The sequence below is a fragment of the Aethalodelphis obliquidens genome, unplaced genomic scaffold (genome assembly GCF_003676395.1).
Source record: "Aethalodelphis obliquidens isolate GAN/ISIS:26980383/991018 unplaced genomic scaffold, ASM367639v1 scaffold24, whole genome shotgun sequence".
Classification (NCBI taxonomy): Eukaryota; Metazoa; Chordata; class Mammalia; order Artiodactyla; family Delphinidae; genus Aethalodelphis; species Aethalodelphis obliquidens.
The window spans coordinates 12,745,077-12,817,165 of NW_020837968.1; the positions used below are offsets into that span (position 1 = coordinate 12,745,077).

At 37.4% G+C, this 72,089-nt stretch overlaps 1 long non-coding RNA gene across 1 annotated transcript; it reads right to left on the reverse strand.

Annotated features, from left to right (window-relative positions):
* Positions 1-31,529: 31,529 nt before the first annotated feature.
* Positions 31,530-55,167, reverse strand: LOC113628670 (uncharacterized). The gene is made up of 3 exons (XR_003436175.1): positions 55,101-55,167; positions 33,977-34,017; positions 31,530-31,655 (listed from the first exon to the last, which is right to left on the reverse strand). It is a non-coding gene; the product is annotated as an uncharacterized LOC113628670 (long non-coding RNA).
* Between the last annotated feature and the right edge of the window lie 16,922 nt (positions 55,168-72,089).

The following is a 72,089-nucleotide window of genomic DNA, read 5'->3' on the forward strand; positions in this document are numbered from 1 at the left end:
GGATCCTTCATTTGATATTTCTCTGACAAAAATTTAATAAAAGTCAAGTCCTTTTAAATAGATAGTCTTATGTAAATAAGGAGTTCACTATTAAAGGAGAGGGACCAGTTGTCATTATCTTTGTTATACTTTGCTCAAAAGAATAGCTTGTTCTCTTACCTCCTTGTTGCCTCTAAAAATGCTAGTGTGTGTGTGTGTGTGTGTGTGTGTGTGTGTGTGTGTGTGTGTGTGTGTGTGTCAGCCCTGGGGGTCAGAGTTGAAAGTTCCAAGCTTCTAATCATGGCTTGGTCTTTCTGGTGACCAACCCCCATCCAGGAGCCTACCAAGGATCACCTTATTAGAACAAAAAACACTCCCATCACCCAGAAAATTCCAAAGGATTTAGGAACTCTTTGTCAGACACCAGGGTCAAAGACCAAATATGTGAACAAAATGTTCTCCTAGTGTTCTTATCACTTAAGAAATTACAAGGGTTTTAGGAGCTCTGTGCAAGGGACCAGGGGTAGAGACCAATATATATATTTCCTATTATTTCACAGGATCCTCTATATTCAGTTACTGTGCGTTTTCTCTAATAATCCTCTGCATATTTTAAAATAAGTTTTTTATTTTAGAACAGTTTTAGATTTATAGAAAAATTATGAAAGTACCAAGAGTTCTCATGTAGCCCATACACCCAGTTTCAACTATGATTAGCATCTAACATTGGTATGGTACATTTGTCACAACTAATGAATAAACAGTGATCCATTATTATTAACCAAAGTCCATACTTGATTCGGATTTCCTTATTTGTTACCTAAAGTCCTCTTTCTGTTTTGGGATCCCATCCTGGACACCACATTACCTGTAGTTGTCCTGTCTCCTTAGGCTCCTCTTGGCTATGACAGTTTCTTACTTTTTTTTTTTTTTTTTTTTTGCGGTGCGTGAGCCTCTCACTGTTGTGGCCTCTCCCGTTGTGGAGCACAGGCTCCGGACGCGCAGCCTCAGCGGCCATGGCTCACGGGCCCAGCCGCTCCGCGGCATGCAGGATCTTCCTGGACCGGGGCACGAACCTGTGTCCCCTGCAGTGGCAGGAGGACTCTCAACCACTGCGCCACCAGGGAAACCCTCTTACTTGTTTTTGATGAACTTGACAGTTTTGAAGAGCACTGGTCAGGTATTTTGCAGAATGTTCCCAGTTGAGATTTGTCTGATATTTTTCTCATGATTAGATTGGAGTTAAGACTGGAGAGGAAAAGTTCCATTTTCATCACACTACATCAGGAACATATACTATCAACATGACTTATCACTGTTGATATCACTTGATCACCTGGCTGAGGTAGTGTTTGTCAGATTTCTCCAAGTAAAGTTATTTTTCCCTTCCTCTCATACTGTCTTCTCTGGGAGGAAATCATTATGTACAGGCCACAATTAAGGAGTAAGGACTTATTCCCCACCTCCCTGAGGGCCAAGTACCTACATAAATTATTTGGAATTCTTCTGCATAGGAGATATTTCTATGTTCCCTATTTATTTTTTCAAGCATTTATTTATATCAGTATGGACTCATGGACATTTATACTTTTGGTTATGACTATACATTTTGTTTTTCTTAGTTAATTTTTTATTGGAATATAGTTGCTTTACAATGTTGTGTTAATTTCTGCTGTATACCAAAGTGAATCAGTTATACATATGCATATATCCACCCTTTTTTAGATGATTTTCCCATATAGGTCATGACAGAGTATTGAGTAGAATTCCCTGTGTGATTCAGTAGGTTCTTATTAATTATCTATTTATATATAGTAGTGTGTATATGTCAATCCCAATCTCCCAATTTATCCCTCCCCCCTTTCCTCACTGGTAACCATAAGATTGTTTTCTACATCTGTGACTCTACTTCTGTTTTGTAAATAAGTTCATTGGTGCCATTTTTTTTAGATTCCACATATGAGCGATATCATATGATACTTGTCTTTGTCTGACTTACTTCACTCAGTATGACAATCTCTAGGTCCATCCATGTTGCTGCAAATGGCATTATTTCATTCATTTTTAATGGCTGAGTAGTATTCCATTGTATGTTTGTACCACATCTTTATCCATTCATCTGTCAATGGACATTTAGGTTGCTATGCATTTTGAATCAAGCCAGCTGTTTTGCCCATGAGTCCTACATCATTCAGATTGAAGACCCTTGTCCCTTCTAGAAAATCTCAACTTACATATGACTCTAGGAGAAAAACTTGAACAACTCAGAAAGCAGCATATTACCCTAAAGGAAAACCCAGTCAGGGAGGGCAGATGAAGCTGAAGGACTTGTTATTTATGTGGGTGCTTGGCATCAAATTATTATTTGCCCCCATGGACTTTGTTGCTTCAGCTATAAAAACAATTGCTTTGTATTCTAATACAAAGTATTAGAATTTGCTATTTGGTATTTCTTTTGAGTAAGTGATTCCATTTTTAGAAAGTTCACCGTATTCTGTAATGATTTTTGTGCTTATATTTTCCCAAGAACACATTTGCCCCAGCTCTATAAAGAAAATGTTCAGTTCTTAGGAGAGTGAGACATAACAGCATTCAAAAGTACATCCATAGATACGCTAGTAGTAATGTTCACATTTATGCACCCACAATTATTTTGAATTTTTGTGCACGTATAAGAAATATGCTAGGCAAGGGCTTCTTTAGGCTTCCAATGGCATATGTTTAGAGTCCTGTTACCCTTAAAATAAAAGATACTCTTGGTATTTATTCTTAAGTATACCACATTGTGTTGATGTGTATGGCTATCTGCCAGGCTACTAGAAAAAAAAAGTGCCAAGAGTTAAATTAATAGCTTTGTCATTGTTGAATTTATAACAACAAATTTATTTGCTTAATGCTTGTAGAGTACCTGGGTTAATTAGGGCCTAGTAACCTTAATTCTGGTAGAAGAGGCAGCTAAGGCTATACCAGGGAAGTGGGCACAGCATCGGAAGGCAGTAGCACACCCAGGGCAGCCATGCCTGCTGCCCTTGCCTTTCATTCTTGACCTTCTGGATGCTCAAGTATACCATCCTGCCTTTCCTCTCCATCCAGTACATGTCCTCATCTCTGACATTAAGCTCTTGGCTACTATCTTGGCTACTACTCCACTTCTTTACGAAGGTAGCATCTTTAGGGACTACAGTGAGAATATCAAGATCGGCCAGGGAGCATCTTCCTTCATGCCTCCCACATCCCAACCTGTCTAAGCTGTGTGGGTGTAATCCACACAGGGCCCTCTTAATCTGATCTAGTATTACTGCTCATACTAATGAACCAAAGGTTGCCCCATCGTATCTTTTGTTCATCATTATGGTACCTGCAAAAAACGGATTTCTGGGAACAGCTCACGCCACAAGCTTTATTAGGTGATCCGATTCAGACTTTTCTCTCTTTTGTTTACTGTCATTCTGTGGACTTGCCTCTGATCTCTCTCTCTCCCTCTCTCTCTCTCTCTCTCTCTCTCTCTCTCTCTCTCACACACACACACACACACACACACACACACACATTCTTCCTTGGTTCACTAGGATGTGATCTTCAATAACAATGCTGATGGAAGTGGAAAAAAAAAATGGAAAGCAATGGAGTGAACTGGCACATGTGCTCATTCTTCTCATCCCTCAGCCTGGGAACTGGTTTCTCAGGTAACCTCTCTGGTCTTGGGCCCATTTCTTCCAACTCAAGTATTTTGGAAATTAAACTCAATCTTCCTTTATTCTTCATTCACTAAAAGACTACCCTAAAACAAATATAGACCTTTATCTTTCCCTACCAGATTTCAAAAAGTGAAAGTAGAGAGGTGAGAGGAACAGAGGAGAAAGTCTATCAAGTCTAAAAAACTTTATCAAGAAAACAACAAAAACCTTCTAAAAGTTAAGTACAAGAAACCTTTATAAAACACCTGTATGTGACTGTCAATGTTTGCCATGGAGTTTGTGAAGATGAACAAAACATAGAATTTACTTTCAAGGTGCTCCTGGTCTATTGGGAGAGATGGTCCCATAAAACTAAAACACAAGTACTCATATTAAGGGGTGTAGCTTTGAGAACATATGTGATTCTGTAGAAATTCATGGGTCTGAAGCAAAAATTCTTTGTCCAACTGCCAGGGCTGTGTGTATATTTGTGTGTTTTCAGGAAAAAGAGACCACAAAGTATCATGGAAAAAAAATTGGGGTTTTGGTTTGAATCTTAGCTTTGCTATAATCTGTAACTGTGGGAAAGTTACTTAAATTTTCTTAACTTCCATTTTCTTATATGTGAAATTAGGATAATAATACCCCATTTACATCTTACATAGTTATTACAAAAATATAAACAAATCATCTGAAACCATTTCTGAGACAAAGTTGGAGCTTCACACATATTTGTTCAATTTAAAGGGATCATTTAAGTTAATGCTCAAGATGAATTTTCTCATAGAAACATTGATATATTTTGTGGTTGGTTAAAAAGGACAATTACTATGGCATATGTATGCCCATTAACTATGTCCTACATAGGCTTATAGAATGGATTAAGTACAATTAAAACTATTTTAACATTTTGGAAGGTTACTGTGTGTCCAATTTCTAAACACACAACTTAGAAATAAGTTTTTGAAAAATAAAATATCTCTGACTTGCATATATTTAAAGATTGCCTTGAAGTGTGATGTCTTCCTTTTTGGCAATATCTCTTTCAAAAGAAATTGGTTCTACATTTTTTTAAAAGACATATAGTCCGTAGAAAAATAGGAAAAAAAAGTCTGTTGAAAGTTTCAGAAGATTAAATTAATTCTTACTATAGGATATAACTAAGCCTTCAAACTAGAAGCATATATTTTTAAATTTTTATAATTAATTATTCCTTCTATAATCCTAGTGCCAGACACCAATTCTCAATTTAAATGTGAAATTGGTGTTGTTATCATTCCTATTTTACAGATGAGAAAACTGAGACCCATAGAGATAACTTGCCCTAAGAATCAATGCTATTTAGGAAAAGATTTGAGATGCTAAACTCAAGTATGTTATCAGAGTTTATGTTGTTCATCACTATCGTGAATAGCCCAGAAGATGGAAAGTTTGAATTACAGTTGCTGCTCTCTCATTATTTTCTAGAACCTTATACATACAACCAAAGAAGAAAGTGGGATAAAATGTATTGTTTCTTCAAGTTTATAATTTTGTTAGCTTTATAAAACAAATGATAGGATAGATGCTTTCCACCAAGAATTGTGTTTAGAAAATTATCTATAATATGAGCAAAATATGTAGATTATATTTAGTTTTTCAGCCTGCACCTCAGGTTCCTTGTTGGTATTCTGTACCCAATGATTAGACTGGTTGACCAGTTTGTTACTTAAGATCTGGCACCAGGACTTACTTCTTTTTGCTTCCCACACCTAGCACAATTCTTGAGCTATTATAGACATTTATTCTATAACACATTTAATGTGCCTTATAAATAGAAGATGGACAATAAGTATAGGCTTAAGTTAAAAAACCTGGCAAAGGGCAAAGCATCCTATAAGCTGTATCACTTTCTGCCAGAACCTGGCCCTTCCACCTTACCTTGTGCCATCTGCTGGCACTGTTCCCTTCACAAACCACCATCCTGCCTTTGCTCTTCTCAGACAGCCTGTGTATTAGTTTCTTTCTGATGTCATAACAAATTACCACCAACTTCGTGGCTTGAAACAACAAAACTTTATTACCTTACAGTTCCCTGGTTGGGAAGTCTGAAATGGGTCTCACTGGGCTAAAGTCAAGATGTTGGCAGAACTCTGTTCCTCTTGGAGACTGTGGCAGAGAATCCAACTCTTTGCCTTTTGCAGCTTCTAAAGGTGGCTCACATACCTTGGTGCTTGGCCCCTTTCCTCCATCTTCGAAGCCAACAACCACATCACTCTGACTTTGCTTCTGTTATCGCATCTCCTCTGATTCTGACTCTGCCTGTCTCTTCCCCTTTGAGTGACTCTTGTAATGAGGATGTGTGAGGACCACTGCCTCAGAGATAGAAGGTAACTTCTTTTATATCTAGGTGGAGTTTTCAGTAGTCCAGGGGAAAATTGATGACTAAAGAGACACATCTGGGGAGTCATCAGCAAGCAAATGACAACTGAAGCCATGACAAAGATATTACTTAAACCCAGGAATTTATACACTAACATTGAGTATGCCCACATACTCTAGAACTGATACTTTTTGTACACTATAGTACTTCTTGAAAAAGGCTGACTACAGCCTGAAATGATGGTCCTGTCTATTATTCATCTATGCTGATTTTTCTTTTCTCCAGGAATAATTTAGTGTGGAGAAAAGAAACACTGGGCAGAAAGAAGTGAAGGACGAGGCATAAGAAGGAAAACTTAGATTATTCTGTGTACATTTCTAATCTTTGATGATGCCTGTGTAGAGAGAAACTTTTACTTTGTCCACTAAATCATTTCCAGCATTAAAATAAATACCCGGCAGGTAGTGGCCTGTTTATGCAGTATTCCCAAATCCTTGTGATCCTATGCTCCAGTATCCCAAAAAGAAAATAAATTAACTGCCTCCTAAATGCAAAGAGGGAGAATTTAACACTTTGCTTTATCCCTCTTTCAGGCTATAAGTATATTTTAAGCTTGTGAGCATCTAAAGGTCAGAGATGGCCTTTCATTCTTATCCGTATTTTACAGTCACCCTAGCCTTCCACTTTGCACACAGCGATGGTATCGTATGCCTGAATGAATGAATTGATAGTTTTTATCTGGATGCTGTGTTACCACTAGTTTGTTACCTTGGTAGATAAATAATTCCCTTTTTGTGGATTTTTAACTTTTCTGTTTTTTTTTTCACAAACAATGTAATATAATCTTCCATATCATTAAAACAATTCCTTTTTAATCTTTTATTCTGCCATTTAGATAGTCTCTCCTCCCATGTGTCTTACTTTCTTATAAAGATAAATAGTAACTAAATACCTATGTGCCTGGGTCTTCATTCCCAAACATTAGCATCTCCTATTCACTTCTCAGTCTCTTATGTTCCACCATTCCTTGGTCCAAGTCTCAATTATTTTTTTTAAAGAATTTCTTCTGGCCTTCCCTGGTGGCGCAGTGGTTGGGAGTCCGCCTGCCAATGCAGGGGACACGGGTTCGTGCCCTGGTCCGGGAAGATCCCACATGCCGCGGAGCGGCTGGGCCCGTGAGCCATGGCCGCTGAGCCTGCGCATCCGGAGCCTGTGCTCTGCAACGGGAGAGGCCACAACAGTGAGAGGCCTGCGTACCGCAAAAAAAAAAAAAAAAGAATTTCTTCCTCCTCTTTCATATTGATTATATTCTTTCTTCAATTCTTTCTTTTTCAGTTTTTTGTTATTTATGAAATGCAAATTTATGGCATTAACTCAAAAAATCAAAAGTTTATTTTATCAAAGTTATATTTATATATAGGTTAAGAAAAGAAAAATAGTTTTAAAGGTCTTATAATGTAAAACAGTGTTTTTCTATGTCCCTCCAGATCCTGGATATTTACTGCTCGTCAGAGGCAACCACTGTTGACTATTTTAGATGTTTCCTTTGATACTTTTCTTTATATTTCTAAACGATATGCATATTTGTTTATATGGCCATTTAATTTTTTAAAGTTTTTGATATCATCTTTTGGATCTCCAACTCTGAAAAAGGAGGGATTAACTCTCTTATCCCATTTACACTCATATTTTCTCACCTATCATCTTCCCAAAAGTTACATGACAAATTTTATTATATGAATATTTGTGTTTACATTGAGTACCTAAATATTATTTACAGCTGATACGAGAGGTGTATTCTGATTGTATACCCTTAGCAATGTATCTTATTTTTTCTTGGAGTTAATAATTGCCTCTCGTTTTGGCTCGCTTACTGTTTTGTGTTCTACTCACTAATTTAATACCACACTTCCTGCCAGAAATTTAAATCTTCTTTCAAGATCTTCAAACAACTCAAGAAATCTTTCAGTTGCATTATTTTTCTTAAAAGACATACATCTCAGAGCCCTCAGTCCTTCTGTTCTAATTTGTACTGGTTATTCTCTAGGCTGCCTGGGAAGGAAAGTGTTAACAGCCAGTTTATAACTTTCATTTCCCTCCTAGAGACACCTAAGGCAAGCCTGACCTTTGTCAGGTCGGAAAGACCTTGAAATAATGCCTGAAATATAAATGTAGCTGAAAGATATATGAGTGTTCTTCAAGAACCACCATATATATTGATTATCAATCTAGGAATGCTTTCAACAGGATATACCTAGAATTTTTATTGTAAATAAACCTGCAATTTATAAATTAATGGGCTACAGCTGCATTGAGGAATGGAAATTAATGTAATCATGTAATCAAAGTACAACTTTGTGATAAACAAGGTTTATAAACAGAGAAGACCCTGAAACCTGGCAGCTTGCCTGTGCTTAGAAGTTCCTTGTTACTATAAAACCAAAATGGAAAAGGAGCACAGGAATTTGTGTCTCAAAGATTTAGGGAGTCCCAGATAAGGATACGATAAACCCCGTGAGTCCCTTTTTGGTGTTCCTTGCCAATCATTACTAATACTTGTTGCTGGGTAGCGCTCATGTTTCCTCTGAGTCTCATTAGCAATTCAGTTCTTTTTGATCACATACTGTTACACAGCCACTATCCTGTTCATTCTGTCAATAGGAATTCTCCTCATCTTTCTGTTGTGCTGAATTCCAGTTTCCTGATTCTTGTGTCTTTCTCTTGCTGATTACTCCCTCATTCTGGAAATAGATTTCCTGGGCTTGAGTCTTGCTATGTTCACTTAATAGGTGTTTGATCTTGGGCATGCTTCTTAATTTCTCTAGTCTCAAATTCCCTCATGTGTAAAATGGGGATAGTCATATTTTCTATCATAACAGACAGGTTGTGATAAATAAATGAAATATGTAAAGCACTGAGAAAAGTGCATGGAAAAATCGACCTGTATAAGTGGTGGCTATTATTATTATTGATGGCACATATCCTGGAAAAAGGCATGTGGGAGGGCCATTTTTTAAACCATCATACTGAAAACTTTATTCTTCCTACTTGACATGGTGATTTAGTGGAGTAGGGAACTTCCAGTTGGAAAATATTTTCCCTCAGGTTTTTGAAGGTGTTTCTCCATTATTTCTAATTTCTGTTGATGCTTTTGAGAAGACTGAACCCATTTTGAACCTAAAAACCTAAAAAGATGAAAACTTTTAAAAAAAAATTTTAAAAAAATTTCTCTAGATACAGTAAAAAGTCTCTTTGTGTGCAGTGTTAGTGAATTTTGCAATGGTGTACCTTACTATGAATTTTTCTCTTTCATCTTTTGAGCATTTGGACAGAATTTTTTAATCTAGAACTTCATATTCTTCAATTTTAGAAAAATTTTTTGAATTATTCTTGAATTATTCCTGCTTCTCTTTTTGAATATTTCTTAAATTTCAATTAGTCGTATATTGGCTTCCTAAACTGATCTCATTTTCTTCTCTGCCTTTTGTATTTTTCATCTGTTGTTTTCCTTTCTTACAGTTCTACTTTAATTTCTTCGTCTTTTTTTACAATTTTTATTTCTCCTAATATATTTTTAATTTCCAAGGGCTCCTTTTTAATTCTCTGAACGTTTTCTTAATTGCATCCTGTTCTTGCTTCATAGTTGCATAAAAAGTATGTGCTTGTATATATGTATATTTGTGTGTATATAATAAAATCCTCCGTATAAATACCTACACAAACATAGATTTTCAGGTTAAATGTTCTCCTCAAATATCTAATAATCTTTGGCCATCCATTTATATTTAAGAGGTAGGTGCTAAAAAACCAATTGGAACCTATGGCAATCAACCAATTGTGAGGATGGTAGCACCTCTGGGTTGGAAGTGGTTGGAAGAGGGCCTGCAGGAGCTTCTGAGATGCTGTTAATGCTTTATTATTTTTTGACCTGAGTGATAGTTGTATTAGTTTTTCCTTTGTTATAACTGCAAACTCATTTTGTGAGGTTTTTTTTTCTGTATTATATTTCAATATTAAAAAACAAACAAACAAACAAACAAAAAACTTCTACCTGTTCTGGGTTTTGACCTCCCACTTTTCCCAGACTTCCATGACTCCATTCACAGTGCTGACTCCAGATTCCAGTCCTTTAGCTTGATCTCTCCAGAATCTCTGATTTGATGCTTCAACTTCCTTAGGCAGGGCTCTACATAAGTGAACCATGGTGCCATAAGTTCATCTTGACCAAAATAGAACCTATTATTTTACTTTTCCACTGCAAATGATTAACAGATATTTCACTTTTTCAACTCCCACATTTCTTCCCATTTTAATCCATTACCAAACCCTATTAACTTGGCCATCATGATTTCTGGAAATTTTGACTTCTTTCTTGCTACTTCTATTGTTGTGCCTTAGATCTGGGCAATCAAAATGGCCTCCTAACCTTCCAGACTATTCTAAATATATCTATCATGTTTTGATTACTTTATCATTATGGGTAGAATCAAATCCAAACATCCTGATAAACTGAGATCCTTTAGGATTTCACCCTAGTACACTTTTCTGATCTTATATTTTATGATACCTCTCTTAACTGACCCACAAGCTAGCTCTCACCATAGAACTTCTGTATCCACTGTAGTGGATGTAACACTTACCCTGTTTTCTTAGTTGACTTCTGTTTTTCCTTCAGAGTGTACCTCAGTTGTCTAGGTCAGTTTGTTTTTTTTTTCAGTTTGTTTGTGTATTTTTGTTTTGTTTAGTTTTATGTTGATACAGGTTCTCCTAGAGATGGTTATTTCCTTTCCTTGAGAATACCTGTCTCCATTTGCCTTTTGAATACTCTAATTGTTGATACTCTGTTGGGGGTGAGGATTGAAGAGACAGTGATTACTGTTAAGTTATGATAACATTCCTCTAGCAGTAAATTTTTCTTCAGAGAAACAAGGTTTGTTGAACAATAAGGAGATACCTTACATTTAAACTTCAGATTTATGGGAGGGGGAAGGGTAAGCTGGGACGAAGTGAGAGAGTGGCATTGACATATATACACTACCAAATGTAAAATAGAGAGCTAGTGGGAAGCAGCCACATAGCACAGGGAGATCAGCTCTGTGCTTTGTGACCACATAGAGGGGGTGGGATAGGGAAGGTGGGAGGGAGACGCAAGAAGGAGGAGATATGGGAATATATGTATATGTATAGCTGATTCACTGTGTTATATAGCAGAAACTAACACACCATTGTAAAGCAATTATACTCCAATAAAGATGTTAAAAAAAAAACCCAAAAAACTTCAGATTTATAAGTATCAGTGGCTAAAGAAGAGCGGTTGAAGAGAATGGCAAGTAACTAGTAAATGCTGTGATTAGAAATCCCCAGCAGGTTGTAGCCTTTTAAAGTGATGTAAAAACTCAGCATCTAAATCGTATGACTAAGAAATTACCATGAAAAAAATCTTCTGATGTCAAATCAAAAATACTCATACCTGAGTGGGATGAAAGTTTCTGAGAGAATAATCAAAACACGACTGGAAAATACCATACCACAAACTTGGTGTCATGATGCCTTTACAATTCTTTATAACTATAAACCATTTAACGTTGTCCAATAAAAGCTCAGAAAAGGCTGAATAACATGCAATTTTCTTTGGCAAAAATAAAAGCCTGGTTTAAACACAGTGAAAAGGTTTGTATGGGTTCAAAAGGGGTGACAAAGACACTGTTTTTTGCTATCATTGGCCTGCTATCAACTTTTGTGTCCAAAACAAATGAATCTGTATGGAAGTAGTTAAAAGACTGAAGTGAACTAGTCCAATTCCTTTTAAGATATTATTGCTACACTATCCTCCCCCATTTGAAATCTGTGTTGGGAGATAGAGACCACTTCAACTCAATGAGTCATTTCTACTTCCTAGCCAGAACAATTAAACTTCTTGTATAAAACATGACCTGAAGCCTGCCCTTCACCACATCATCCCACCTCAGAAATCCCAGGGGTCATCTCTGACATTTAACAGCTCGCAAATTCAATTTCTTAGCTGATGAGGCCAACTTCATGCTTTTACGAATGAATATTAGGTTATTGCAAATTTTCTTCTTCAACATTTTAGGTAATATATAAAATGTGTTGTCAGTTCGACTGCCAGCCTGAATAACATTACACACGCCTCTTTATCATGATGGAGATAGTATTTGTAAGTCAGCTGCATGGAGAATAAGAAAAATCTTCCATCCTCCACTCCCCCTTCTACATCCATCGACTCCCAAGGAAAGAAAGAAAGAAAGGAAAAAAGGAAGAAAAACATAACCCAGTAAGTACAGCTGTATGGTCAATCTAGCCAGGATTCCTGCACTATCTTACCAGTTACTGAAACAGTTAATACATTTTGCAAATTTGTTGCTTCTTTATTGTTAGCAGCTGAGCAGCTTTTTCCCTCCTTCTCGCAATTGTTATTGATCTTGTGCCATAGTTTGCCTACAGTCCCCTAACAGCATTAGCTCATTTTTACTCCAGTTTTGCAGATTAGCTCATCTGGGTTATGTTCTTTGGTATGTTGGTGTTGAGTGTTGAATACATCTTAATTTTTCATTTGTAAAGGCATTCTCAAGCATAACAGGTATTTAGTGAGTTTGATCTTCTTGTACATCATGTGTTTGACCTTCATACCAGAAGGGACTCCCAGATTTTCATTTATTCATTTTTTGATATCTAGAGCAGATGGATTTATATGGAAAGGGAGAGGGGGTTGTATATTACTTTCCTTTATTTCTCAATTGCTTCTGAAGGCCATTCTCTCCTGGAATGTATAGTTGACATTATTGTAATGAAGGTTCTATTTCCATCCAGTTTCCATGGAAACAATGCAGCTTCCTACCCGCAACCCATACCAATGTACATTGTGTTTATGTAGTCTAATTGCAATTTTAGTTGCCACTCCTTTTTCCCACTTATCTCAGTTTTAGATCTCAGAGTAAATAAGAAGTCTAGTGCCATCCTGTTTTTGAGCTTTTTCTTTTAGGTACTTGAAGCATCATCTCTAGATTTCTATCACTATTTCTATTTGTATCTTTGTCTTTATGTCTTTATCTCCATCTGCAACTACATCTACATTACTATTTTTTATCTATCTACCTGCAGTATGGGCGTACAAGTTTACTAGCTACCTGTAAGGGACTGGGCAAAAAAACTGGAGCAGGACTCAGATCCTTTCCCTCAAGAAAAGCCGAGAGTAAGAGGCAGAGTTGTTAAAAAAAAAGACACATTTCAATCAAATGGAGTAAGAGTGGGAATAAACAAAGTGGTATGAGAGCCCATAGGAAAGACTGATTAGCTCTGCTTACGAATTGGGGAAGGTTTCAGAGTGGGTGAAACTTCCTGACAGATGAGTAGGAGTTTGCAAAACAAAAATAGGGGTGGTGGTATTAGAGGTAGAACAGTATGTGCAAAGGCGCACTTAGTTAAATGTTTGGTGTGTTTGGGGAACAGCAAGAGAGCTGGGGGGGCTGGAATTTGGGTTGTGTGGGATGTAATGGCACCAGCCCAGGCTACAGGGATGGAAAAGACCTATGAGCTCATAGGCCCTTTTCTCCATCTCTTCCTTCTCTATCTCAAAGCCAAAGTGTCTATGGTGTTCTCATCCATGGCTGGCCCAGGAAAATGGATTTAATCTCTTTGAACTAAAAGAAAGGAGGTCAAGAATGGAGACAGGCTAGAAGCCAGGTCACAACCTTTCTTCTCAATAGCCAAAAACACTGGTTTTACATGTGAAGGCCTGTGTGCTTTTTAAATTTGAGTTACTCAACGTTTAGGTAATGTGCTATTTTTAATCTGTTTCTTAAAGTCAGCCATTCCTCGTCCTTAAATCCATTTCTCTAGATCTAGAAAAGGATAAAATGTCATTTGATGCACCTTCATGAAATTGCACTTGACTTATTTGAGATTCAGTTCTAGCATTAAGATGAGTGATGAAAAACAAATTATTTATTGAGTCTTTCCTCTTTCCCCATGCACACAGTCAAAACATTTTTCCCTCCCCCAGAGCAACTAAACAAGCTCTATTATACCTCCACTAGGGGACAATTTAATTTCTTATTCCATTTTGCCCAAGCATGACTGCATGCCTTTTAATTATAAAAGGTATTCCATTGCAGTGATGGCAGTGGAAATTACATAATTGGAATTCCAGATAATATTCACTAGATTTCTTGTTTACAAAAATATTAAAATTGTGCTTCAAGAGATAGCAAGAGATTAGTTCATGAGATTCTTTTACCAAGAGTCCTAGAAACTTTCAAGAGCCAAATACATTTTTTCTCTATTTGTAAATACTAAGTTAATTACTAAGTAGGTATTATACTTTGTGAGATATCAAAAAATGAAAGCCAAGTTACCCTTAAGAATTAAGAGCCACAGTTAGATTTCAAAGGTATGACAAAGAGTGTCACAGGAATAATCTAGTAATATGTAATGAAATAAGAAATCCAAAAGGAAAACTGGATTTTCGTTTCATTTTCTAATGAAAGCAAAATTAAAGATAACTTTTGGATTTCCAATTTCCTAGAAAGAGCATTTAAAATTATATAGTCTTTTCTCTTTTTCTAAGGAGATAAGAATAGAAAATTACTATACTCTTAGGCCATCAATTTGATTTTTTCTGTTTCTTACTACCCTGGCTTCTACTGCTGATAACCCACTTAATATTGCCTATTTTTATTTTAAAATAAAAAACAAATTAAGACTACTGTGTGTATCAGCTAAGGATTAAACTCCCGTCCCCTCAATGGCAGAGAGGTAATACACAGCAGTGATTAAGAGTTACAAACATTAACAGATATGTTCAGATTCAAACTTTGCTGCTTTGAACTTCAGCCGATTACTTAAAACTTTCTCTGGCTCAATTTCTCTTCTCTCTTATAAAATAGGATTAATGTTGCCTATCTCCTGGAGCTGTTTTAAAGCTTATATTGAATGTATGCAATTGACAAAGTGCCTGGCACAAAGTAGTAACTCAGTAAATGATTGTAACATAAGTTATTACACACACACAAATATGTATATGTGTATTAAATCTCATACTATGAGGGACTAACAATGAATGAATCTATGTTTATTATGTTTTGTTTTTTCTTCTTTTTCTTCGTTATATAATTATATAAAATCTCTAAGGGAAAATGAACACAGGATAAGTAAAACATAATCCTTTAATAGAGTGTTATGAGCACTAATAATGATGAATTGCACTGTGTGTTACAATAATTTTGAATAGACAATTATATATCATGAAAAATACTTTTAAGATTTATATCTTCATCTTGATGTGAAAAATAAATTTTTATTTAAAAATAAATTTTATATTAAAATAAATATCAAGTCATAGAAGATTGTGAGAACACTTTAAAAGTTATATTTAAAAAAACTATATTCTGTTTCATATTTCTAGTTTTCTGCACTATATTATCTTATTTGGCTAGATATGCTTTATAAGAAGAATTTTGCTTCATGCCATGTGCATGAAACTCATTAGTGTTTCAGCTGATTAGCCATCTATTTCATACATAAAAGCCGAAAAATCGTCAATATTTTGTTGAAAACTTCAAGTGGATTACATATTTCCCCATCTTCAGAAAGATAATATTTTGAACTTCATTGAATTCTTTTGTGATTCAGAGCCATTGCAATAATATGCGATGATGACATCAGAAACGGACTATTTCGCATGCTCTGATAGTCCTAGATTTTTATACTTTTAAAATTTTAGTGTCTCCCTTTCACCATGTTTCTCTGTTCCTATCACTCCGTAGCCATGAACATTCTGTCTTTCTGTCATTGAGTATAAGAGATGAATTGCCCCACTTCTACTTCCAAAAGTTCTATTACCTATTTTATCTACTTATGCATCAACAGATTATTAGAAAAGAAAGGAATTAACCCTCAATAAATACCCCACATGTGTTATTCCATAGAATCCTAATTACCTACCTATGAAGTAGGGGTAATTAGCACTAATTTTCAGATGAGCAGAGACTGAAGTGGCTCAATCATCTGCATATGCGCATTTATGACCCTGTGAGAATGGTGTCTAAAGCCAATGTGTATGTGGTTCTCCTCTGTGTCAAGTATATGAGTACCACTAATTTCCTCAAGACCATTATTTTGCATTCTTCATGCTTCTGCTATGACCGAGATTGTTGATGTTGCTAGATGTGTAAATATTTCTCCCATAATGTGGTATATACAGTTCAGAACTCACCCTCATGTTTTATGAAACTGCTCCCTTTTTGAGAAAATAGGGATGGGCAGTGAAAACCTGTGTACTTTTTTAATAGATTACTAACAAAAATAATAATGATACTAATAAAAATATAAGCACAGTATAAAAATAAATTTATATTAAATAAATGTCAGGGAAAATATTGAACTTTAGAAATAAGATAAGAGGGAGCTTGATGGAGGGAATACTAAGGAAAAGATTGTAAAGAAGAAGCTGCTGGGTTATAGAGACAAGGCTAAAAGGCATAAAAATCAGGGAGAACCACGCAATAAGCACTTCTTAGAGCATAGCCAAACTGAGCCAGGAGAAAATAAATGGGGGTGACTGGGCTTTGGGGATCATGCTCTATTCCTTCATGCATTCAGCTGGGTTGGTGTGCTTTGCATTCTGTTGCTGTAACTATATGGCATGAAATATTAACACATTGGGGACAAATTGTACATGGACAGCAAAATTTCCACAGTATCCTGATATCATTCCCTTACTTCCTAATACTCTATCACTAAGTTATGTATCAGAAACATTTATTGTACTAGAGTTGCCTGTAATGCTTTCATAAGTGAATGACATGGTATTGTCTTTTTTATATCAAATATCTGGTAGTATGACTGTGTGACCACCAAAAATATAAAAAGGCAATGCATTGGGAGAGTAAATTGGAAAGTCCTATGATTTGACAAAATACATACATCTTTCAAACAATCGTATTGATAGTGTTTTGCCCCAAATGGTTAGATTTATAAAAGTATTCCTGGGATGCTAAAAACAAAAATCCTGTGTGCACCACATGCCGATTCCTTGGGCTTTCAGGAGTGTGAAGGGATCAGTGCATGGCATAGTCTCTCAGGAGGGGATTTCATTCAACACCTGCCATTAGAAAAGAAACTCCAAGCTGTGCTCCAGCATTTACTAAGCCTTCACTGAACATTCATTGCATTGAAGGCCCTTCTTGCTGCTGCCCCATGCTCTAATCATGTTGGCGCCATGTTTTAGTGGAGATCAGGTGTGCTGAATAGAGTAGAACACATTTCTGTCCTCCAATGGGGATGGTAAGAGCATGGCTAGTTTTTTAAGACTGTGTGATTTTAAGCAAGTTATTTTATATCTCCAAGCCTTACTTTCCTCAACTGCAATATGGGGACTAATAATTCCCTGTAATCCCTCATAGTTATTTCAAAGTTAATTTGTAAAAATGAATATGAAGTGCTTAGTGGAAAAATTCAAAACCACAACTTAATGAAAGGTGATGGTGGTGATTACTATTACTACCGTTAGAGTAACTGATTATTACTTGGATTTTGATATGCCAGCTGTCAAATGATGTGCCCTGTATCAGAACTAATCCTCCCAAACCCTATGGCATCCTGTTTAGCTAAAGCAGACTTGTTCAACTAGTTTACAACTCCAAGGTCATAAACTTATCTCAACAAATTTATCGAATATTTACTAGGTGTGAGCCATTTTTGCTAATGCTGCATAGAGAATAATAAAACTTGTTTTTTACTCTGAATGAGCTGACTAATGAGTGGAGAATACTAAGTAGAAATTCATGCTAGAGAGCTACAAAAGTGAACATGGTAGAGAGAGCATGGATTGTAGAAGTTGGTATATCTAGACTCAAAAATCTGCTCCATCGTTGACCCCTGAGAAAGTTGACTAAACTCTAGGCCTCAGTTTCTCTCACCTCAGGTAACATGGACCTACCTTTGGAGAATTAAAAGTAAAGTGTGTAAGGGGTAGGCACTTTTGCCACATCTGACATGTAGTGTCACTCAACGAATGTAACAATTCCATAAAGAAGAAGCAGATAACTTTGATGGGAACAGATTAAGGAAGGATTTTTATGCAGAAGATGGGATTTGAAATTGGTCTTTAGCTGAAAGATCATTCTAGTGTCATCTATATGTTAATGTTTCATTTTTTTTTCTTATTTCAGTGATTAGTTTTAAATAATTCAAGATTATTTAAGAGGTCAAAAGTAAGTCCATTCAAATTCAAAAAGTTCAGATCAAAAATTTAAGGTTGACTTCAAAAAAGAATCAAATAAATCTGAGATGTATACAGTCAGTGTAGATCCCTGTAGCCCTAACGTGCATTTAGGAGGCCTTAGCTCCTACATGCGGGAGCTCCGTGCTCAGCTCACTGGGAACCACATGTTTGCCCAGCTCCCTCTGGCTGTGTTAAGAGCATTTGGCCCTAGTCAGAGAACAGCTCTGCACTCCACGGAAAACAGACTGCAGGACAGGAGTTACAGGAGTACTGTGATTGATTTCTCCATTTTCTTTGTTTCTTTTTTTCTTAAAGGGAGAAAAAAAAAGTGTTCTAAGAGAGACACAAGGCTCAACAAGTTGCGTCTGGGATTTATTCCCGGTATTACTTGGATTTTCAAGAATTTTTGGAAATCTTGCCTTTCAGCCACAGCACTCCTCAGCAGTATGGATTATTTGCCAAATTCATTTCAAGCTCTTGAATTTACAGTTAAAAGAGAAATAAAAAAGTCTTTCATTTGTTCCTAAGCTGTTTATTTTGCTTGTAAAACCAATCATAATGTCTACCCAATAAAAAGAGAAATGCATGAAAGTTATAACTCCAGAAAAGTTAATGTTGAAGCCTGAAATTCCCCCAGGCAAAGCCAGAAGTCATTTTACTGAGACAGAGTTTTCTCTTTGAAATTGGGAGGGCACAAGCAACACGCTCGCTGAGAAAATTCTCCCTTTATCCTTCTTTAGAATTCTCCTCTTTAAGAAAGAGTGCGGTTAACCTCGGGATTGGAGTGGCTGGGCTTTTAGGGCTTGAGCCGTAGAAAACTGTTAGCAACTTTCTGTTACTTCCTAGCACCAGGAAACAACTTAGAGCCTAGCTTGGTGTGATGCTCTGTGGTGTGTCCCGGCCAGCGTGGTGGCTGGGTATCCACTGTGACTATGGCTGTGCTCTGGGCCCTTCCCCCTCTACCCCTCTGTCCCTGCCCTGTCCCACGATCACCCATCACCACCTTTCGGCGTGGCTCATACACACACCGCTACATGGCAGGCTGGCCAGCTGTGAGTTTGGAACCAGAGATACTAAAAATGTTATAAAATGGACTTTTTCCCCTACGAAACACCCAGAGCAAGGCTGATATACACTCTGAGAAGCAAAATCCTAAAGGAAATGAGGCAAAACACAAAAGCCAAACCTAAAAACTACACCATCCAATTTGTTTCAGACCTACTAAGACCAGCACTGGCCATTTGGGATCCTGTTTTGCAGAAAATCTGGACACAAATCAGGGTTTTTGTTTCTTGGGTTTAAAAACTTTTCATCACTTTTTCCTTCTAGCATTGAAAATACAACACTAACTACTTTACCAGGAGAAGCAAAAGTGTTGGAAAAATAATTTCGCCCCTGCCAGCGCCTGCTATTGAGATCAGTGCCCGTTCCAATTTGTTCCTGACTCTCCGAATATATATTGTTTTCTCATTGGGAATTTTCTCCTTATGTGAAGATGAAGACAGAGCATCTGTGACAAAAACAAATCGGTAAATAAATTAACTTTACACGTGGAAGCTCTGCTCTTGAGGACTGCTTTCCCTCCTGACTTTCTAGTATCCTCTGTGGTTCCGGCGACCATTTCCCTGGTGGGAGAGCCCCTGGGGAAGGGGCTGGAGACTCCACGCCATCCCCTCCCTCAGAGGGGGCCGAGCCCATACTTCTGACTTTATCATGAAATAAAACACATTAAGTACATTCTTTTCATCTTCAAAACACATCTTTAAGTCTTCATCCCTTAATTCTTCTTGTGGGGTGGGTCACTGTTTTTACAGCTCCAACCCCCCTCTCTGTAACTCTTTTTACTACCTACCCTTCACTTGTCTCACCTCCCCTTTTACTGAAGCTGAGGCATCAACTTGCAAAAAACAGAACACAACAAAAACTAAAAGACAGTCAAAAGGAAAATGCTCTCAATGCTGTCAGACACGTTCCTCTCGGCCCTTCTGTGTTGTGGAGACGTCTGGACCCCTCAACTTCTCTCTCACTGGTGGAAAGTGTGATCCTCACAGCACAGCAGAGGCATCAGAATGGAAATATGCTCTTGGAATGAGGAGGATGAATTTCTTCAGATAAGAATTTGGGGAAATATTTCAGGGCAGGACTGTGACCCCAGAAGGACCAATGTCCTATAATAGCAGAGGGCATCCAAGTCCAGACCTTGGTGCTTTTCACACCTGACTCAACCACTTGTTCAAGTGTGTCCTTGAGAAAGTTACTTAACTGCTCTAAGTCATAGTTTCCTCACGTGCAAAGTGAGCATAATAACACCCCCCTTACCTCATGGGTTTGTTGAAAAGATTTAGCGAGATCAAGGATGTAGAATGCTTGGCACCATGCCTGGCAGAGAGAAAGAGTCCAATAGATGTGAGCTGAGGTTGGACTATGGTGCTGAATTCATATGCTGGTTGGTGCCTTTTTGCAAGATAACCCTGGAATTCCTGAAGATTTATTTGCACTTTAACACAAGGCGGTGGGACAGAGTGCACTTAGCTTACGTTTCACAGAAATCGATTTAATATCATTCCTTCATACATAGCAGGTCTACCGCCATGAACCAATATGGTTTTTGAGCTCTATCCCTCTCAGGGTTATTTGGGGAATGAATGAGATAACATAATCAAATTGTTCAGCTGATAGTAGGCTCTCAGGAAATGTGACTTTCTACCCTACAGTTTTTGTCCCTATAAGCAGGGATAACTTAGAAAATCCCATCATTGAGAAAGTTCTTTTCTGTATTTGCTTCATGTCCTCTTTTTAAGAAACCTTTTTGATAAACCAGAGTATCAATGACAGAAATCAATCACTTGGTCAGTAACAGTGACAGATGTATCAGCACTCTGAAGCCTGAAATTCCCCAATTCCCCAATGTGTCAATGTGATTTGCAAGGTGGGGACAACAAGGTTTACACATCATATTATTGTGAGAACTGAATGGGACAATATGTGACAGAAGCATAGAATAGCGCTTGATACATATTAAATTTTATCATAAGTGCTATTATTTTTATGATTAAACTAGAATATTAAAATTTTTAAAACTGTATTTCATTGCCTTGTTCAACCACATTATTCTTCTATAAAGTATTTTAGCACTTATTAGACAGTTTCTGATACATAATTATGTGATTTCTCCATCTACACTTGTTTTACCGTATATGGTGTGATAGTTAATTTTATGTTACCTTGGCTAGGCTATGGTACCCACATATTTGCCCAAACGATAATCTAGACATTGATTTCAAGGTACTTTTTAGATGTGATTAACATTTACCAACAGTCGACTTTAAGTAACGCAGATTATCCTCCATAATGGGTGGGCCTCAACCAATGCATTAAAGACCTTAAGAGCAATAACTGAGGTTTCCCCAGCGTAGAAGGAATTCTGCCTCAAGACTGTAGCATCACTTACCACTGGAGTTTCCAGCCTGCTGGCCTGCTGTTTGAATTTTGGACTGAAGACTGAGACACCAACTAATTACCTAAACTTCAAGCCTGCCAGACAGCTAATACATACCAAACCCCACAGTCGTGTGAGCCAATTCCTTAAAATCTCTCTCTATATTTTTATAACTGTCTCTCTATCTCTTTTTTTTTAACACCTTTATTGGAGTATAATTCCTTTACAATAAATAGTGTGTTAGTTTCTGCTTTATAAAAAAGTGAATCAGCTATACATATACATATGTCCCCATATCTTCTCCCTCTTGCATCTCCCTCCCACCCTCCCTATCCCACCCCTCTAGGTGGTCACAAAGCACCGAGCTGATCTCCCTGTGCTATGTGGCTGCTTCCCACTAGCTATCTATTTTACATATGGTAGTATTTATAAGTCCATGCTACTCTCTCACTTCGTCCCAGCTTACCTTTCCCCCTGCCTGTGTCCTCAAGTCCATTCTCTACGTCTGTGTCTTTATTCCTGTCCTGCCCACAGGTTTTTCAGAACCTTTTTTTTAGATTCCATATATATGTGTTACCATACTGTATTTGTTTTTCTCTTTCAACTAACTTCACTCTGTATGACAGACTCTAGGTCCATCCGCCTCACTAGAATAACTCAATTTCGTTTCTTTGTATGGCTGAGTAATATTCTGTGTATCTATGTGCCACATCTTCTTTACCCACTCATCTGTTGATGGACACAGGTTGCTTCCATGTCCTGGCTATTGTAAACAGAGCTGCAATGAACATTGCGGAACATGTCTCTTTGGGAATTATGGTTTTCTCAGGGTATATGCCCAGTAGTGGGATTGCTGGGTCATATGGTAGTTCTATGTTTAGATTTTAAGGAACCTCCATACTGTTCTGCATAGTGGCTGTATCAATTTACATTCCCACCAACAGTGCAAGAGTGTTCCCTTTTCTCCACACCCTCTCCAGCATTTATTGCTTGGAGATTTTTTGACGATGGCCATTCTGAATGATGTGAAGTGATACCTCATTGTAGTTTTGACTTGCATTTCTCTAATGATTAGTGATGTTGAGCATCCTTTCATGTGTTTGTTGGCAATCTGTATATCTTCTTTGGAGAAATGTCTGTTTAGGTCTTCTGCCCATTTCTGGATTAGGTTGTTTGTTTTTTTGATATTGAGCTGCATGAGCTGCTTGTATATTTTGGAGATTAATCCTTTGTCAGTTGCTTCAATTGCAAATATTTCTCCCATTCTGAGGGTTGTCTTTTTGTCTTGTTTCTGCTTTCCTTTGCTGTGGAAAAGCTTTTAAGTTTCATTAGGCCCCATTTGTTTATTTCTGTTTTTATTTCCATTTCTCTAGGAGGTGGGTCAAAAAGTATCTTGCTGTGATTTATGTCATAGAGTGTTCTGCCTATGTTTTCCTCTAAGAGCTTTATAGTGTCTGGCCTTACATTTAGGTCTTTAATCCATTTTGAGTTTACTTTTGTGTATGGTGTTAGGGAATGTTCTAATTTCATTCTTTTGCAATTAGCTGTCCAGTTTTCCCAGCACCACTTATTGAAGAGGCTGTCTTTTCTCCATTGTATAATCTTGCCTCCTTTATCAAAGATAAGGTGACTACATGTGCATGGGTTTATCCCTGGGCTTTCTATCCTGTTCCATTGATCTATATTTCTGTTTCTGTGCTTGTACCATACTGTTATGATTACTGTAGCTTTGTAGTATAGTCTGAAGACATGGAGCCTGATTCCTCCAGCTCTCCTTTTTGTTCTCAAGATTGCTGTGGCTATTCAAGGTCTTTTGTGTTTCCACACAAATTGTGGAATTTTTTGCTCTAGTTCTGTGAAAAATGCCAGTGGTAGTTTGATAGGGATTGCATTGAATCTGTAGATTGTTTTGGGTAGTATAGTCATTTTCACATTGTTGATTCTTCCAAGCCAAGAACATGGTATATCTCTCCATCTGTTTGTATCATCTTTAATTTATTTCATCAGTGTCTTATAGTTTTCTGCATACAGGTCTTTTATCTCCCTAGGTAAGTTTATTCCTAGGTAATTTATTCTTTCTGTTGCAATGGTAAATGGGAATGTTTCCTTAATTTCTCTATCAGATTTTTCATCATTACTGTATAGGAATGCAAGAGATTTCTGTGCATTAATTTTTTATCCTGCTACATTACCAAACTCATTGATTAGCTCTAGTAGTTTTATGGTAGCATCTTTAGGATTCTCTACGTAGAGCATCATGTCATCAGCAAACACTGACCGCTTTACTTCTTCTTTTCTGATTTGGATTCCTTTTATTTCCTTTTCTTCTCTGATTGCTGTGGCTAAAACTTCCAAAACAATGCTGAATAATAGTGGTGAGAGTGGACAACCTTGTCTTGTTCCTGATCTTAGAGGAAATGGTTTCAGTTTTTCACCATTGAGAAAGATGTTGGCTGTGGGTTTGTCATATATGGCCTTTATTGTGTTGAGGTAGGTTCCCTCTATGCCTACTTTCTGGAGGGTTTTTATCATAAATGGCTGTTGAATTTTGTCAAAAGCTTTTTCTGCATCTACTGAGATGATCATATTTTTTTTTCCTTCAGTTTGCTAATATGCTTTATCATATTGATTGATTTGTATATATTGAAGAATCCTTGCATTTCTGGGATAAACCCCACTTGATCATGGTGTGTGATCCTTTTCATGTGTTGTTGGATTCTGTTTGCTAGTATTTTGTTGAGGATTTTTGCATCTATGTTCATCAGTGATATTGGCCTGTAGTTTTCTTTCTTGGTGACATCTCTGTCTGCTGGTATCAGGGTGATGGTGGCCTTGTAGAATGAGATTGGGAGTGTTCCTCCCTCTGTTATATTTTGGAAGAGTTTGAGAAGGATAGGTGTTAGCTCTTCTCTAAATGTTTGATAGAATTCACCTGTGAAGCCATGCGGTCCTGGGCTTTTGTTTGTGGAAGATTTTTAATCACATTTTCAACTTCAGTGCTTGTGATTGGTCTGTTCATATTTTCTATTTCTTCCTGGTTCAGTCTCAGAAGGTTGTACTTTTCTAAGAATTTGTCCATTTCTTCTGGGTCGTCCATTTTATTGGCATAGAGTTGCTTGTAGTAATCTCTCATGATCCTTTGTATTTCTGCACTCAGTTGTTACTTCTCCTTTTTCATTTCTAATTCTATTGATTTGAGTCTTCTCCCTTTTAATCTTGATGAGTCTGGCTAATGGTTTATCAATTTTTTTTATCTTCTCAGAGAACCCGCTTTCAGTTTTATTGATCTTTGCTATCATTTCCTTCATTTCTTTTTCATTTATTTCTGATCGTATCTTTATGATTTCTTTCCTTTGGCTAACTTTGGGGATTTTTTTGTTCTTCTTTCTCTAATTGCTTTAGGTGTAAGGTTAGGTTGTTTATTTGAGATGTTTCTTGTTTCTTGAGGGAGGATTGTATTGCTATAAACTTCCCTCTTAAAACTGCTTTTGTTGCATCCCATAGATTTTGGGTCGTCGTGTTTTCATTGTCATTTGTCTCTAGGTATTCTTTGATTTCCTCTTGATTTGTTCAGTGATCTCTTGGTTATTAAGTAGTTTATTGTTTAGTCTCCATGTGTTTGTACTTTTTTCAGATTTTTTCCTGTTATTGATATCTAGTCCCATAGCATTGTGGTCAGAAAAGATACTTGATACGATTTCAATTTTCTTAAATTTACCAAGGCTTGATTTGTGAACCAAGATATGATCTATCTTGGAGAAAGTTTCATGAGCAATTGAAAAGAAAGTGTATTGTGTTGTTTTTCGATGGAATGTCCTAAAATATCAATTAAGTCCATCCTGTTTAATGGGTCATTTAAAGCTTGTGTTTCCTTATTAATTCTCCTTTTGGATGATCTGTCCATTAGTGAAATTGGGGTGTTAAAGTCCCCTACTAAGATGTGTTACTGTTGATTTCCTCTTTTATGGCTGTTAGTATTTGCCTTATATTTTGAGGTGCTCCTATGTTGGGTCCATAAATATTTACAATTGTTATATCTTCTTCTTGAATTGATCTCTTGATCATTATGTAGTGTTCTTCTTTGTCTCTTGTTACAGTCTTTATTTTAAAGTCTATTTTGTCTGGTATGAGAATTGCTACTCCAGCTCTCTTTTGATTTCCTTTTGTATGGAATAGCTTTTTCCATCCCCTCACTTTCAGTTTGTATGTGTCCCCAGGTCTGAAGTGGGTCTCTTGTTGACAGCATATATACAGGTCTTGTTTTTGTATCCACTCAGCCAGTCTATATCTTTTGGTGGGAGCATTTAATCCATTTACATTTAAGGTAACTATCGATATGTACGCTCCTATTAGCATTTTCTTAATTGTTTTGAGTTTGTTTCTCTAGCACTTTTCCTTCTCTTGTGTTTCCTGCCTAAAAAAGTCCCTTTAGCATTTGTTATAAAGCTGGTTTGGTGGTGCTGAATTCTCTGAACTTTTGCTCATCTGTAAAGTTTTTAATTTCTCCGTCAAATCTGAAGGAGATCCTTGCTGGGTAGAGTAATCTTCGTTGTAGGTTTTTCCCTTTCATCACTTTAAATATGTCTTGACACTCCCTTCTGGCTTGCAGAGTTACTGCTTTAAGTTCAGCTGTTAACCTTATGGGGATTCCCTTGTATATTATTTGTTACTTTCCCCTTGCTGCTTTTAATACTTTTTCTTTGTATTTAATTTTTGATATTTTGATTTATATATGTCTTGGCGTGTTTCTCCTTGGATTTATCCTGTATGGGACTCTCTGTGCTTCCTGGACTTGACTATTTCCTTTCCCATATTAGGGAAGTTTTCAACTATAATCCCTTCAGATTTTTTCGCAGTCCCTTTCTTTTTCTCTTCTTCTTCTGGGGCCCGTATAATTCGAATGTTGGTGCATTTAATGTTGTCCCAGTGGTCTCTGAGACTGTCCTCAATTCTTTTTATTCTTTTTTCTTTATTCTGCTCTGTGGTAGTTTTTCCAATATTTTATCTTCCAGTCAGTTATCCGTTCTTCTGCCTCAGTTATTCTGCTATTGATTCCTTCTAGAGAATTTTTAATTTCATTTATTGTGTTGTTCATCATTGTTTGTTTGCTCTTTAGTTCTTCTAGGTCCTTGTTAAATGTTTCGTGTATTTTCCCCATTCTATTTCAAAGATTTTGGATCATCTTTACTTTCATTACTCTGAATTCTTTTTCATTCTCATTACTCTGAATTCTCTGAAATAGGAAAATTCTGCCTATTTCCTCTTCATTTGTTTGGTCTGGTGGGTTTTTACCTTGCTCCTTCATCTGCTCTGTGTTTCTCTGTCTTCTCATTTTGCTTAACTTACTGTGTTTAGGGTCTCCTTTTCAGTGGCTGCAGGTTTGTAATTCCTGTTGTTTTTGGTGTCTGCCTCCAGTTGGTAAGTTTGGTTCAGTGGGTTGTGTAGGGTCTCTGGTGGAGGGGACTGTTCCCTGTGTTCTGGTGGATGAGGCTGGATATTGTCTTTCTGGTGAGCAGGTCGATGCCCAATGGTGTGTTTTGGGGTGTCTGTGAACTTTTATGATTTTAGGCAGCCTCTCTGTTAATGGGTGGGGTTGCTTTCCTGTCTTGCTAGTTGTTTGGCATAGGGTGTCAAGCACTGTAGCTTGCTGGTTGTTGAGTGGAGCTGGGTCTTAGTGCTGAGATGGAGATCTCTGGGAGAGCTTTCATCATTTGATATTACATGGAGCCAGGAGTTCTCTGGTGGACCAATGTCCTGAACTCAGCTCTCCCACGTCAGAGGCAGAGGCCTGACACCCGGCTGGAGCACCAGGAACCTGTCAGCCACATGACTCAGAAGAAAAGGGAGAAATAAATAAAGAAAAAAGAAAAAAAATAAAAAGAAATAGTTATTAAAATAAAAAATACAAATTATTAAAAGTAAAGAAATTAAAAAATAATAAAAAAAGAAAAAAGAAAGAAAGAAGAGAGCATCCAAACCAAAAAACAAATCCACCAGTGATAACAAGTGCTAAAACTATATTAAAAAAAAAAAAAAAGGATAGACAGAACCCTGGGACAAATGCTAAAAGCAAAGCTATACTGACAAAAATCACACAAAGAAGCTTACACATAGGTGCTCACAAAAGGAGAAGAAGGAAAAAAAAATCTATATATATAAAAAAAAAGAGCAACCAAATCAATAAACAAATCTACCAATGATAATAAACTCTAAATAGTAAACTAAGATAAACATAAAACCAGAAACCAGTCAGTTGCATACAGCAAACCCCAAGCCTACAGTTGCTCCCAAAGTCCACCGTCTTAATTTTGGGATGATTTGTTGTCTATTCAGGTATTCGACAGATGCAGGGTACATCAAGTTGATTGTGGAGATTTAATCTGCTGCTCCTGAGGCTGCTGGGAGAGATTTCCCTTTCTCTTCTTTGTTCACGCGGCTCCTGGGGTTCAGCTTTGGATTTGGCTCCACCTCTGAATGTAGTTCACCTGAGGGCGTCTGTTCCTGCTCACACAGGAGGGGGTTAAAGCAGCAGCTGATTAGGGGGTCTGGCTCACTCAGGCCAGGGGGAGGGTGGGGTATGGAATGTGAGTCTGCAGCTGCAGAACCTGGCATGATGTTGCAACAGCCTGAGGTGCGCCATGTGTTCTCCCAGGAAAGATGTCCTTGGATCACAGGACCCTGGCAGTGGTGGGCTGCACATGCTCCGAGGAGGGGCTGTGTAGATAGTGACCTGTGCTTTCACACAGGCTTCTTGGTGGCCGCAGCAGCAGCCTTAGTGTTTGATGCCCTCTCTGGTGTCCACACTGATAGCCATGGCTCGCACCCATCTCTGGAGCTCGTTTAGGTGGTGCTCTGAATCCACTCTCCTTGCGCACCTGGAAACAATGGTCTCTTGTCTCTTAGGCAGGTCCAGACTTTTTCCCGGACTCCCTTCCGGCTAGCAGTGGCACACTAACCCCTTCAGGCTGTGTTCACGCAGCCAACCCCAGTCCTCTCCCTGGGATCTGACCTCCAAAGCCCGAGCGTCAGCTCCCAGCCCCCGCCCGCCCCAACAGGGGAGCAGACAAGCCTCTCAGGCTGATGAGTGCTGGTCGGCACCGATCCTCTGTGTGGGAATCTCTCCGCTTTGCCCTCTGCACCCCTGTTGCTGTGCTCTCCTCTGTGGTGCCGAAGCTTCACCCCAACTCCGTCTCCTCCAGTGAAGGGGCTTCCTAGTGTGTGGAAACTTTTTCTCCTTCACAGCTCCCTCCCAGTGGTGCAGGTCCCGTCCCTATTCTTTTGTCTCTGTTTTTTCTTTTTTCTTTTGCCCTACCCAGGTACGTGGGGAGTTTTTTGCCTTTTGGGAAGTCTGAGGTCTTCTGCCAGCATTCATTAGGTGTTCTGTAGGAGTTGTTCCACATGTAGATGTATTGCTGAAGTATTTGTGGGGAGGAAGGTGATCTCCACATCTTACTCCTCTGCCATCTTGAAGGTCTCCCCCTCTCTATCTATCTCTTATTGGTTCTGCTTCTCTGAAGAGCTCTAATTCATAAATATGCCCTGTTTCCTTATTTCTTCAATTACGCAGGGTTGGCAAACTATGGCCCATCTGCTCCCTGACACCTGTGTTTGTACATAAGGTTTTACTGGAACATAGCCATGTCCATTCATTTACGTATTGTCTGTGGATGATTTTGTACTATAATTGAATAGCAGAATTAAGTAGTTGCAACAGGTAATAATGACCTACAAAGCTAAAATATTTACTATCTGGACCTTATAGAAAATGTTTACTGACACCCGAATTAGAGTGAAAGCTGCATGACATGAGGGGGTATGTCATCTTTTTGTAAGAAAAACTTTGTAGGTCTCAAGTATTGATATGATACCATAAGAACAACAAAGAAAATTATGGGATTTTGTTTCTGGAGAGAAAATGATAAAAAGGTTGATTTCTTTTCAATACTGATCAAGATGTTTACCTGTTTGTGGGCAAGTCAGCTAAAGAAAATATTCTATTGAATGGATAACCCTATTATTTTTCTTGTCATATATCTCCTTCAGGAAACTACAATATTCTATACTACTCAAAATGTAATTTCCATTTAACCTTGTGTTGTTTTCCTTCTAGGAAATAATCCTAAGGCAATAAGCCTAAAATAAACCTTAATATTTCCAATCAGTATGGCAGGATGAACTGATCTAAGGATCCTCTCTTTTGAGTAAATTCATATAAAAATGTTGGATAAAGAATAACAAAACAAAATATATCTTTAAGATTTAAAGCCAGAAAGAAAAATCACCCAGATGTAGAAACAAAAATCTTACAATCAGAGCACTGAATGGGAGTTAAAACTGAATGACTCTCAGGATCTCAAAACCTAGTCTGAGTTTCAATGCCCACTTGCAGGAAAGTACAGCACTGAGTCTGTGGAACTTATGCTCTTTGAGGAACTAGAATTGGGACTCCCTCCATCAGACTGAGAGTTGGAAGGGTTTGGAAAACCTCCACAGAAAAACCCTGGGAGGTATTTGAGAAGTGGGCCACCTGCCTGTGGTCATGGGTTGGAAAAGAATTACCCCAAAGAAGTCAGAATTTTTACTTTAAACTGTGCACATGTCTCAAATTCTACTAACCAAGTGGGCATGGCCATGGCCTGACCTGAGAAATTAACATAAATATTATTTGTAACAGAGGAAATCCATACGTTTCTGGTTGGAGCAAACAAGAGTCTTCTCAGAGATTTTTTTCAGTGATTATTTCATAAGGATTGAGGTATAAAAGTTGGAATTGCAAACCCTCTTCTCTGCTTACAAAAGATTATATTTATTCTTCAAGGTCCAATCCAAATGTCATTCTATGACTTTCTGTCATATGCAAACCACCTCCTCACTCCCAACATTCTTTACCTATACAAGCTTTTGCTCCCACAGTCCTTTGTTCATCCCTTTATACTAGAATTTTCATATTGCATTATATTTACCTTTGTACTCTTTCATCTCTCTTCTAGAGGTGAACAGCTTGAGGACAGGAATCATGCCTTATTTACATTTGTGTCCTCTGTAGGGAACTTTAAAATAGCTCTTGAAAGTCACAGAAATAATCATTTCCATTAACCTTTGTGAGGGATGAAAAGAAGCAAACAACATTGACATTGATTATTTTATGAATAATAAAATTTAATGAAGAACATTTAAGGTGTTTGGGCATCTAGCAAAAGAAATCAGATAAAAACTGATGTCTGAAAACTATGTTTGATTAATGATAGGAAAAAATAATATAGACAGTAAGTTCTGTAGGATTTCAGAAAATCAGTTTAGCTAGCTCACCGTGAGGGAGTGTTAGAAGGTAAGGCTAAAAAATTTGGAAGATTGAGTGGGGCCAGATTATGGATCACTCAGGAATTTGGACTTTAACTTGTAGCTAGTGGATGGGAAACCATGGATGTTTTCTGTGCAGCAGAGTTAACACAAAGATCTGGTCTAGAATTATTTATTTATTTATTTTTTAAAATTTATTTATTTTTGGCTGTGTTGGGTCTTCATTGCTGTACGCGGGCTTTCTCTAGTTGCGGCAAGCGGGGGCTACTCTGTTGAGGTGTTCGGGCTTCTCATTGTGGTGGCTTCTCTTGTTGCAGAGCACAGGCTCTAGGCACGCAGGCTTCAGTAACTGTGGCACGTGGGTTCAGTAGTTGTGGCTTGCGGGCTCAGTAATTGTGGCTTGTGGGCTCTAGAGCGCAGGCTCAGTAGTGTGGTGCATGGGCTTAGCTGCTCCGTGGCATGTGGGATCTTCCTGGACCAGGGCTTGAACCCATGTCCCCTGCATTGGCAGGCAGATTCTTAACCACTGTGCCACCAGGGAAGCCCTGGTCTAGAATTATTAATCTGGCAGTGATGTGTAGGATGAATTGGTTAGGGATAGCAGCCTGAGGCAGAATAGCTTGGATGCAGTAATCTAGGAATGGGTGATAAGAGCTTGGATTGGGCAGTGAGGATGAAGAAAAAAGAGAGAGAGAGAAAAAGAATTTTAGCAGAGACCTCAAACACACTTTTTTATAAAAAAAAAAATAGAGAATTAAAATGTTAAAATTATTATTGGGAAATCATGATAATGTTAATTCTTCACAGGGCAAGAATACTGTTAGAGATCAAACATATTAAGAAATTTATGAGATATGATGAAATAATTTTCCTTAACACTCTGCATGCTTTAGTAAGTGACAAAATAGATGTTCACAGAGACCAAGTCAAAATTTTTCATAAACATCCGTGTAACATGATTTACCTGATGATTCTTAGCCAGCTATTTTAAAAGAATTCTTTTAGTGGGATAGAGTTCTGAAAATTGGGAAAGTATGGAGGTCACATATGGTTCCATTTCATAAATTCTAGGTTATAGGAAGTTCACATATTGCAAAAGAAACATTTAGAAGCTCTGAACAGAGCAACTAAATTGATTTGTGATGTTACTGTCATTGGTGTTAGATCAGCAACTGTCATAGTCAGGCAGAACTATCATATCATTAGGAAAGAATGCAAAAATCCTGAGTCTATGTAAGGAATATAACATTCACTCTGAGGTAGAAGAACCTCAGGCTTAGCCAAATGGTTGTGGTTTAAGTTAGTATTTAACTTAGCTAGTTCCTTTCTTCCTTTAGTTCATTGCAAAGCTTTAGCTGTATCAAATACTGTTCTTTTTTTCTCTTTATCAGTTGGGCAATCCAAGAATACCATTCTTAGCCTTGAGTAAGTTCCCAGTCATCTACGGAAGCCAGAGTTCAAAAGCTTTGGTACACTGTCATAAAATTCTATTTTTCTTCCCCTAATATAGTATAGCAATTTAAAACCTTTCTGCACTAATCATTGTCATCATGAGTTAAGAGATCATAATCAGTCTAGAATAGCAGCTCATCTAGTGAGGGAAGTTCTTGGTGTGACACACTCCTTAGTTAGAGTGAGAGCCGTGATGATTCAGCCCATAGTTATTCTCCTCTTGCGTAGGGAGTGAAGAGGGCCTCAGGTAATGCATAGATTTTGGAGTCAGACTGGCCAGAGTCCCAATCAGGTCTAGACCATTTATGAGTCGTGCACTGTGTTAGTTTGCTAGGGCTGCCACAACAAAGCACGATAGCTTGAGCAGCTTAAACAACAGAAATTTATTTTCTCATAGTCCCACTGCTTAGAAGTCCTGGTGCAGGAAGGGGGGGGGGCCCTTCCAGGGCCCAAGAGTGGGCTCTTGTCTAACTTGGAAATGAATTGCCTGAGGAGACACATGTACTGACAAAGCAAAAGAAATTGGACAGCAGCAGGGTAAATGAACCCAGGAGAACTGCTCTGCCATGTGGCTCGCAGTCTCAGATTTTATGGTGATGGGTTAGTTTTGGGGCCATCTCAGGCCAATCATCTTGCTTGGCCCATAGTATGACTCACTGTCCTTCCTGGTGGCGTGTACATTTCTCAGCCAAAATGGATTCCAGCAAGAAGGACTCTGGGAGGTTGGTCGTCTCCTCCCTCTTTTGGCCCCTCCCAAATTCTGCAGGTTAGTTTTCAACAGCAGCACCTTGTTCCTTATTAGGACCTCCTGCTGTTAGACAGCTCAGGCAAGTGGGCTTGGCCAAGGTGGGTGGTTTTGGTCAGCAGTTCCCTAACAGTCCAAGGACAAGGTGGTCAGAGCTGGCTTCTCTGAGGCCTCTTTCCTTGGCTTATAGATGGTCATCTTCCTGTGTCTTCATATGGTCTTCCCTCTATAACTATCTGTGTCCAAATTTCCTGTTATAAAGACCACAGTCATATTGGATTAGAGCCACGCTCATGCTTTCATTTTAATTTGATCACCATTTTAAAGGTCCTATCCCCAAATGCTGAGGTCCTAGGAGTTAAAATTTTAACATATGAATTTAGAGGGGACACAATTCAGCTCATTATATATACCCTCAGGCAAATCACTTAGCCATTCTGTGACTTGTTTATTTGGAATAAACTTTAGTTGCAGTCAAGTCTGAAGAATTGCAGTTATTGATTGTGAGGTAAAGACCATGCCTGATATACTCAAAACAGAGACCACTGTTCCTGCATAAGTGTATTCATAACAATCTTTTTTTTCACCTTTAAAACTAAGTTGTTGTTACTGTTGTTTTAATAACACTAGGCTTATGTGACATATTGATATTCAAGATAACAATTTTTTAAAAATCTGTGTTTCTCAGAGGAACTGCCAAATCTAGCATATTACACATACAGAGATATTTATCCAGGCTGAAGTATAAAGATGGGAAATTTATTTAGAATTCACATACCTGGAAGCTGCTGCTGGTATGGCACTGAGTCCCATCTTTCCCTGTATAATGATATTTACTGGTTACTTCATTCCTTCTTTACCTTTAACTTCCACATCAAAATAATCACTAGATCCATCAGCATCTACTTGCTAAATATCCTGACACTATATTCTTTCGTCTCCATCTTCATTGCCCCCAACATGGTTCAAGTCTCCAGCAATTTTTTTGTGGCTGGAGTATTTGGTCCAGACTGTTACAATAGCTTTCTCAATGTTTTTTACTCCTTCCATCTTGCCCTGTCAAACATCTAAACATTACTGATAGGCTAATCTTTAAAAGTGCAAATGAGACTACATTTCCAATGTCTTCGTAATCTATCAATTGTTTGGTACTATATATAGCAGTTTATCAGAAACTGTTTTAGACTGGGACAAAAATTGAGGATAAAGTTCAATATGTGAAGCAATAACTAATGCTATCAGAGGTTATCCCGTAGGTAACACTGGAGTGATTGCCCCTTGCCATTCTTTTTTGTTGTGTGTGTGTGTGTGTGTTATGAATCATCTTTTTATTGACAAGAAAAATGAGGCTCAGAAAGATTAATTAATGTACTTAGGGTCATGTAAGGAAGTGGCTGGGCCAGGATTTGAACCAAGCCCTCCTGACTCCCCTGAATTACACTGGATGGGGATTAGAGCCAGGAAAGGTGACATGATGAATTTATAATCTTATCTATCTATTTATTTGAAGTATAATTGATTTACAATATAGTGTTACTTTCACGTGTATAGCACAGTGATTCAATTATACATATGTGTATATATGTATATATATATATATATATATATATATATATATATATATATATTCCTTTTCAGATTCTTTTCCCTTATAGGTTATTACAAAATATTGAGTATAGTTCCCTGTGCTATACAGTAGATCCTTGTCGGTTATCTATTTTATATATAGTAGTGTGTATATGTTAATCCCAAACTCCTAATTTAACCCTCCCTCCCCCGACCTTCCCCCACTTTGGTAACCATAAGTTTGTTTCTATGTCTGTGAGTCTATTTCTGTTTTGTAAATAAGTTCACTTGTATCATTTTTTTAGATTCCACATATAAGCAATATCACCTGATATTTATCTCTCTTTGTTTGGCTTACTGCCATTCTGCCCTTTTATCTCACACTAATACCTGATCAGCCTAGGCCAGCACTGGCTCAGAGAATCAAGTCCAAGATCCTTGTCAGGATCTTCAATAACAGTGACTGAGATTCCTCAAGCCAGGCTGTGCCTCCCCTCCAATGGTTTGGAAATCTCTGGCATTCCCCTTGTCCCCTCTTGGAATTTCCTTCCTCTCCTTGTTCCTGGAAACATGCCACGAGCAGATAACTACCTTCCTGCCTTGCCATAGCGTTTCAATGGTACCTTTCACACCACAGATCACACCAAGCTCTAACGATTTGCTTGCCTGTCAGTCTCCCTCCTCGCCGAAGGTCTCCTCCATGGTGTTTACTTCACCCTGATGTCTCTAATGCATTCAGTGATGCTGATGCAATAACCACTTTAGATGAAAAACTCAGAAAGTAAGGATGAGAGATACTTCCTGTACCTAAATGTTTTTAATTTTCACCCTGTCTATGGATAGCTTCATGAAGAAAACACAATAAAGGAAGGAGAGAAAGAAAGCAAGAAACAAGCCTGGCAATGGAATAGGAAGAGTGAGGGAAAGGGAGGACTCCCCCTGAAGCCCACCCCAGGCTTCACCCACTGCACATCACCAAGCCTGCACCCCGAAAGCCGCGGTGCAGGCATCCCAATTCCACTCACAACAAGTATGCTGACCATTATGCTGTGTTTCTCATATCTTGCTCCATTTGAGAAGGTACCCTTCTCCAGATCTCTTCCCTTTTTCCTTCCTATTTTTGTCTCAATTCTGAATCGCGCCTAATCAAGCTCAGTCACTGAGAACCATACCTGCTATGGCAGCTCACCCATCACTCCAGAGAAGCCTTTGCCAGAAACTCCAAGAGAGTGGCTGGGAAGGGAGGGAATGAGGGAGAGAAAACAGAAGTAGATTATAGATTACATGAAAGAAAAGGGCTAAAAAGTCAAGGAAGAAGGACAAAAAGCAAGGAAAAAATGAAAAAGAAGGGGGGAAAAAAGGAGAGGAGAAGACAAAAGGCAAGGAAGAGGGAAATTCAACCATTTCATGGAGTGGATCTGCCATTCCTCTTTGCGAATTGTAATATTGCATGCTCTCCTATTTCTATTTCGATTATTCACTTAAATCCCATTCAGCATAAGAGCTGAAAGACTATTCCTTAAATGTCCCATAAGAATAGCTTTGATTCTGCACTTTTTGGAGAAATCACAACATTGTGACTCAAATGAACTTGACTAAAATTGTTCCAAACAAGAATTATTATTACAAAGTTCTTGGCTGTGAAAATGACAAAGGGAGTTTAGTCCAAACAAGGGTTTACTGGGAAAACCACACCCTTCTAATGCCTCTGAACCGAAAGGACACAGAAACTATGATGATAAGACAGGCCACACAACTTTTCGTGGCAGGTGGTTACCCAAAAGCTTAACAAATAAGAACAGTCTAGAACAGCTAGTCACAATGGGGTTCCTCGTATGCAAAAAAAAAAAAAAAAAAAAAAGAAAAGAAAAGATTTTAAGGACATTTTGCCAATTCTTCAGCCCTGGGTCAGAGTATTTAGATAATCACATGGTGAATAAAGTTCATATTTTCTGGTAAAATTTTAAAGAGGGTGTCAAAAGAAATTTTTCTTAATGATCCAGACATTTACCTTCCCCAATACATCTCCCACTTAATAAAGTTATTATCCCCACACTGCTATGTTTCACACAGAACTGACTGAGCAGATATTTATGTATAAGGAGAGGGACCTAAACTTAAACACTCCAACAAATCAAATTTTTATCTATTCCACAGGTGGCTTTTTCAGACTCACAGACATAAAAAACAAATTCATGGTTAACAAAGGGGAAGGGGGAGGGATAAAATAGGAGTTTGGGATTAGCAGATACAGACTATAAATTAGCTAAACAACAAAGTCCTACACTATAGCACAGGGAACTATATTCAATATCCTGCAATAAGCCATAATGGAAAAGAAAATGAAGAACAATATATATATACACACACACACACACACACACACACACACACACACACACACACACACACACATATATTACTGAATCACTTTTCTGTACACCAGAAACCAACACAACATTGTAAATCAACTATACATCAATAAAAAACAAAAAACAAATATGGTTTTGTGGTCACAGTTTCAGCAAATGTGTATTAAGCACAAACGATATAATAAACCCTATGCTGGGAAGTAGAGAGAGTAGCCCTCTCTGAGACAACTAGAATAAAGTTAAAGTGTTGTCATTATTCCTTTTACTCCACTAGAGAACCTATGTTTTAAGAATCTGAAGTTTTTGTAATCAAGATCGATTTTACATTTAAGATTGGGCAAACACTCTCGAGTGCTTCTTAGAAAAACATTATCTTTAGCCTCCTGCCTAAGTCAACCCCCTGACTACCCAGCTGAAACGGCCTTTTCTTCAGTACTGGCGAATGTTCTGCATGCAACTTGATAACAATTTGAGGAGTCTACAGTTTTGCTGCGGGAGGTACAAGATACTTCCAGTCACACATAAACAGGCTTTGAGGGCAGCTTCTTATTTGCCTATTGTTGTAGAAGTTCTCTTAACTGAGCTCTATTTAACAAACTCATCAGATTAGTGATTTCTCTCCACCCTCTTTGTAAATCATGCGGACTGATAGCCATAGTTCACAGCTCTTGGCTCTTCCGCAACATTTCTGTTTGTGCCTTTGCATTGTTATCTTACAATGCTTGCGCTCAACTGCGTTTGTGCCAAATGCACTTGTTTCTGTAACTAAGTAGGGTGTAAAGCAATAAAATATGAGCCCAGAAGGAGAGTTACACTGAAAGCTACACTGAATGCTTTGGAAAGTCTTGGAATACTTGGAAGAGGAGGGTCACTACAAATACTTCTGTTAAATTAGGTGTGGGTAAAATGATTGTAAAAGATCGGGAGAAATTATAAACATCTAGAAGGATTCTGGATTCAGAATACTTCGCACATCTCCGTAATTTCAGCCTCACTTTAAAGGAACCAAAATTGAGAAATCATAGATGATGGATGCGTTATGGGTGTGAGTCTATGAGAAGGACTAGGTGGAATTTTAATCAGTTGACCATGCATAACAAAAAGGCATGGGTCTACAAGAAAAAGACTGGAGAATAAATGTACCTTTATGAAATTGAAATAAATAGTTAGAGGTAAGCATGCATCACTTTTGTGATTCCCTCTTTATAGGGCTTCTTCAGTGAACCAGCCAACTACAGATACAATTACTCCCACAGTAAAATGTGGGAGTGACAGATGTTAAGTCTGTGGTACATGCAGCAAAAAGCACACTGGTTTCTACTCTCATCTTGACCACTTTGAGCAAGACACTCACTCTCAAAATTTTGATTTCCGTTTGCAAAATGCGAAAAACAATACCTGTCTTGCTTATTTCACAGGGTTTTGTTTTGTTTTTTAAGAATCAAATGAAGTAATAAATGAAAATATTTTATAAATTTTAAAATGCAAAAAATAAGGCAAATAGATCTAATAGTAGGGGGTATGCCTTGTACAACTTTGTATTCTGAAAAAGCCCATAGAGAGTTAAAACAATAAGCCTTTAATGAACAAGTTAATAAAAGAATGGACCCATTTTTCTGCCACAGGGCTGCACATGGAAACATAGCGTTTGCGACATGGTATCAGGTTGGCTTGATGGACATTTTAGAATCTGTCCTCATTGTGGCCATTTGGGGCAATTTCTATAGATGAGGTATGTACCAGCCCTCTTGTATAGGTTTATGTGGTACTTGATAGGTGTTTATTTATTTATTTTTTTTGTTAGGTGTTTATTGAATAGTATTTATTCAGAGTCAATTAATGAATGAGTGAATGAATGGAAATGTTTAGACCCTTTTTTGTCACTCTTTTTTTCTCACAACTTACTCCATCAAAGCAATAGGAATTGGTGGTTGTTCAGTTAATATAGTAGGCATTCAACATGTTTGCTGAATGAATAAAGAAATAAATGTGTAAATGCAACGTATGAACATGGAGATAAGCCTGCCTCTTTTTTCCAGCTTTCTTGAGATATAATGGACATATAAAATTGTGTAAATTAAAGGTGTACAATGCACTGATTTGATACACATACACTGCAATATGATTACCACTGTAGCATTAGCTAACCCTCCATCATATCACATAATCACCTTTTTTTTTTTTTTTTCTGGTGAGAACATTTCAGGTCTACTCTCTTAGCAACTTTCAAGTATATACTAGAATAACGTGAAGTATAATCACAATGCTGTGCGTTAGATCCCTAGAACTTATTCTTCTAACTGCAGAGTTGTACTCTGACCAACATTTCCCCATTTCCACATATATATACATATACATGTATATACATGAATCTTCTTTATCCATTTATCTGTTTATCTGTTGATGGATACTTTAGTTGTTTTTATATCTTGGTTATTGTGAATAATGAATGATCATGAGAGTGCAGATATGTCCTTGGCATCCCGTTGTCCTTTCCTTTGGATATATACTCAGAAGTGGGATTGCTGGATCATATGGTAGTTCTATTTTTAATTTTTTAAGGAACCTCCATACTGTTTTCCATAGTGGCTACACTAATTTACATTCCTACTAACAGTGCACAAGCATTCCCTTTTCTCTGCATCCTCACCAACACTTGTTACTTTTTGTGTGTTTTTTTTTCTTTTTTTTTTGGTACGCGGTCCTCTCACTGTTGTGGCCTCTCCCGTTGTGGAGCACAGGCTCCGGACGCGCAGGCTCAGCGGCCATGGCTCACGGGCCCAGCCGCTCTGCGGCATGTGGGATCTTCCCGGACCGGGGCACGAACCCATATCTCCTGCATCGGCAGGCAGACTCTCAACCACTGCGCCACCAGGGAAGCCCACCTTTTGTGTTTTTGATGATAGCCATTCTAACAGGTGCTACGTCATTGTGGTTTTGACTTTCATTTCCCTGATTATTAGTGATGTTGAACATCTTTTCATGTGCCTATTGGTCAACTGTATGTCTTCTTTGGAAAAATGTCTATTCAGTTCCTCCATCCATTTTTTAATTGGATCGTTTGGGGTTTTATTGTTGTTGTCATTATTGTTATTGGGTTGTATAAGTTCTTTATTTTATTTTTGATATAACTCCTTATCAGATATATGGTTTGCAAATACTTTCTCCCATTCTGTAATTTGCCTTATCATTTCACTGATGATTTCCTTTGCTGTGAAGAAGCTTTTTTAATTTGACATAGGCCCGCTTATTTATTTTTGCCTTTGTTGCCTGTGCTTTTGGTGTCACAACCAAAATTTTATTGCCGAGATCAATGTAAAGGAGCTGTCCCCTATCTTTATTACTAGGAGTTTTAAAATTCAGGTCTTTGTTTAAGTCGTTAATCCATTTTAAGTTAATTTTTGTGAGTGGTATAACTACTACTGCAGGCAGTTATTCAGTTTTCCTAATACTATTTATTTATTTATTTTACTGCTGAACTTATTTTTTTTTAACTTTTTATTTTATGTTGGAGTATAGCTGACTAACAATGTTGTGATAGTTTCAGATGCACAGCAAAATGACTCAGCCATACATATGCATGTATCCATTCTCCCCCAGACTCCCCTCCCATTCAGGCTGCACACACACACACACACACACACAGATGGCATCTATAGAATGAATTCCTAGAGGTAGAACTGCTGGTTTAAAAGGGTTTTGCACCAGAAGGCAGAGAACTAGCTTATTGTATTTATTTTTTTTTGTTTTAATGATGTTTGAGAATATCAGCCCTATCCAGAAAAATAATCAATGGGTTTCTTTTTCCTTTAAAGTTAAAATTGGATATTAAAGGCACTTGGCTTTAAGATGGGATAATACTAGACAACTAGGCTCAGCTCTGTACATTAGAACTTTCTGATTTTCAACATAAGAAAGACTTTAAGAAAAATTTGAAAAACTTCCTGGAATAAGAATATCAGGAGACCATCTTACTCTCTTTGGAGAATTAACCTTAGACATGACAGAACTGGTAGAAATGTGTTTCTTTCAGATGCATTTCATGTGCATTCTTTTGCTTTGGATGGGCTTTTTTCTTTTTCTTTGCAAAGAAAAATTGTTATTATTGATTTTCCTTAACTCTCCCTCTCTCCTTATTTTTGTAATGCTTTAAAATGATTGAAATTATGAGGAAATTTATAAATTTAACCTATTCAACAGAGAAGAAATATTCATACATGGGAACACTAATATGTATTGACAAATACAACTGATCAACAGCTAATGGTATGATTTCCACTTTGATTGAGTGAAAATAGCTACAAACATGTTAACAATCTGAGTTAAAATTGGTACAAAAACTAATCCTTCTCTAAACACAATAATAAGTCCTTGGTAGAATTCACGTGGGAGATTTTCTTAAAATTAATTTATAAGGAATAGTTTTTGGAGGGATTAGCCTAGAGTTCTGCCCACAAAAATAGAGGAAAAAAATCAATACAGAGCTATTTCATCCAAAACAGTTGGCTAAAGAGATAAATTGTCATTTGCTTATATCAGTTGTTCTCAGCCCTGATTGCATATTAAAATCAAGAGATTTTTAAAAAATACAAATGTTCACCTGGACCACTTAAATCAGAATCTCTGGCTGAGGGAGGGGAGTGGCAGATATCCACATTTTAAAAATCTTTGCTGGTGATTCTAATATGAATCAAGTTTCAGAACTGCTGGTTTCAGAAAGATAAGGAACAGAAATTTAGAATGAAACTCTTCCTGGTAAGTATCAGGACACCAAAGTGAGGTGAGACAGATCACCTCTCGTTGTATGCTGATTTACAAAGGAAAGCCTCCAAGAATCTATTACATTTTTCTGGAAGCTTCAACAAATTCAAGAATATAAAGATGGAACAGAGAGAAGATTTAAGGAGAACGTTATGGTGGAGACCTCTTCGGAGAGAGCTGATGCTATGCTGGCGTCTTCATTTCCCTTCTGTAAAGGAGGCATGGTGAGTGCTCCCTTTTGCTTCAAACATAGAGAAAGGGGTTACACTCAGAGAGCTTGAGATACTGTCCTGCCATCAGGAGACACAAGACTGCTGTCTGATTCGTGCATAAGAAAGCTTTATCAAGCATAGATTGGAATCTGTTTTCTACCAGCCAACTGCTCTGTTGGTGGAATCAACAGTGTTATAGTTCGGGAATCACCCTGCCTCTCAGAGTTTGTCAAGGAAAGGGAGACATCAGTGTTTCCCTGTTGGAGAAAGGCAGTGACATAGGAGAGGGATCCTGCATGATTCCTGATCAACACGGTTGACAGGAGACGTGAGCCAAACTCAGCAGAAAGAGGTCGAAGGGTGTATCCTCAGATAGAAAGTGGGAGCGGCAGGTGTTCACTTTCAATAGAGCTGTAATCCCCTGGGTCAGCATAAGAGCAGAAATCTCAAAGAGCTCACAAAAGCCACCCATGAGAGGAAGAGTCAGCCAAAATTATCTTCCAGGATGACATTTTAACCAGCTGCCAGAGAGGAGGCATGAAGCACTCCAGCTCAAGTAAAGATCAGCCTATTCTTTGTCCTCGTTTCCCTTCTGCTACAGCAGGACTGAAGAGTAGAAGAGTTAGCAAAAGAGCGGTAAGTGAGCAGGAAGAGGAGGGGGTAAAGCTGTCCACGCCCCCTTTCCCACTGCAGGTTGACATCCCGAAGCCTGCCCAAGCTGGGGGAGAAGAGTACAGTGTTAAATGGACATTGGAGTTGGATTAGCAGGCACACTCGCCCTACGATCTCCCTCAACTTGTAAGAGCACAGCAGAAAGTAAAGACTGAGTTTTAGTCACCTGACATATTCTAATTAATGATTTTAGTCTTGACATGACTTACTCACCCTTTTACCTACGAGACTCCCTGTGCCCTTGATCCCAAATGTCTTCTTGCTTCTTAATCTGTGGCTTCCATGCTAGAGCTTCTTCATCTGTATCTTGCTTACTTGTATTTGACATCTAGTAGCTGATCTCTTCTCAACTCTCTCTTAAGAACAGTAATTTCTCATTTGCTTCCCACTCTGATGAGCATAAATAATTCCCAGTGACCCCCATGAATACCCAAGTCTTCACCCTGTGCACTGCCAGCCTTCACCTGCAGCGAGGCATGTCTCATCATGGAATAAAACAGAACAGTTAATTAGGTATTTTACTTTCCAACTTGTTTGGTTAACATCTGGAGGTGTAGGCAAACAACAAAGAGCAACACAGTATATAAAGCTCATTAGTGAGGCATAACAGTACCCAACAGAATGGAGCTAGAGTAAACTGTGAGCTCATCCAAATTATAGAGTTGCAAATGTAGTTTTATTTGCATTTGATGAATTGTGTGTTAGTAATGCACTGTAAATCATGGGACCTATAAGGGTGGTATAATTTTTGTTAAAGCTACACACAAATTTGGGCACCTTAACTTATAGCTATTTACTTTGCTTTTAAAATGGAACAAAAAGTAGGTTTCAAAATGATAAAAACAGTCTGATCAATTTCTTGTTAAGGATTTGAATTTTGACAAAGTAGGGAACTCAGAAAATTATTGCAAAGATGACTTTTATGTCCCTGATAATGTAATTCTTTAGTACTGGAAATTACTTTCTTTTTAGCTGCTATGATCTTTTCCAGTCTCTCTCACAAATTACTTTGAATTGGCTTTCTAAGTCAGTCTAGTATGAAACCTCTAGGGAAGGCTCAGTTGCAATATATAAAGCAGCAGTTTTGGTTCATTATTGCATTTTTCCTTCCTAAAATATAGAATACTAATAATAGAGGCATAGGGTGTCACATGTCCCTATGTTAATGAGAAAATTGGTAATGGTGACATTTACTTAATTCACACAATCATTATTAAAAGTACACACAATTTAAAGTAATGAGGTATAGATTAACCTCCTTAACTGCCTTTCCATGAGTAAGATGATTCTTGTATTCCTGCCATTTTTGTTCATTAATTTATTCAACAATTATTTATTGATTGTCTAGAATGTGTCAGGCTTGGTGCTAGAGATATAAAGTAGGATAAGATACCATCCTGTGCCTGCTCCACAATCTTGATGTATTTGCAGAGAAAGGCTAATAAAAGATAATTTCAGTAGATAAGTGTTACAACAAGTGTGCACCAACTCCAGTGATGAAACTAAAAGAGGCACAATTAATTGATTGGGAGGATTTGAGAGGGGAATGTTTCAGAGAGGTGAAGATCTTTGAATTAATTTCCCAAATTAGAATAGGTATTCTAAGGCCACTCTGAGAATGGTGAAGGAAGGCGGTTTTGTGCTAAAATACTTGGGCATGAAGCAGCTTGGCACCTTCAGGAAGCTGTCAGTCATTTGATATGACAAGAGTGTAGGGTATGAGCAACAAAGTCCCAGGAAGTACACTGACAAATGAAGACAAGTCCTAGATCACAGAGTACAATCACTCTCCATATCTGTGGGTTCTGCACCCACAGATTCAATCAACCAAGGATCAAAAATATTTTTTTAAAATCCTAGAAATTTCCAAAACCCAAAATATGAATTGGCTATGCACTGGTGACTACTTACACAGCATTCATATTGTATTAGGTGTGATAAGTAATCTAGAGATAATTTAAAGTATATGGAAGGATATGTGTAGGTTATCTGCAAATACTACATCACTTTATATAAGGGACTCGGGTATCCACAGATTTTCGTATCTGTGGGAGGTCCTGGAATGAATCCCCCACGGATACTTAGGGACAACTGTACCTTGCAAGTATGCTGTAGAATTTGGTGTTCACTCTGTAGGCAATGGGAAGCTATTAGAATACATTTAGAAGGAAAATAGCATTGTCAGTTTTGTGGTTTTAGACAGCTTATTCTGGCAGCCATTTGAAGGATTAGTTAAAAACTCAAACTTGAATCTTTCAAATCTGTGATCATTTAACCTATAGGTTCAGAGGGTCTGTTAAACTCCTACAACTGCATACAAAATTTGTGTACCTATATACTATTTCTGGGGAGAAGGCCCATAACATACATTTGACTTTCAGTCACTGAAAGAGGATGATATTGAAGGCTGGGAAGTAGGATGACCAACTTATCCCAGTTTGCCTGGGACTCTTCTGGTTTTAGTACCAAGAGTATTGCATCTGGGAAAGCTCTAAATTCCAAGCAAACTGTGATACATAATCACCTTACTAAGAAGTCAGAAAACTGTGGCAATAGTCCCTGTAAAAGGAAATGAGAACTTCAGTTAGAGGAGAAGGAATGACCTTGAGCAGTGTAAGCTACAGAACTGAGTGGCTAATGGGTTTAAAGTATTGGAGAAAGGATGAGCTGAGGATAAAACCTATGTATCTAGCTCTAGTTACTATATTTATCTGGTTGCCATAAAAGAAAGTGTGTGTGGGGTGTGTGTGTGTGTGTGTAAGGATGACTTCCATTTTGAACATGTTGATAATAAGTATTTATGAGGTTCTGATGGACATGCCTGATAGGAAGTTGGATATGTAGATTTAAAGTTGTAGAAAATATATCTAGGATGGATATGTAATTTGTAAGCCATTACATTATAAGTATTAATTGAAATTTGAATAAGCCTATTCAAAGTACCATAAGCAGATTACCAAGAGAAACTTCACTCTAAGAAACTAAGGGAAGAAAGACTGTGATTTTTATTTATAAATTTAAAGTTTTAAATATTTTCATGGAAATATTAATGTAAACAGAAAGAAATTTGAATATAAAAATTGAAAAGGAGGAAATGAAATATTACTTGAAGCTTGTATAATTATACACTTAGAAATTATTTGAAAATATGATTGAAGACAAGAAGAGAATTTAATAAGCTGGCTAGATACAAAATATACACAGAAACCAATAGTTTCTGTTTATATGAACAATAAAGAGTTAGAAGATTTAATGGAAAAAGACAATCATCTACAATAGCGAGAATGAGAGTTAATATTAAATGCTATTATTGATGAATACTGAATGTTATTATGTGCTAGGTACTCTTCTAAGGCTTTCATAGGCCTACTGCATTTAATCCTCAAAACAACTGTACTTTACAGATGAGACAATGGATGCAAAGAGTTTAAGGAACTTGCTTGTGTTTATACAGTTATAAACACATTTTAAGTGTAGGGAGTCTTAATCCATAGGCTGTGGTTTTAACTGTTATACTTTGTAGTTAGTACCCTTAAGAAAGAAAAGTAGTAAGGTAATACTCAGGAATATACTCAACAAGAAAGGCCCAAAATCTGTATAAAGGAAATGTTAACATGCTATCAATGGAGAAAGGAAGTGTTGGACAAATAGACTTGGATGGAAAAAAATATAAAAATACAAGTTCTCCCTAAACTAATCTATAAATATAACTTGATTCCAATATAAATAACAATAATTTTTCCTGTGAAACTAGTTTTAAAATTCATATAAAATTTTTAAAAGGAAAAACTTCAGAAATGAAGAGTATTGTTAAAGGGATAGCCCATCAGATATTTTAAAACTATTAAACTTTTCAACAATTAAAAAAAGGCAGCACTGGCACATGAGCAGACAGATAAATGGAATTCCAGAAATAAATAAGTGCATAAGGATTCACTATATAGTAAAGGTGGCATTATATAATATATATCATCTATCAGTGGAGGAGAAGATGGATGATTCAATAAATGGTTCTTGAACAAGAGGGAAGTCATCTGGAAAAAAATGAATTCATATCTTATCACTTAAAACAAGAGAATTTGAGAAAATTGAAGAGTCCACTGTAAAAATATTAAAGCATAAAATTAATAGAGAAAGAAATTATTTTATAATCCCAGTGTATGAGAGACCTTTATGTGTATGACACAAATGCAAAGGCCATAAGAAATTATGTTGATCTGCAAATCAGTGTGATACATCACATTAACAAAATAAGAAATAAAAATCATATATCATCTCAGTAGATGCAGAAAAAACGTTTGACAAAATTCAACATCCATTTATGAAAAAAACTCTCAACAAAGTGAATAGAGAGGGAATGTAACTTAACACAATAAAGGCCATATATGACAAACCCACAGTTAACATAACTAGTTCAATGGTGAAAAGCCTAATGTCTTTCTTCTAAGATCAGGAACAAGACAAGGATGTCTACTCTCACCACTGTTATTCAACATGGTTTGAAAGTCCTACATGGACCAATTAAGCAAGAAAAAGAGCTCAAATGTATCCAAATCAGAAAGAAAGAAGTAAAACTGTCATTATTTACAGATGACATGATACTATATATAAGAAAATCCCTAAAGACTCCAACAAAAAACTATTATAATTAATAAATGAATTCAGTAAAGTTGTAGGGGGCAAAATTAATATACAGAAATATGTTGTGTTTCTATACACTAATAACAAATATCAGAAAGATATCCCATTCACAACTGCATCCAAAAGAATAAAATAGCTAGGAATAAGTCTAACCAAGGAGGTGAAAGACCTGTACACCAAAGACTGTAAGACACTGATGAAAGAAATTGAAGACACAAATAAATGGAAAGATATTCCACATTCATGGAAGAATAAATATTGTTAAAATGTCCATACTCCCCAAGGCAATCTACAGAGTCAATGCAATCCCTATCAATATATCCATGGCATTTTTCACAGAGATAAAACAAATAATTCTAAAATTTATATGGAAACTCAAAAGATCTTGAATAGCCAAAGCAATCTTGAGAAAGCAAAACAAAACTGGAGGTATCACACTCCTTCATTTCAAACTGTATCAACAAAGCTACAGTAATCAAAACAGTATGGTATGGCACAGAAACAGACAGGTAGATCAATGGACAGACTAGAAAGTCCAGAAATAAACCCACACATATATGGGCAATTGATCTATGACAAAGGAGCAAAGAACATGCACTGGAGAATGTACAGTCTCTTCAATAAATGGTGTTGGGAAAAATGGACAGCACACACAAAAGAATGAAATTAGACCACTATCTTACACCATACACAAAAATTAATCCAAAATGGAGTAAAGACCTGAATTTAAAACCTGAAACCATTAAATTTCTAGAGGAAAACATAGGCTCAACCTCACCGCTGCCCCTGATGTCTGGACTCCAGTTGGTCTAGTTGTTTCTGTCATTTCCCACCCATGCACAGTGACACTGCACTGCTACCATGTTGAACAGAAAGGGTGCTGCCACAAGCGAGGTAAGAAGAAGAATTAATCCATCAACCAGAAGGCAGTTGTTGAGCAAAACTTGTGTTAGGTACAATGAAGGATATTGAAAATGCATAAGAAAAGAGTATCTTTGTATGGTGACAGATGGCAACTAGATTTATCATGGTGATATTTTGAAATTCATAGAAATATCAAATCACTAGGTTGTGTGCCAGGAACTAACATAGTGTTGCAGGTCAATTATACTTTAAAAACAAACAAACTCATAAAAAAGAGATCAGATTTGTGGTTACCAGAGATGGGGGCTGGGAGGAGGGGGAATTGAATGAAGGCAGTCAAAAGTACAAACTTCCAGTTATAAGATAAATAAGTACTAGGGATGTACTGTACAACACAAAAAAAGATAATTCACACTGCCATATGTTATAAATGAAAGTTACTGAGAGAGTAAATCCTAAGGGTTCTCATCACAAGGAAAAATTTTTTTTCTATTTCTGTAATGTTGCATCTATATGAGATGATGAATGTTCACTAGACCATTTCATGATGTATTAAGACAAATCATTATGTTGTACATTTAAACTTACACAGTACTGCATGTCAATTATATCTCAATAAAACTGGGAAAAAATGTTCATTCCCAGTGAGGAATTGTTTCACGTTAAGTAAAGCAGGCTTATGGGAACCCTTTCAAAGGCTTGTACTTCAGTTTATTAATTGTCAGTCTGTTCTCTTTGTTCCTGTGACTGTCATGAACCCTTGTGAAGTGAGGGATTCATTTATTCAAGTTTAACTGAATACATGAAAAAACACGAATGAAAAAAAAAGAAAATACCTAAGAAAAATTTAGCTTTAAGGATCTTACCTATTAGAGGAATAAGGCAAAACATTAACATTGAACAAATCTAGACATGTATGAATAAGTGCCAGAGGAAGAAAAGATAGAGATTTCAGGGTGAGCTGGTATGATTGGTATAGGTTACATGAGGGAAGAGAGATGTGATCTGAGAGATGAAGTTTCATTCAGAATTTTGACAGGTGACTACATTGAAATATCAAGAGTCGTCTTCATATTATCTCCTATTTCCCAATAAAAAGGTCAAAATAGCCAGTGTTGTCACTTGAAATATCTGCATTTAATCAAGTCACAATTATTTGTGTCAGGGAAAGAAATAACTCAAAAATAATTTACTTTGGAATTGGAATAAAATGTGTGATATTACTTGAAGTCTATCTGTCCTACTCATTTTGGTGTGTTTAGGTTAATGGTAAAATAAGCTTGTATTCTCTGAGCACACACAAGAGAGCAGAGACCTGACTCGGCACTGGATGGTGGCGAGCGAAGCCACCCTAGGATAAAAAAAATGGCAAACGCTCCTCAATCACTTTCATGTTGTTGTGGCCAAACACAAATAGCCTCAAAACATCTGGGATTTCCTCATTTTAGTTCCAAGTTGTCAAATTTTCACACATTCTTGCTTTTTAGTGCTCGGAGGTGAGGTCTTTTTTTCTAACTTGATTTGTGTCCTCTTGCAAAATTGTTAAGAATTCCCATCAAATGGGGGCCTTAGATTTTCCCACGTCAACTGTCTCTTACAATGGCAGCTGGTGTAGACAGAGGAAAAGAAAGACTAGAGAGGTGTAAAGAGAATTTCTGGGTAAAAAGACAACGACATCAACAGCAAACTAAATTATTAAAGAAAATTTCCTAAAATCTTTCCTTTAATTTCAAAGGGATCAGTAATTTGAAATTGAGGCACACAGTAGAATGAGAGCTTTCAGACATCTTTGATCCTCCCTAAAATTTCAACTTGCCCCACCCAACTTTCACACTTTTGTCTCTCTTCTCTGCTTTAGTTTTTTCCCTTAGCACTTTTCATTTTCTAATGTACACTATACTTTACTTATTTTATCTTGTTTATACTTTGTCTTCACCACTAGAATGAATATTTCCATGTTTCTGCATGGTACAGGCTATCTGAGAATGCACACTAGTAAACTTGGTGAAAGGATGGATTGAATAAAAAGCAAGTCTTGGATGTGAAAGATAATGTATAATGAATATGATTTAAGACTTGTCTACCCCAGAGTCATTTGTTTACACCCCAGGCTAGTGAAAACCCAGGAAATTTCTCCTCCCCTCCTCAGGAATTTGTTTATATTCTAGAGTGAAGGACTTTCTCTTTCTGGAAGGGAGGATGGGTTCATGTGCCAGCCACCCTATATAAGCTTTGAGTCTCATAATTTCCAGGCTCCTCTACTATGGTACGACCCTAATAAGTGCTCAAGAGAACATCTGCCCTTGTTGTGTTGCTCTACAGGGGACTGGAAAACTGATGCTAAAATGCTCTGTAGGTAATAAACCATCTGTTTTCTGATCCAGAGATTTGTGATTCCTGTCAGAATCTACCTATCTATCTATCTACCTATCAATCATTTATCTATCTATCTAAACTTAACAGACAAATGGAAGGAAGGAAGGAAAGAAGAGTGAGGGAGAAAAGAAGGAAAGGAGGGAGGGAGGAAGCAAGGTTGGTTGAATATTAACCTGTCAGAAATTCTTTATATTCCTGCATTGGATGGAAAATTTTACAGATAATAATGGAGGTCTATTCTATTCAACTTTTAGATATAAGTTGTTCTACATATATATTTTTCAGAGCACTCTTGGTAATTTTAAGTGATGTTTTCAGTTCCATGCCAACAAACAAACCAAATAAAATTCAATTTTTGAGAAAAAAAATTAAGAAGACTAAAGAGGATTCAATATGTTTGTTTCCAAAGTATTTACTAGAAAGTATGTGATTTGCTAAGTGTAACGAATGATCGATCATTTACCTCTGACAAAAGTCTTAGTGAAAAACTGTCCAAGAAAAGGAATGGTAGTTTGAGGCAAATTGGCTGAGGTAATAACAAAGAACTCCTTTTCTGAGATAACACATAAATCTACAAAGATGATCTATTAAAATGGCTAAAATGGGAAGAAGAATCATTTGGCCTACGTTTTCCTTGGGACACGGTCAAAATATATAGAATTCTCCTCTGAACAGAAGAAATAACAAACTCTATTAAACCAAAGATTCCAGAAACTTTTAATTTGCTATTTTGCTGACATTTGGGGTATTGAGAAAAGCTTTAGCCAAATGAGCAACTCATCAATTTATCTATAGGCGTTCCAAGGTTGTTTTTTTTTTTCCCCCAAGTCCATTAGGGTATGAAGTGATTCATGAAAAACTTCAAAAGGATTGATTAATGCATGTCTAGTTTCTGTAGTTAAAATATTTGAAAGCTCTTTACTCCCCCCAAGTTTTACAGTGATTCACCTAAAAAAATCTCTTTCGTTGGCAGAAACACATGTTACTTACATTTCTACACTCAAGAGAAACACTGTAGAGACCAAAATATTATGTTACTAAGTTAATGATATGCATATCTCATAGAATTTTCTGTAATCGATATCTGTGACCAAGTTGGCAACAGATCAAACAGTTCCCCAGACTGTTTGATCCCTGCTAGGCCCCTCCTCTGACTGCTTCACCCACTGACCATTACACAGTTTATTATATGCGTCACCTTCAGACAATGATTCACTGCCAGTGTATGATCTTACTACAGCTGCTGCATATATATCTGGGGATTTCTATCTTTCTCAATGTCAATCATAATATTTACTTACTCATATGCTAACAAAAGCACTATGTTTCATATATTGCATAATTAGCTATATAGATATTCTTTTAGCTGTATATACAGATATCCCGTGACCTAGGCAAAAACTGTGTACCCCAACTTTGAGAGAAGACAGTACAAGGGGGGTATGACACATGCTCAACATAATACTCTATATTTGCCTGTCACGTCATTGGACAGTTTCAAAGCAGTTTCACTGGCATTTCATCTGATCTTCAGAACTACAAGGTGACCCACCTTCTGATTTTCAAGTCTGTCACATCAGACAGGTTTAGGCTCATTCTGAATGAGCCTAGAAGGTAGAACAAACCAACAGATGAAATCTGTAGGGAGTCACATTTTAACCCCCAATTAAGGAGCATTTTCTGCCTATTAGACCTCTATGGCTACACTAGTTTGTTTTGTAGTTAGTGTGTTTCTTAATGAAAATATCCAATACAGTGTGACAAAAAAGAAGTAAGGTATCCACTGAGTAGCCAGGTGAGATGACCTTTCAAATATCTTCAAATGTTGGAACCCTTGGGTAAGTGCTCTAGGATTGCTTTAGTTTAGGAGAGGTAGCAGCCTGCTGTCCTTCAGATCCTAAAAGGGAATCCATCACCCCTCTCTTCCCTGTCTATATTCTTCAGTGCTACTGGACACATGCCCAGTTAAGACGCAGAACAGTTCAGCCATGGGCTGCAGCTGCTGCGTGGCTAATGGAAAAGGCGGCCAGGAATGCATACTCTGTCTACTCCGTGCCAACAGGCTCGCCTGATCTGAACAAAAATCCAGTCAAGCTGCCTCTTTGGCACTATGCGAGCAACACATCTGGGTGCCTCACAAGATTTCTCACTGAAGTGAGGGGCTGATTTCAAACTATGTAGACCCAACATTAAATGCTCTCTTCCCCAGTGGGCTGTGCCACAAGCCAGTAAAAGTTGGGAAAAGAACCTAAAAAAAAAAAAAAGAGTGGATATACGCATAACTGAGTCACTTTGCTGTACACTTGAAACTAACACAACATTGTAAATCAACTATACTCCAATAAAAATTAGAAAAAAAAAAAGTTGGGACCATGAAATCCATGGGATCTTGGAGCAGCAAAGGGTCAGTGATCTTACCCTACATTTCTCAGAATATGTTCCATGGAAACATTGCTTTGTGAAAGGCTCCTTGGGAAGAAAATGATCTGATATTAAAGAAATTAAAGAAATATTGCACATTTGGATCTTTCTAGAAGATTCACAGTGCACATTAATTTATTAAATGTTTTGAGAAGTCCTACTGCAAAGAAGCTTCAGTAAACGCAGATCTGACAAACACAATTTTTCCCTTGCATAATGGTCATTAACATTCCATAGAAAATACACTAGGAGATAACGATATTTTAGTACCAAACCCTTCTTTCTACACATGAAGAAACTTAGGTCCAGACAAATAAAGTGACTTGTCCCAGGCTGAATAAACTGACAGAGTTATGACTAGACTTGGGTTTCCTAATCTTAGTTTCTTTTTTTCTGAAAGATTTTCATGATCCCATTCTCGACTTTTCTACCTCATTTTATCATGCCTAGGTGTGGAGCTCATCTTTAGACTGATCAGCTCTGGCTACAGGGTAGAGTCTGGGAAAAGCCTTAGGATAAGTGACAGTTTGGCCAGTCTACTGGAGCCAAGAGCGGTCATGCTGTAAAAAACCAACAGCATGTCAGATTGTGGAGAGATATTCTACCAGATTTGGAATTATTCACAACTAAAAAGTTATGGCTGCTCTAACACATGCATTTCCTCATTTGCATACAAAATTCCTAATGAGCCCTTGCTTGACCTAATTCACCTGTTCCACACAGAACCTCAAGTCCATTCAACCCAACTCAAAATAAGACAACTAGAGATTACATCCTGTTAATGTTCCATAAGTGATATGATCATTATAAGTTCAGAAACTCAGGATTCCTTCTCTAGCTGGCTCAGTCAGATTCAAACATGGCTCTTGAGATGCATAAAATATATGGACTTAACATCCTCCCCAAATACAGCCCAGTATACAATGGTGTGTGGGGTGGGAAGGGGAAGAGGGCAGCAGTGAAAATTCCCATTTGAAAAATTAGAGAGAGGAGCACACCATACCTTGTACACTTATAGATGGTGGTAGCAAGATGGACATTGGGTGAGTGACTTACTTCTTTAACGATTAACTAAGCCTCATAAATGGTCAATATGGACCCCAAGATCAGACTCCTGGAAATATTTCCCCTGTGGTTTTCAGGACCATCCATGAAAAAGGCATTGTGGAATCCTCGGGTTGTCCCCTACCTGTTTAATTCTCTTGGTGGTCATTTTGGTGACTGTGAACTGCCTAAGATGCTGAGAAATGCAGTCATCTTTTTTTCAGCCCTAAGAATCTTTTTGATCATACAGTTACCCTAAGAATTTAAGTGGCTGTTGCTCAATATCACTATTGTAGACACTCTTTACTAATTAGCACTATAGGAAATCATATCGTCTAATATGGACTGAACTACAAACTCGAGACACTGTCCAGTTTCCTAATATTTACTTAAAGTTATCAGCCTTGGAGCATAAATAAAACACAGTAGGCTGACTTGGGGCAGCTAGATATTTTTTCCCATATATGAATTTATTTTAGATCAGAGCTATCCTATAAAATGTCCTGCAATGATGGAAATTTCTTATTTTGTGCTATCCAATATGGTAGGCACTAGGCACATATAGCTACTGAGCACTCGATAAGTGGTTAGAACCAATGAGGAACTAAATTTTAAAATTTTATTTAATTTTAATTCATTTAAATTTACATGGCCACATGTGGCTAATGGCTACCATATTGGACAGCACAGTTCTAGAATGATCCAATGCCAAGGTTAATTCCCAACCAGAACTACATATTATAGCAATTATCAAAAGGTGCTTTGATAGCAAGAGACTATGAAATTAGGGTTCTCTGATTCACCTCCTCTTTTTCTGTGTATTTATATTTTAAACTGTAACCCTGTGTTATCTTTAGCATCAGAAGCAGAGTCTATTAAAAAAACACTATACTAATATTGCAGCTCAGAAAGCCAATGATGATCTGATCTTAAGCACTTTAAGATCTTCCTTATAACAAAGTTTTATACTTACCCTGTTATTTCCGATTCTATTTTTCAGCAAAGTAACCTTGGACAGGAACTTCTTGCCCTCTTGAAATATGTCTATGGAGGCCATGAGAAATATTCAGTAACTCTGATAATCTAATAATTTCCCACAAAATTCTTTAACTTTCAGCCTCAAAGAGCATACTATCCAATCCCAAGAGAGAAATCAGGTAATCGTTACCAAAAATTAATTGTTTTTCATTCTGATCCTAGAATGGGGAAATACTGCTCCCAGCCCTCACGAGTTAGTTCCATATTTTCTCCAAAGTTCTGTTTTTCTTTAAATATTTGCCAATTTGAGTACTAGTATTCTTTTGGTTCCAAGTGACAGAAATCCATTTAAGGCACACAAAAAATAGGTAACTACGGATATAGGAAGGCCTCATAGAAGGCAAGACAGGAATAGTCAAACATATGTATAAATAGGAACTGTATTCCAGGTATTCAGTGGCACCTAGTGAAATGGATGGCATCTTTTAAACCCCAACCTGAACATAAAGGGATAAATTGCTTTTTTTCTGTGAATAAATCTTCAGGAAGCTTCCTAAACTCTTTTTTTGTTTGTTTGTTTTTGATATAGACTGTCTATATTTTAATTTTTCTTAGTAGCTTCCAAGCAAGATTTTAAAATTTAGTTGTGCTCCATATTTATAGTTTACCAGGACCTCTTGAGGACTGAGTTTCCTCTGTCACGCTTTGTTCTCACTGAGAGTCACTTTATCTCATGAATCCCATGCTTTGGATTCTCTGCTGTGACCTCCTCCATCAAATTACTTCTAGCTTCCCTTTGTAAGAAAGGACTTTCTTTTTCTGCCTGCCTTTAGTTTTTAGTATTTGTTAGTATTCCCTTCTTTTCTTTTTAGTATTTGTTAGTATTCCCTTCACATGCCCAGAACCAAAAGGACTGAAATAGAAAACAACATGTCAACAGCAGCCCCAAAACACTGAACAGTGGGCACAGCTTGGAAAATGAGGGAGAGAAGTGGGCAACATGAAGGGTGAATGGGCTCCAGTTTTCTGCTACTGGGGACTGTCTGACAAAGACCCACAGCAGAAGTACCAAAACACTTCAGTGAAACTTCATAAAATCTGAGGATAATATGTGGCAATTAAAACAAAAAAGCTGATGGATCTGTTCTTGGAGAACCATTTGCCTTCAGAAGAAATTGGTCATGATGGTGGATGGACATGAAACCAAGTTATCTGAAGAATGATTGAAGATACTGGAAATTTTAGCCTAGCATCAGAAAATTACATAACCTAAGAGTCAAGATATTACATAACCAAAAGTCACTTCATCCAATCTTCTGTAAAATGTTTAAATTTCCTACCAACTATTTGTCTAACCAATGCTTAAAATGAGGATTAGTTTCCTCATTCCTTAAATAAGCAAAGCAGCTTATTTAATAGATATATTTTTAAAGAGCCTTTTACCGAGTTTATAAAAACATACAAAAATTTCACAAATCATAAGTGTACAGCTTGATGAATGTTCAAAATATGAACTTTTTTTTGTTCCTAAGGATCACCTGTCTACTTGATTTATTTTAAAAAAATTATTGAGGTATAATTGACATATAATATTATATTAGTTTCAGGTGTACAATATGATTCAATACTTGTATATATTGTGAAATGTTCACCACAAAGTCTAGTTAACATCCATCACCTCACATAGTTACAATTTTATTTTCTTCTGATGAGAACTTTTAAGATCTACTCTCCTAGCAACTTTAAAATATGCACTATCGTGTTATTAACTATAGTCACCATGCTGTACATTACATCGCCATGACATTTATTTTATAACTGGAAGTTTGTACTTTTTTTTTTTTTTTTTTTTTTTTGCGGTACGCGGGCCTCTCACCGTCGTGGCCTCTCCCGTTGCGGAGCACAGGCTGCGGACGCGCAGGCTCAGCGGCCATGGCTCACGGGCCCAGCCGCTCCGCGGCATGTGCGATCTTCCCGGACCAGGGCACGAACCCGTATCCCCTGCATCGGCAGGCGGACTCTCAACCACTGCGCCACCAGGGAAGCCCTGTACTTTTTTATTGAAGTAGAGTTGATTTACAATATTGTGTTAGTTTCAGGAGTACAGCACAGTGATTCAGTTATTTCTTCTGATTATATTCCATTACAAGATATTGAATATAATTCCCTGTGCTGTACAGTAAATCCTTGTTGCTTAAGTATATTTTGATCCTCTTCACCCATTTTGCCCACCACCCACTCCCTGACTGCAGCAAACACTAATCTGTTCTCTGTACCTATGACTTCAGTTTTGTTTTGCTTTGTTTTGTTTTAAGAATCCACATATAAGTGAGATCATACACTATTTGTCTTTCTCTCTCTGACTTACTTCACTTAGCATAATGCCCTCAAGTTTCATCCACGTTGTGGCACATGCCAGGATTTCCTTATTTTCAATGGCTGAATAATGTTCCATCATATATACATGATGGATCATAAATCTGGTGGAATATTATATATATACATATATATCATTATATTTCACTGATGAATATAATTCATTATAATGAATATTCCATTATATTTATATATATGATGCATTTTCTTTATTCATTTATCCATTGATGGATGCTTAGGTAGTTTACCTGTCTTGGCTATTGTAAATAATGCTGCAGAAAGATGCAGATATCTTTTTGAATTAGTGTTTTTGTTTCCTTAAGATAAATACGCAGAAGTGGAATTGCTGGATCATATGGTAGTTCTAATTTTTTATTTTTTTGAGGAATCTCCATACTTTTTTCCACAGTGGCTGCACCAATTTACATTCCCATCAAATGTGCACAAGGGTTCCTGTTCTCCACATCCTGGCCAACAGTTGTTTTTTCTTGTCTTTCTAATAACAGCCACTCTAACAGGTGTGAGGTGATATTTCATTGTGGTTTTGATTTTTATTTCCTTGATGATTAGTGATATTGTGCACTTTTTCATGTTTCTGTTGGTAACTTTATACATCTTCTATTGGAAAAAATGTCTATTTAGTTCCTCTTCCCATTTTTAACTCAGATTGCTGGTTTTTCTCTTATTGAGTTGTATGAGTTCCTTATATATTTTGGATATGAACCCTTTATAAGATATATGTTTTGCAAATATTTTCTCCCATCCCACAGGCTGCCTTTTCATTTTATTGATGGTATCATTTGCTCTGCAGAGGCTTTTTAGTTTGATGTAGTACCAATTGTTTATTTTTGTTTTTGTTGCCTTTGCTTTTGGTGTCAAATTAAAAAAAAAATCATCATTAACACAGCTGTCAAGGAGCTTACTGCCTAAATAGGAATTTAGTGGCTTCAAGTCTTATGTCCAAGCCCTTAATCTATTTTGAGTTGATTTTTGTGTATAGTGTAAATTAATGGTCCAGTTTCATTCTTTTGCGTGTGGCTGTTCAGTTTTCCCAGCACCCTTTATTGAAGATTCTGTCCTTTCCCTGTTGTGTATTCTTGCCTCCTTTGTCATAAATTAATTGCCATATATGCATGGGTTGAGTTTGGGGCTCTTTATTCTAATCCATTGACCTATGTGTCTGCTTTTATGCCAAAAAACATAAACAAAATTGGCTTGGTTACTCTAGCTTTGTAGTAGAGTTTGAAATCAGAGAGCATGATGCTACCAGCTTTGTTCTTTCTCAAGACTGCTTTGGCTATTTGGGGTCTTTTGTGGTTCCATACAAATTTTAGGATTATTTCTCAATTTCTGTGAAAAACGCCATTGATATTTTGAAAGGGATTGCATTGAACCTGTAGATTGCTTTCGGTGGTATGGACCATTTTACCAATATTAATTCTTCTAATTCATGAACATGAAATATTTTTCCACTTATTTGTCTCTTCAGTTTCTTTCATCAATGTCTTATAGTCTTTAGTGTACAGGCCTTTCACCTCCGTGGCTAAATTTATCCCTAAGTATTTTATTCTTTTTGATGCAGTTGTAATGAACTCTCCATTTTAATTACCAAGAAATAGATCATTAATAGCATCCAAGAAACTCCCTTCGGTTTCTTTCCCCTTCAATTCATTCCTGGAGATAACCACTATCCACTATCTGCCAACATCAGCTAGTTTTGCCTGGTTTTGAATTTTATATAAAATGAAGTCATACAGTATGTACTCTATTGTGCCTGGCTTCTTTTATCCTCATATAGTTTTTGTGGGAGTAAATATTGCTACAAATGTTTTGGAATATTGTTTGGTATTATCTAGTAAAAATAAACATAAACTCACCCTATGACCCAGAAATTGTACTCCTTCCTAAGCATATACCAAATCTAAATGTGTACATATGTGCACTAAAAGGCATGCTTAAGAATATCCATAACAGTCCTATTTATAATAGCCTTAAGTTGAAAATATCAAATGTCCATTTACAGTAGAATGGATACATAAATTATAATATATTCTCACAGTTGAATAAGAATGAATGAACTATTGTTTCACACAACAATAAGGATGGATGAATCTCATAGTCATTTGATATTTTGACAGCTTTGATTCTTGAATGATTTTTCATATTTGAGTGGATGTCTGACCCTAGCTCTTTGACCAAATTTAATTAAAGAACAAATACAATCTTGATTCCATGCTTCAGATAAGATTGTCATGTACTATTTATACTTAGATTGATCTAGAGCACGTTTAATATCTTAATGGGTAAAAGGAGATTTATAATGTACCCGCTGACAAAGTCTAGGATGAGTTGAAACACCACGTCACATAAGAACTATTTAAAGGGACTGGTAAGAAGTTACACAAGACCATAACTCTGTGGCTCTTCTTCATCTACTAGGCTCTTTCCCACGCCAATGCCAAGTAACATTTAAAGGAGACAGACAGGAATAAAGACACAGACGTAGAGAATGGACTTGAGGATATGGGAAGGGGGAAGGGTAAGTTGTGAGAGAGTGGCATGGACATATATACACTACCAAATGTAAAATAGATAGCTAGTGGGAAGCAGCCGCATAGCACAGGGAGATCAGTCCCGTGCTTCGTGACCACCTAGAGGGGTGGGATAGGGACGGAGGGAGGGAGACGCAAGAGGGAAGAGATATGGGAACATATGTATATGTGTAACTGATTCACTTTGTTCTAAAGCAGAAACTAACACACCATTGTAAAGCAATTATACTCCAATATAGATGTTAAAAAAATAAAGGAGACACAATGGCTTATAACAGAAAGGGAGATAAATATTATTCTGTCCATTTAAAGATATTATTTTGTTCAGATAATCTCCCTGTTATCCAACTGGCCTTAGGTAACTGATACAAATATTGTTTCTCAATTCCTCATGTATTATATCTCTGTCTCTACTTCCAAGATCTGGTTATACTCTACTAATCATTCAGATTGTCCAATGAGGCACTGCTTCTTCAGAATAGCCTTTTTGTTTTGTTTTTGCTTACCTGACATTTTACACAGGAAGCTGCTGGAAGAAGCATCCAGAATGTCCCTGACTCTGATCTTTTAAGGCATAATTTACTTCATTTGGGGGAGACGAGGAATTTCTCTCCTACCCTCAGTTTTCACCTAACTTCTCATAAGCTCTCCTTCAAACTTATCAACCTTAAGGGAAAAAAATCTCTCTCATAAAAACAAAAAAAAAAGAAAAGAAAAGGAAAAAAAGAAGAAAAGACAATTTCAAATTAACCTGGGAAAAGATCAATATGACACCTAACATCTTACATCTGTTTGTAAAATGCTAATGTCATGAATAACTTTCCACCATACAAGTTGAACTATAATTCCATCATAATAACCAAGTCTCCCTGACATGATATAATTATGTTTAGACTTAAACTGGATTTATTATATTAGCATTTATTCATTAATTTAATCAATATTTACTGAGCATCTATCATGTGTCAGACACTGTTCTAGACACTGGAGATGCAGCACTGAATAAAATGGACAAGAAAAGTTAGATATTCATACATCTAAGAAAAAAACTAGATATTAATATATCTGAGAAAAATGGTTAGAAATGAAGGAAAAGGGGGTTAAGGTTCAAAAACAGGATGGAATCTGCAGGACCCTGGGCAAGATAAATCAGGTTAACACGCTATTAGATTAAATATTTTCTACCTTCTATCTTGACAAAATACACCTTCATAAGGACCTCCAGGGTAGGTTTGAATTTATAATTCTGGTACCCCTAGGACTCCAAGCTGCAACTTGGCAGGGCAGGGACATCTAGCTTCTCCTCCCCAGTCCTGAACCTATGACAGGACCACCACCCCGACCCCTTCTATTTCCAAATTTGCTCCAATTGCACCAAAAGAGGCCTCATGCACACCGGTGTGCGTGTCTCAGTCCACACTCTCTAAGCTCTGTTCACCCCTTGACTTCTTTGGGATCTAGTGCTGTGTGTAGCAGTGGCAGAGACCACCCTCAGGAGGACAGACCTAGGCAAGAGGCCCTTGCGAGACCTGGAAGTAGGCTCAGGGACAATTAGGCAGGGAAGTTGGGAGTTTTTAATACCTGGAGCGCTGTCTCGAACGTTGGGTGGGCATGAACTCCAGATGGCCTCACAGACTCCAAGCCCAATGAATATGGATAAGAAGTTCAGAATGGGGCCTTTTAAATTGAGGGCTCAGGGCAAAAGTCAGTCCTCCTCTTTCCCAAGTTAAAGTGTGCTACTGACTGCTAGTACTTTTCCAATCTCTACCCAAATGAAGACAAGTTATTTGGCCCATAGATTCGATTCCATGTTCTGATCCTATGGAGATATATCTCTCTCTACATATCTATTATCTATATCTAGATCGTCTATATCTACATCTATATCTATCTATCCACATGTGAATGTATGTGTATATATAATATATACTTATGTGTATAATACATATGAATGTGTGTATCTATATCTATCTATGTATATGTGTTTATCTGTCTGTCTATTCATTCCTCCATCCAACTATGTATGTAACACTGTGGAAACAGATATATCTAATATTACTAGTTGGAAGGTATCAGCCCCTTGAATCATACAGCTAATTTGCTATTTTCTGATCCCATGTTAATTAAGCACAATTCTGATAACAAATTTGGCTTTATATGTGTTTTGACTTCAGGGACAGAATGTGCCATCGTGTCACAGCATATATCTTGGTCCTTGGGTCCATGTGATAGTCACATTACTTGCTATATTTAACAATTGGTAATATTTTAAAGCTTATCTTGGAAGTTGTGTGAGCATTTGTCCATATCTCCTGAGTCCACTAAACTATGAAATATTAGCAAGATAACTTTTCTGATATTAAAAGTTTGAGGACCGGTTGCCTAGCAAAGGAGAATTCACTACCGGAAATGCTGGCCTAAGAGACCACTCAGCGGACAGCCAGCTTATCTTCCCCAGCAACATGACGAATGGAGCCTGAGCCAACCAAAACTTCCACAGTCTTTCTCTGTCTGACTTACTTCACTCACTATGACAATCTCTAGGTCCATCCATGTTGTTGCAAATAGCATTATTTCCGTTCTTTTTATCACTGAGTAATATTCCATGGTATATATGTACCACATCTTCTTTATCCATTCCTCTGTTGATGGACATTTAGGTTGCTTCCATGTCCTGGCTATTGTAAATAGTGCTGCAATGAACATTGGGACGCATGTATCTTTTCGAATTATAGTTTTCTCCAGATATATGCCCAGGAGCGGGATTGCTGGATCATACGGTAGCTCTATTTTTAGTTTTTTAGGGAACTCCACTCAATACTCTGTAATGGCCTATATAGGAAAAAAGTCTAAAAAAGAGTGGATATATGTATATGTATAACTGATTCACTTTGCTGTACACCTGAAACCAACACAACATTGTAAATCAACTATACTCTAATAAAAATTAAAACAAAAAACTTCCACAGTGAGTAGAGGGCCCACGCTTATGTAGTGCATAACTCACAGAGCCCTGAGTACTCTACTCACCTTGTCAGCTGCCAGATGTGTAGGTGGGCTTCCTGTGGTAGGAATAAGATGGGCGGGTCCCCTGCAAACAGACCCGCAGTAGGTGCAGGAAGAGAGTAGAGAGTGAGTTGCTCATGTCTTAGATTCCCTCCCCTCCTCAATCACCTAATTTTTTCATAACTAGATTCTTTTCCTTATTTCCTTCCAGTTGGTGGGACTGCCTTTACGGGCGTACATCTATGTCACAGAAACATGATATAAGCATCGTTCTCAATCAATCTAGGATCTAAGCATGAAACCACCCTGAACACTGAAATTACGCAGTTACCTAGTGTTCAGTAGTCAAAAAAGATGTACTCTTTTTTTTTTTTTTTGCCGTACGCGGGCCTCTCACTGCTGTGGTCTCTCCCGTTGCGGAGCACAGGCTCGGGACGCGCAGGCTCAGCGGCCATGGCTCACGGGCCCAGCCGCTCCGCGGCATGTGGGATCTTCCCAGACCGGGCCACGAACCCGTGTCCCCTGCATCGGCAGGCGGACTCTCAACCACTGTGCCACCAGGGAAGCCCAGATGTACTCCTTTTAAAGAAAAATTATTAAAAAGTGACCTGAGGTAGTAAAGTTCAAATGCTCTGAACACCAAATTTTATGGAGCATGCAACAGCGAATCGGACAGGTAGATATTTGTTGGAATTTGATCTTTGAAATGGTGACTGGCTCCTTAGTTGCAGGTTGTTTGTTCTAGTCACCTTAAGAACAGGACATGTCAACCAACAACACAGGGAGAGATCTATGACTATTTGAGCTACACACAGTATTCAGTGTGACCACAATGTACACAGAACATAGAACCCTCCCTCCCTCTCTTCCTTTCATCCTTTTCTCCTCCTCTCTCCTTTCTGTGACTATTTATTGGGAGTTTACCATGAGACAGGCACTTAAGCGGGATACAGAAGTGAAACAATATGTCTCAGGTGATTGTTGGAGCTTAAAATCAAAGACAGCAAGTGCGAATTTGTCAAGGGAAAAGTCTTGTGGGAATAAACCTTGCAGACCAGCCTGGGTAGCAAGGTGGGGTTAGCTTATCGGGATGGGAGGAAGAGGAAAATGTCTTACCCTCTGTTCAATGCTAATTCACCACAGCTACCCACACACAGTAATTATTATGGAACAATCCACTGAAAACATAAAACAACACATCATAAATGTCTACATTTTTGTGCCATGAGAATACTATATAACTTTGTGACATCTTGTTTGCTAGAATATTTGAGTGAGTTACAAATGTACCAGCACATTGTCCTATGTTAACAAAGCTTCTAAGAATACACATGTTTATACATTGCTCAAGGGCAGGGATATTTTACCATGAACTCCTCCTTCACCTCATTTAGCCCAGTAACTGCCCAATATATGCTGAGAACATGCAAGTCAAATGATACCCCAGTGCTGTCAACTAAATTGAGAAAGAATTTCAAATGAAACTGATCTCTTCTACCCTGAATGTTCTAAGTATATGTGAAATTTAGAGCTTAGGTATGTTTCTCATTTCCAGGCACCAGGATTCCAAAGAGTTTTTCTAGAACATTAGGGATACATTATCAAGTTGACCAAAATAAGAAGCACTTCTTTTTCATATAGGATAATACGTATCTGCAGTTTTAATCTCAAGTACACAGTCAATAAAATCATATGCTAATTACATTTTAAGAAGAATAATTCTGTGGAACAGATCAGAAGGTTTCCACCTTTGTTCTTGTGGCATATTTCATGGTAGAAGTGTTTTATCCTAGACCTTGACCCTGCCCACGTTACTCTCCTTAGCATCCCCATTTCTGGGAAAATCCAGCCAGCTCTACTTGTGTGGCATGGGAGAGACGAACATTCTTCAGTAGAATGAGTTATGCAACTGAACGGATCAGTGATAACTGTGGTTTAAACTAAATTGAAGAGTAGCCAAAAATTAAACTGACCAAACTTCAGTTCCATCTTGGCCTTATTTGAACTTATTTAATTTGTTTATGACTGTTTAACTTTCTGCCTCATAGATTGAAAATTAAAATTTTCTATAGTAGCACAGGGAACTATATTCAATATCCCGTGATAAACCATAATGGAAAAGAATATGAAAAAGAATGTATATATCTATGAGTCACTTTACTGTACAGAAGAAATTAACACAACGTTGTAAATCAACTACACTTCAATAAAATTTTTTAAAGTTTTCTATACTAATAATCAGGGAAGACCCATAAAAACAAAACACTCTCCTAGATGAATTCAATGAATTATTATTTACTAACAATGACTATTCCTTCCTAACTAGATTTTGATGCAAATTTGTCATTTAAGGTCTAAAAGGTGCTTTAGGGTTTATATAAACATCGTATGTTATCATGGGGGCAAAAATTTGCAAAATTATACTCCAGTTCATTAGAGCAACAGAATACAAACGCAAAATACATCTGGAAAAGAAGATAAAAAAGAAAGCATGGGTGGTCACTTTCCTAACCTATACTCTCCTCAATAAATCAGAGTTTGCTTCTATACAAAAATAATATATCATCTCTCACATCTTGAAAGCTGCTAGAATCATTTCATGGAAAAGTGATCTAATGCCTAAACCATCTCAATCAGTCCTAGAGCTTCCTAAAATTCCCAATGAATGACACCTGTTTACAAAACTTTTATTTGCTCCCTTGAACAACGTGAGCTACTTCTCAGCTTCCTACCCAATCTTTGCTGTAGCCTGTAGATGACCACAGTCTTCAATTGTTTTTCCAGAACATTCTATGATCTCTCCCTTTTTTGTTTCTTTTGAATCTGATTTCTGCTATTATCTTTTAGATCTTTGGTTGAAATTCTTGAAAAATCCTCCTGGAAAGCTGTTTGTTCTTTTCACTCTCTTATTTGTGCCTTGGAGAGCAATACAAATAAGAGACAAAGTGCGAAAACAGAACCATTTTGAGTTGTGTGGCCACAATCAAAATCTCATTTGTGATACATAATCATGTAATATTTTATTTTACCTTGTCAAAGATGGAACACTTTCAAAACATCTTCACTGTCTGGCTTCATTTACTAGTGGTCATAATAGTGGAGTGGGGTGGAATGGAAAAGAGGGTGAGAAAATTGAAGTTCTTGTCCCCCTTCAAAAAAGCGAATTGTTTTGGAAACAGCAACTGAATTCATAGTCAAGATATGTACATCTAATGGGCCTGAGAAATAATCTTCATTTTTCAGAACAGAGAGAGAACTGATAGCAACTCATAAGAAACAACTGCCTGCCTCTCTCCAGACACATCCAATCCTTCCTAGATACATCCCACTTGGTGAATTGCATTTGCAGTATTGGGAAAATGCTGATGTAATATGTACTTCAGAGCGTTTTCTTATGTGTCAAGCAGTGCTGGAGAATTCACATGATTTTATGCACCTGTGTTGTTTGGTCATTTTGTGTGTGTGTGTGTGTGTGTGTGTGTGTGTGTGTGTGTGTGTGTCCTTTGAGTGGAATCAAATGGCTGCCTTGATCCAATTTGTATGCAGAAACCATGGGGAAAACAGTTCTTCCTAGCGGAATATACTGCATTTGAAAAACTGCACAAATAAAAACAATGTAAAATTTCTGGTAGGCTCACTGAGTGTGTGTTTGTGTTCCCGGACACCCCATGAGCTTTTGTACACATAGATATGAATTAACTGCCCACTTCAGAATTAGTAACTGCTGGCTCTTTTGTATAGAGGACACGGTATCTTCCACTTGGAATACACATGGAAAATGTTCTTAAATTACTTTCTGTTTTTATCATTAAATGTGGGAATATACCTAAAAACCACAGCAAAACTGTTCTTCATGTGTGGTCTGAATCATTTATCCATTTTTCCTATAGCAGTAAGGAAATTCTATATTTAGCCCTTTGTGGTAGAAGGTAATAAATGACTCTGAGATCTGAAAATTACTACAAGGTTTATTCTATTAATAAACTAATAATCTTGGTATTTAAGTTTTGCATGCTTAGGAACTTTTAATTAGCAATTTGGTCTTTGTACATTAAAAAAAACTAGATGAAAATTAACATATTATTCTATAGTTCACTATTAATGAAATTGTACTAGAAGGTTCAAGATTTTTCTTTTTATTGGCAAGAAAATGAAATCCTTCCTCTGACAAAATTTAGTTTTATTTTTTAGAAAAAAAAATAAGCATAAAGCATGGGAATAATGGAGGAAACTTAAAAAGGAAACTCAAGAGATTATAAATAAATATTGAGTGAAAGATACTTACTGGATATTCCATTCACACAAACTGTCACACCGAGATTTAGCAAAAACTGTACGGCTACTCAGGATTGAATATTGGTCCCTCCTGACCTGGCTTCCTCACTAACTCTTAGCCTCCTCCCTGGGCTCTCATCATAAATGCCTGATGCTCCAGTCGTATCAAACTAAAGCAGCCTTTCTGTCCAACAACAGAGGCTCCTCTTGTCCTTAAGTCCAGAGAGAATAAGATGGCTTTAAGCTCTTCCGTATGAAATATTAACACTTGAAAGCTTTTAAACCCACTATACTTCTTTCCTCCATGCTGACATAATGTCCACTGTGTAACTTTCTCTAAAATAGACCTTTTGTCTATTTTCGAAAACACTAGGTAGATTATTTCCCCTCTGATGAATTCTCCAAAGCTATAAAACTTCTCACATTCATTTTCCCTCTATAGAGCCACAGTTTGTAGTCCAAAGGGGCACCTGAAGCAGGTAGTAGCCCCAGGGTATTGGATGCTGGACAAGCTGACCAGTGGGCTTGCTCTCTGTCCATCCACCAGTCCCCCCAGGTGAGAGAATGTCTCCCCCTCAAAATTTTCTTAAGGAACAGACTTAAGTATGCCCTGACAGGAGATAAAGTAACTAAATTCTGCATGCAGTAGTTCATTATGATTGATGGGCCAAGTCTGCTAGGCTTCACCACCATGGTATTGTCTTTTCCATTTATCTGCTCAAAAGCAGACCCTCCTCTGGAGTGTGGGGGAGAGTAGGGAACAGAAGTAAGTTAAGTGAGCAAATAGTTTGCTGGGAAAGTCTGGGAATACCCATATGTGAATCACATCGTACTAACTATAAACTAAGTATAGACTCTTTTACATTTATACATTTTTATCATAATAAAGCCAAATTAAACTTTAAAAGTCTATTTTAAACACTAAAATGCAATAAAAATTCAAATTTACGACATTAATTTAATGTGAACATTAAAACTGTTCTGTTGAATCTAAGTTGGCATATCACATCTGTTACCTTAGCACACGATGGCTTTGTCTTTGGGTTTGGCGACTGGTGGTACTGACCTGGGAAGAACTGATGTGATCACCAACAGAGAGATATCCTGGCCCTTTGGATGTGGTTGATGTGAAAAACGTCAATGGTGACAGCTCTGCTAATCTGGATTTCCAACATTTTTGTTCTTGGCAAACACAACAAACCATGGATTTCTCTTAACCAAGGGAAAGGTGTCCACTTCACCATTGCTGTAGAGAGAAAGAGAATGGTGGCCAAACAGAGCAGTGGTTGAAATGATCTTTAAGTGATAGGGATGGAGAGCTCTTTGTGGCTAAGTAGAGATAATACAGCACAGAAAATAAAACAAAAACAAAACTTGAGAGATGTGGTATCTTGCCAGTTGTGTGGATTCAAACTCACTCTCCTTGAATTTATGTAACTTTTGTGATGAAAGTTTCCACCACAGCACTATCAACAAAGACTTCAAATTCTCAAACAAACTCCAAGCCTTTTCTTCAATTAATATTAGATCTGTGACTTTGATGCTAATCTTCTAGCCAGATACTTAAAACCTGACTTTCAGCCACAATCTTTGTCTGTCTTTGGCAGAAAAAAATTGTTGATTTCTTTTTTTTTTTTTTTTTTGCGGTATGCGGGCCTCTCATTGTTGTGGCCTCTCCCGTTGCGGAGCACAGGCTCCAGACGCGCAGGCTCAGCAGCCATGGCTCACGAGCCCAGCCGCTCCACAGCATGTGGGATCTTCCCAGACCAGGCCACGAACCCGTGTCCCCTGCATCGGCAGGCGGACTCTCAACCACTGTGCCACCAGGGAAGCCCTGTTGATTTTTTAAGTCCAGTCCTTTTTCCAGGCTAAGTTATTCTTTGTTGCTCAGAATCATTCCTTCCGTAAAATGATTCTTTCCGTATTCCACGTATATTCCTGATTTTTCATCATTTTGTAATAGGGAAGAACCTTTGTATTTTATTACAAGTTGATCACTAAAGTGATGCTGCCTATAAGCTTAAATTATACATAATGACCCATCTCTGGGAACCCTTCCTTGCAGGTAATGAGTGTTAAACTAAAATACCTTTGTTTAGCTCACAGGAAACATCCTGACCAGGCCCACCCGTGAATGACTGCAGGAAGGAAAAAATTAACGCATCCCCTCTGGAGGCTGACCGGAACCAGAAAATGTTTGACTTTACTTCCTCCCTTTTTAATATAAAAGAAGGCTGAATTCTAATACAGGGATGTTCTTTGGGACACTAGTCCACCATCTTCTTGGTCTGTTGGCTTTTCAAATAAAGTTTCTATTCCTCGTCCCAACAACTTGTCTCAATTTATTGGCTTGTCGTGCAGCGAGCAGTGTGAGCTTGGACTTGGTAGTCATTTCATGTATTTGTAATCACATCTAATTTCATTTCTGTTGTAATTAGCTACTTTTTACTGTTTTATACTTATTACCTATTCCTATATTAATATTTCTTAATATATTACATGTACTTATTACTATAGCATTTTTAGTTTTTTTACCATATATCAAAACTGGGAGGGAGAAAAACAAAGTATGGATTTTTGATCACTGTCATTATACTTACTTAACCTCTCCTTTTCTTCATCCTTTTCTACATCTTATACCAAAATGTCTATCTCCTTCTAAATCTCACCTCCTTTAGAAACCTTTAAAGACCTTGTTGATATAAGAGCATCCACTGGCCACAGGAATTGGCACCCCAGAGCTATTTTCCCCCTAGTTTTTTCCTCAGCTATGCACTGCCCTTGCCTACCACACCAACTTACATTTCATCATGTATCATGTACCCAGGTGTGGAAGACTCATCATGAGGAAGGCAGAGTGACAGAAAAAGAGCTTGGATCCCTGATATTTCAAAACTGCCTTATCGGTCTTGGACTGCTTATCCCCAGACTATAAAAGGAGAGAGAAATAAAAATTGTAATATACGAGACCCACTAAGTTTAACAAAGCTATGCTAATCACTGTTTTTTGGTTCTTTGTTATAGCATCTGGAACCTATATCATAACCAATATACAAATGGAACGGGGTCTTGAAATAGAATAGAGAAGGAAATTGCATCCATTTATGGAAAATACAGCTATGATTCTTACACTTTTGAACTTGTGACCTGAGGTTTGTATGTGCTACATGAATATGAAATTTAAAATTCTGGTAATTGCTAACATGGAAAAAAGCAAAATACTGCAATAAAAGATATTGAAGGGTAGACACTTTCCTTAGATATTGTTAACAAACAAAACCCGTCTGAAGAAGCGATATTGAAATAGTGATCTGAAGGGTAGGAAGGAACTGGCTGTGTGAGGAACAAAGAGAAAAACCTTCACAACAAGGTAATCTGCATGGGTGAAGAGCATGGGTGAAGATACTGGAAGAGAGAAACACTTAGATTGTTAGAGAAACTGAAATAATTCCAGGTGACTAGACTTTGTAGGTAGTTGGAAAGTGGCCTGAGATGAGGTTGGTGAGCTAGGCAGAGGCCAGAACATGCAGGATCTTGCAGGTGAAGGTTAGGAGTTGGATATTATTTTTGGTGCAATGGTAAGCTATTGAAGGATTTTAAGTAAGGGAGTGGATGGTCTAAGTTGTATTCTAAACAGATGAGTTTGGTTGCTGTGTAGCGGGTAGACTGAAGAGAAGGAAAATGTAAGAAGGGAAGCAGCAGAAGCAGTTATAGAATCCTGATGAGAAATAACGAGAAATGTAAGATCATGGAGGTGATACGGAAAAATGGAGAGATATGGACAGATCTGATGTGTTTTCTCATATACTTTGAGAATAAGTTGGATAAGACTGCTGAAGCACTGGATTTGGGGAATGAAGGGGAAAAAGAAACAAGAGTTCAGTTTTGAATATAGTAAGGACAAGATGATTGTAAGTTACTTTTATGAGTCAACCTAGGCTTTTGTAGGACACGACCCCCCAGTTTTGTGATTTATCAAAATGAAAGTTTATTTCTCACTTATGCAACAGACCACCATAGGTCTTCCAGGTCACATAAGTCTCCTGGGAAACTCTTCCCTAAGTGGTAGCTTGGCGACCCGTCTTTTCATCTTATGGCACTGCCTTTCTCTAGGTCCTTAGGGTTTTATCTATTCAGGCTGCTAGTGAATAAAGAGAGTACAGGCAAGCAGGGAGATTTGAGCAAGAGAAATATACATATAGGCCTTTTCAGGCAATGGCATCATGTCTACCATATTGCATTGGCCAACATCAATCACATGACCTAGTCTAATTGCAAGAGATGCTACAAAATGTAGTCTAGCCATGTCCCCAGGAGGAAGGGACAAGGGTAGAGAAGGCTTGACATAATATTCAGTGGGAATGACAAATAATCTCTTGGATATAAAGTCTGGAGCTGTTTCCTCAAATAAATGTGAAGAAAAAAATAAATGTCATTGAGTCCCATTTCTAATGATCTAACTTAGGCATTTCAGAGGATGCACGGATGTACACCCCTTTCTTATTACCCACAAGGACTGTGTAAAGTAATTGAAAAAAGGAGATATAAACATCTGAAAAAGTTGTCAAAGAAAACTATGGGAGATTGTCAGAGAGCAGCGAATAATTACTAAATAAATGATGTAGACAAGTCTATCACATAGTCAGGAGAGGGAAATCCATCACAGGCTAGAGTGATATAGGGAATTTTCCTAAATGAGGAAGAATTTGAGCATGAAGAATATGTAAGAGTTGTCCAGTAAAAAAAAAAAAAGGCACAAGGAAATGCATCAGTAA